Source organism: Gracilinanus agilis, chromosome X (assembly GCF_016433145.1).
Source record: "Gracilinanus agilis isolate LMUSP501 chromosome X, AgileGrace, whole genome shotgun sequence".
Taxonomy (NCBI): domain Eukaryota; kingdom Metazoa; phylum Chordata; class Mammalia; order Didelphimorphia; family Didelphidae; genus Gracilinanus; species Gracilinanus agilis.
Window position 1 is genome coordinate 56,938,953 of NC_058136.1, and position 57,758 is coordinate 56,996,710.

General features: G+C 47.1%; 1 protein-coding gene across 1 annotated transcript; it reads left to right on the top strand.

The window, feature by feature from the left end:
- Nucleotides 1-6,416: 6,416 nt before the first annotated feature.
- IL13RA2 (interleukin 13 receptor subunit alpha 2) lies at nt 6,417-46,315 on the top strand. The gene is made up of 11 exons (XM_044682844.1): nt 6,417-6,517; nt 13,068-13,167; nt 13,632-13,758; nt 18,504-18,655; nt 20,151-20,304; nt 22,685-22,805; nt 32,902-33,086; nt 36,874-37,019; nt 38,682-38,826; nt 42,694-42,812; nt 46,268-46,315. Exons 1-11 carry the CDS (start codon nt 6,417-6,419, stop codon nt 46,313-46,315), a joined length of 1,398 nt encoding a protein of 465 aa, XP_044538779.1.
- Nucleotides 46,316-57,758: the final 11,443 nt, after the last annotated feature.

Here is a 57,758-nt window from a genome sequence, read left to right on the forward strand (position 1 = left end):
AAAGGAATAATAAACTGGAGGAATTCCATGTGAACTGGAAAGACCTCCAGGAACTGATGCAGAGTGAAAGGAGCAGAGCCAGAAGAACATTGTACACAGAGACTGATACATTGTGGCACAATTGAATATAACAGAACTGGGAAAACATTGTACACAGAGCTGGATACACTGTGGCATGATCAAATGCAGTAGACTTCTCTACTAGCAGTAATGCAATGATTCAGGACAATTCTGAGGAACTTAGGAGAAAAAACTGCTTATTCACATTCAGTGGAAATAGGTCTTGATCAATGACACGTGTGAAAACCAGTGGAATTGCTCATTGGCCGTGGAAGGGGGGTGGGAGGAGGAGAGGGAAAGAATATGATTCATATGACTATGGAAATTAGGAAAAATCTAAATTAATTAAATAAATAAACTTGTATATATATATATATATATATATATATATATATATATATATATATATATATATATATAGAATAAAATAAAATAACGCCACTACTTTGCAGAATTTTCATCCATTGCGAAGGTCTCTGGAATGTAACTCCCACAATAGGTGATGGATCACTGTAATTGTTTCAGTTTTGTGTCTGTGCCACCAGTTCTTAGCATGCTTCAAGCACTTACTGGATGCTTTTGAAGGATGTCCATGAGTTTAGAGAGATAAAGCATTTCTTACATGCTTACTGTATGCCAAGTACTGGGCAAGTGAGTGTGACAGTCCGACCCTTCAAAAGCTTCCACTGTAAGGAGCTAAAAAGGCATAGGCTGGTATGAGTTGGGGGAAGAAGAAGGGTTTCTCAGGGAGGCAAGGTGGCAGTGAAGAGCAGCACGGGGAGGCCTTCTGGGGAAAATTCCATTGTGAGTGAAGTGGCGCAAGGCTGGGATCCTTCTGGAAACAGTGGACACAAGGAAGGAGCCACCAACCAGGAGAAAAGGGCTTCAAGGGCAGAGGTTTTTCAGGGTGGCAGTTTGGTGGTATAAATATAAAAAATAATTATGACAGAAATAATAATATAAATTAGTATTTTAATTAAAGCCGTGCTGATAGATAAAATCATTAGACCACGCGCTTTTAAGAATTCAAAATTGCCGCCTCCATTTTGTTACCTCTCATCTCTCCCCGAGCCTGCTAGCCAAGAGGCCACTCCCCCCTAACCCAGGAGATTGAAACTCTTCTCTGCATGGAGACGTAGGCATCCCCACGCCCAAGAACCAGAAACGGAAACCTGTTGGACCACGGGAAATGTAGTTTGACAATTTCCCTGTGTCCATAGAAAATATATATACTTTTAGATGGCATTTCCCAAATTTCACTTTTACAATGGTCAAGGAAGATGAAGAGGAAGAAACATCTGGAGAGAGATGCCAGGGAGAATGAGGGGACACCATGGCCGGGGACCTTCCTAAAATGGGGAGGAATGAGCCTGTAGCTGTGCTGACCTTGTTCTCAGAAGCGGGTCCCCTTAACTTTGTTTTTTTTTTATTTTATTTTATTTTTTTTATTTTTTATTTTTTTTTCATTTAAACCCTTTAACTTCTGTGTATTGACTTATAGGTGGAAGATTGGTAAGGGTGGGCAATGGGGGTCAAGTGACTTGCCCAGGGTCACACAGCTGGGAAGTGTCTGAGGCCGGATTTGAACCCAGGACCTCCCGTCTCTAGGCCTGGCTCTCAGTCCACTGAGCTACCCAGCTGCCCCCAGGGTCCCCTTAACTTTGGCTGGAGTCAGTAAGAGTGAATTCCACGCCTCCACCGCTCCCCAAATTAAGACCTATGAACTTGGAGGAGTGGGACAGTAGGACTCCTTACAAAAAGTCCTATACGAAAGTCAGAAAGGAGGCCTGCAGCAGAGACTCCGACTTTACACAGTTGGCTGTTGCTTTTTGTGGGGTGTGAGGGATGTGTTTTTCATATTTTCCATAGTAAAAACCCAGGCACTGCCCTGCTTGTAGTCCCTTTCTGAACTCTTGCTCTCTTCTGTTTATTTTTAAAAATGATTTAATACTGTACTTGTCCTCCTTTGATTCCCTCTGAAAAAGCCCTCCCTGCCCCAGATTTGTTACAAAGAAGTTGGAATATTTCTGCCAAAGCCACACCTTGGCCACATCTGCAGATGGGCTCTCTTCATGCACTGCCACCTAGGCTGAATGGCTCTTTTTTTTTAAACCCTTAACTTCTGTGCATTAGCTCCTTGGTAGAAGAGTGGTAAGGGTGGGCAATGGGGGTCAAGTGACTTGCCCAGGGTCACCCAGCTGGGAAGTGTCTGAGACCGGATTTGAACCCAGGTCCTCCCGTCTCTAGGCCTGACTCTCAATCCACTGAGCTACCCAGATGCCCCCGGCTCTTTTTTTTTTTAAACCTTCACCTTCTGCCTTAGAATCAATACTGTGTATTGGTTCCAAGGCAGAAGAGCAGTAAGGGCTAGGCCATGGGAGTCAAGTGACTTGCCCAGGGTCACCCAGCTGGAAAGTGTCTGAGGCCAGATTTGAACCCAGGACCTCCCATCTCTAGGCCTGACTCTCAATCCACTGAGCTACCCCACTGCCCTGTGAATGGCTCTTGAAAGAAATGCTAATGGCCTACTCCCAGCTGTCCACCTTTGAATCCTGGCCAAGGTTAAAGAGTGCAGCCAGAGAAGTCCTTTGATCTAGCCCTGGCACATTCTCCCTGTGCTCAAAGAGCCGACCCCTCCCTAGGTTAGCAGGGAATGGATGCTTTTGCTTTTTTGGGGGTGATGCCTTGAGTGGCTGGGACAGAGGCCTCTGGAAGGCGTGGAGACAGCCCTGACCCATGAGCAGAGTGTGAACACCTGGGAGTGGTTTGTGGCAGAAGAAAACCCACAAAAAGACTCGCTTGCAGGGAAGGAACTCAGAGCAACCGATAGGCAGAAGAGGCTGGCGTGCAACTGTAAGTGACGTTGGGGCCATCCGAAGGGGACCTTGGATAGTCTCGTCCTTTTGGCTTGGATTTACGGGTGCGAGTGGCAGGGTGGTAGCGATGGGGCTGGCCGGGGCAGAGAAACCCTTTTCCGTCCAGCAGGGTGTAGCTTTCCCCGATTTCTGAGCCAGGAGGATTGCCCACAGCCCTTTGGGACATGGAGCCCTCTGCCCCAAAGCACTGCGCATGAAGCGGGAGGGCAGGCCTTTTGTGGACTTGGAGGATGGCTAAGAGCCATTCTCGCCTGAAAGTCTTCCTTCCTGGGGACGCAGCAACACGAGTGCAGAAATTCGAAGCCTAACCGAGGTGGCTAGCAGTAACGATAGCATCCCTCCTCTGCCCCTTACTGCCAGCTCCCCCCAAAAGGGCCCCGTCCTCTTCCTGGAAGTTCGGGGTAGGGAGCGATGCCAGACCGTCCCAGGGAGCCCCCCAGGGGCCCTGCTCCCCCATATAAATAAAGGCTCATTCATGGCCTCAAAAGCCTTGATTACAAAGAGTTGGACATTCTGCCATGAAAATTTGGCTCCCCAAAGGAAAATGGTGAATCTCCCATTACTTAGCAATTTGGTGGCACAGTGAATAGAGCACCACTTGACTCGGAGGCAGGAAGATCTGGATTCAAATCCTGCCTCACACTCCCACTAGCTGCATATCCTTGGGCTGCTTACCCTTAGATTGGCCTCAGTTTCCTCACCTATAAAATGGGGATAATGAAAGCACTCACCTCCCAGAGTTGCCGTAAGTCTCAAATGAGGTGAGTCAAATGGGCTTTAAAGGGCTAAGTAAATTTGTCGTTGTTCAGTTGTTTCAGTCGTGCCTAATTTATTGTGGCCCCTTTTGGAGTTTTCTTTGCAAAGATACTGGAGTGGTTTGACGTTTCCTTCTTCAGCTTATTTTTCAGATGAAGAAACCGAGGCAAACTGAACGAAGTGTCTTACCCAGAGGCACAAGTGTGTGAGTTCAGACTCAGGAAGTCAGTGTCCTGCCTGTAGGCCAGATGCTTTATCCTCTGTGCCAGCACACACTCACCATTATTTTATCCTTATTTTTGAACTTCCCATTTAAATCAAGTAAGCCTTGGGGCAGCCAGGAAATGGGGCTGTTTTATCTTGAAGTAGGCCATAGCCCAAGTGGCAAAGGAGCTGCAGAACCAGCGACCAGTTCAGGGCGGCGAGCATGGGATCTGATGTAATAAGTGGGACGAATGATATGATGCCGTTTCTTCATAATCTGTTGTACGTTAAAGCCAGCAGGGGCAGAGGGAGAGAGGCGGAAGGGGTGGAGGGAGGAAATGTGGAGCCAGAAGGGCTCATCTCCAACCTGTCAAGGCGAGCTTCTTGACACCACCCAAAACCAGAGCCAGGAACTTGTCTTTAGCACCCAGCTTAGCCTTCGGGCAAGGCCAGCTTGGGGAGGGGGAAGCCGGCCTCTCTTCTCCCACGTAGCGTTCCTCCCCCAGAAACGGAAGGTACCATCTTCGGTCAGCATGACTTAGTTTCCTGGGTGGCATCTCTCTGTCAACTCAAACTTGGGATGCAAAGGCTCAAGTCGAATGGCCAGCCAATCCTCAGGCAACAGCGCTGCCCTGGCTTTCATCGAACAAAGGAGAGGGGGCCTCTGGGAAGAACTTCTGGGCTCCCCTCTTCCGTCCCACCCCCGATAACTGTGGCCTGTCTTGGTATCTTCTATCTATGTCTTTCGCAGAATATCGTCCTGTTCTATGTAACGGAGTGGTGTTGAAACTAACTTCAGACCTAAATAATTCCTTCTTTATATGTGAGGAAACTAAGGCAGATGGAGGTGAAGTGACTTGCCCAAGATCATCCAGCTAGTACGTGTCTGAGGTCAGATTTGAACTTGGGTCTTCCTGCCTCCAGGTCCAAAACTGTATCTACAACTCTACCTAGCTGGTTTGAATGTTTTTTTTTCTCCCATATACATCTTTTTTAAAAAAATAATCTATTAATAAAATTCATCCACAAGTGCCCCAGCCTCTCCCTACCCTCCCTGTGTCCCAGAAGGCATCAGCTCATACAAATTACGTCTTTCATGTTTCCATCCTTCAGTTCTCTCTCTGGAGGTAACAGTCACAATCGTTTCTTCCAGCTTAATTCTGCAGCTCTATGATATTCTCCTGGTCCTACTCATTTTGCTGTTCATTATCCCATGCAGTTCTTTCCGGGGTTTTTTTTTAACCCTTAACTTCTGCGTATTGGCTCCTAGGTGGAAGAGTGGTAACGGTGGGCCATGGGGGTCAAGTGACTTGCCCAGGGTCACCCAGCCGGGAAGTGTCTGAGGCCAGATTTGAACCCAGGACCTCCCGTCTCTAGGCCTGACTCTCCATCCACTGAGCTACCCAGCTGCCCCTCCGAGTTTGTTTTTTTTTTCCTTAATTGACCCGCTCATCATTTCTGAGGGCGCAGCAGTGTTCCATCCCAATCATGTACCACAGTTTGTTCAGCCATTCCTCACTGGATGGGCATCCTCTCAGCTTCCAGTTCTTTGCCACCACAAAAAGAGAGCTGGTGGAAACGTTTTGGAACACACGGGTTCTTTTCCACTTCCCCGATCTCCGTCCCTTATACTTCTGATGCTTCTTAAAGGCAAGTTTGTTTTTCTGTTCTCTCGTGTCTTCCTGCATCTTGTTAGTGGGGCTAGTAAGAGCAGAGGAAGCGCTTCTTTGGATGATTTTGTTGTTTTTTTCTGCATTAGAGAAGTCCCATAGGAATAGCCCACCAACTGGGCTTGGAGATCTCCTTTGGGCGCTACAAATCCGCAAGTCTGTTGACTGGCAGTCTTGTAGCTTTCCTGGCGGGTGTCACAGCCAGCTTCAGGGCCCGCCTCCATTCTTCAGATCAGGCCCGATGGGGTAGCATAAGCTGGAGGGGCTCGGAAGATGTCGAGGTCGTGCTCAGATCTGCTTCTCACCTGGCTAGGAGGAACACGCTGGCATTAAGACAACCTTGGCACAAAGCGAGTGCTTCGTGTACCTCGGTTTGTCGACACGGCCCAGAAGAGGCAGGCCGGCTGGTAGAGGCTGACGTTTGCTCGGTGTGGGATAGAGTAAATATGACTTCGTCCTGCTGGAACGCCATCAGTATGCTGGCAAATACCGTGACCTATTTTCAAAGCGGGGGATCATTGTCAGCTCCCGGAGGGGGGAGCCAAGAAGGGCGGGAGACAATATGGATCATAGAACTTTGGAAAAGTCGTGTGGAAATGTGTTATTAAGGTAAAAAAGAAACGAACACAAATAAGAAAAAAATATGGAAAGGAGAAAAGTGGGGCGTTGGTGGCCTTTTGCATATCCTTTTGGGGAGATTTTTCTGGAGGGCTGGTGCTGCTTGGACTGGTGGAAGAGGCGAGTCGACTAACAGGCCTTGGGGAATGTGATGAGGTCAAGAACAATGAGTGCCTGGAGCTGCTCTGGAGCATGGCACCCAAGGACTCGATGCTTCGGAGTGGAATCCCCGATGGCCCTCTCCCAGCAACCCTACGCCTTCAGGAAGCAAAACATCTCCGTACCAGTGGGGAACTGTAGCAAGACTCCAGAATTTGAAGTCTCAGGCCTCAGGTGGGTGCCCCCCCTTTGCTTCCTTCTAGCTGGCTGATCCATTGACCGATGGGGCCAAGATACTTTCCTTTTCCAGGCCTTGGTTTCCTCCAATATACAATGATGTAGCACGGGCAGTGGATAGAATTCTGGACTTGGGGTTAAGAATCCCCTAGTTTCAAATGCCACTTTTAACACTCATACCCCGGGCGAGCCTCTTCATCTTTCTTCAGCCTCGTTTTTCTCCTCGGTAGTAAAATGAAGTGCCCTCCCAGGGTTGTTGGGAGGGTGCTTTAAACCCTTAAAGTGCTGTAGAAATGTCAGCTGTTTTATCATAGCCATATTATAGAATACATATTATTTGATTATAGCACTCCTACTCCAACATCCTCCCATCACAGCTTGGAGGCGAGTCGGGCCTATGCCAGGGAGCCTAAGCTCTGGCAGATTTTTGCAAGCTTGGAAATCTCAGGCTGTGGGCCTAGCAACGGGCTGATTCTGCTTTCTGGGGGCCACGCCAGCTAAGGACAGAAAGGCTCATGGCTTGTAGACTGCTCGGGGAGGAATTCTTCGAGCACCGAATCCCATGAAAGAAAGAAAAATACAACATGGGCCTCAGAATGGTTGGTGTTTTCAGTTGTTTCCATTGTGTCCAACTCTTTGTGATCCCACTTGGGGTTTTCTTGGCAAAGATATTGGAAGGGTTTGCCATTTCCTTCCCCGGCTCATTTTATACATGGGAAAACCGAGGCAAATGGGGTTAAGTGACTTGCCCAGGATCACTCAGCTAGGCAGTGTCAGAGGCTAAACTTGAACTCAGAAAGATGAGTCTTCCTGACTACAGGCCCCGCATTCGGTCCACTGTGCCATCTTGCTGCCCCAGTCTTGTGTGGCTGTCTTTTATAGTGATCGGCAGAGTGATAGGACGTGGGACAGAGGGGATGAAGAATTTTTAGGCTAGACATAAACATTAACTTAGGTGTATGTACTCTGAATAGGAGACGCTTTTCATCCAGTGACCAAGAAATGGTTATATACACTGGAGGAACTCAATCGCATCGGTTCGGATGCTGCCTTATGGCAGAGAATGCTCTGAGCCCGTTATCCCAGATGCTACGTAGCCTTATAGCCTTTCTAGGATTCTAGGGAAACCCCTGATGGCTCGAGGCGTCGCTTCCTGACTAACATTGGTTCAGGCCCTCATTCTGGATGAGCGTCCCTTCCCCCCAGGCCCCCCGCCCCTGTTAAACTACCAATAACGAACATCAGAGTTCCATGTGACCATTTAACATGGTCCAAGACAAGCGGAAATAGAAGTACAGACATTTCCGTAGGTTAGGGCCGCTCTCTCTTCTACTCCACTTTGGTCTCTGGAGAGAGTGGGCACAGACTTCCCAAGGTTTCTAAATAACGTTGACCCTACCGGGGACGTTAGTCCAACTGAGGCATCACTGCCAGAGGAGTCCTTGCCATATTGCTTCCAGACAGTAAGATGCTGGGTTGATGATGGCCTGCTTGCAAAATCTGGACTTGACTGACCTTGAAAAACCCACAGTGTGGTAGCCTCCACATGAATCTCCTTCACCTACAACAGAAGAATGAACATTGACGGGAAAGCCGAAAGTCTCTTTCCAGGGGGTCACATATCCTGGATGGGGAGAGGATCTGAGGCGTCTCCCCTTAATACTATTATCTGTCACTGGACAGTGTCAGTGAAGGGGTCAGACCAAGAGAGAAGGTCCAACCCACGTAGAAAGGCTGGGACTTCCTAAGGGCTTTAGAAGCTGCCTCCATTTCTGATTTTATCAAAGAGGTTGACATCCGTCATGCCATCAGCAGACTGGAACTAGTTACAGAAGGTCTACACAGTCTCTTCAAGGCATTCCCACACTCATTCCTCTCCAAGAAACAGCTTCCCCATTTTATTGAGTCGGCTAGGTGGATGCAATGGTTACAGTGTTGGATGAAGACTGAGATCGAATCCTACCTCAGATACTTCCTAGCTGTGTGATCCTGGGCAAATCATTTAGCCTCCTTCAGTCTCAGTTTCCTTATCTGTAAAACGATCCGGAGAAGGAAATGGCCAACCACTATAGGATCGCTGCCAAGAAAACGGCAAATGGGGCCATGAAGATGAATTTCATTTCAGGAGCTTAATGGATCATAGGGGGACACAACTAGATTGTGAACTCCATGAGGGGAGGGACTGGACCATTCTTCATCTCTGTGTGTCCCCTAGCACCTAGCACCAGACACTGCATGTAGCAAGTTCACAAACAGCTCAGATGTATAGGTTGGCTTCTGAAAGCCAAGGACCAGGTGGTACCTTCTGGAGTCACATCTAGAAGTAAGATATGGAAGGAAGTGAGAAGAACCTCTCAGAGGAAGGCAAGGAAAAACCAAGCACAGGTGACCTCGAAGCATTTGTTCCAAAGGTGGTAATATTAACGTGGCCAGTCTTTCATGGATTTGGGAAGCCTGTCCCCCGTGAACTTCCTCCACTAGAGTATCCCACTGTTGAAAATGCTTACATTTACATAGAACATACAAAGCTTTGTCTTGGGCTTCTGCTTTGCTAATGATAGTCCAGGAAAAATATAACCCAAGGAACCCAGGAGTGCACTGAGCACTTCTAGTTCTCTCAAATAGCTAACTATTAGTTTAGGGGCACGATGGCTTCAGAGTATAGCTTGATTTGTTTTTCCTTCTTTGGTTTGTCACCTTGGGTTGGCCAAGGAAGCCATCCGGGGCCGAATGAGCCAATTCCTGAGTTTGTGGGGAGGAGGTTGCCTCTCTCTCTTCTTGCTGGGGATGCTCCTGTTCTGGGGGCCTGCCTTGATCCTCTCCCCTCAGACTCCTTTCATTTTCCTTGGCTAACTTTCCACTCACAGAAAAGAGGTGAAGCCCAGAGTCTTTGCAAGTAGGGCAATTGGCAGCCACCTTCTCCCCGTCTCAGAGCCACAAGAAGAGCTAACAGAAGAGATAACAGGGGGTCACGTCACCCAGCTGGGGCTGTGAGGTTCAGTGTTGCAATCTCACCCCATCTCTGCCTCCGCGCTGATCAGGGGGGCAGCCACAACAGCCTCTTCTTTCAGTCTTTCGAGGAGAAAGCAGAGAGGCCCAAAGCCAGTGCTAAAGTCCATCCAGATGGAGCCGACTGTCCCTTCCAGCCCCCTAGTTGTGGCTTCCTCCTTTTTCAAATTCTTGGTGAATGGCCTTATTCCAGTTCATGATCTCAGGAGCCAGGTGAGGTGGCTCTCAGGAAAGCATCTATCTCTGTCCTTGTTCCAGTGCATTATTAGATTCAGACACAGGCATTAGCTCATTTGACTTTATTATTGCACTGGAATATAGATAATACTTGTACCATGACTCCATTTTACATATGAGGAAACTGAGGCTTGGAGAGTTTAAGGGACATCCCCCTAGTCACATAGTGTCAGAGGTAGGATTTGAATCTAGGTCTCTACTGCTCTAGCAGTCTCTTTACTACATCATGCCCAGTACCAATGGGTTAAGGATCTGAGGCTTCCAATGTCTTGATGATCTGTATTGGTTCGGGGGTGTCTCCACAGTGGGAGTTTCCCACACCAAAAAAATCTTAGGTCCAGAGCAAAAAAAAAAAAAAAAACAAGGTCTTTGTCCAGTCCAGTCCAAACGGCTTACAAACTGCCTTTAGAAGGATTCTTTCTAATATGATTTTAGCAGTTTTTATTCCAGGAATCAAAGCTTATTTTTTTTAAAAATTCAAATGTTCTGAAAGCCTTTTGTTTTTCCATCATAATTATTGCCATATTCTAGTATCGCTCCATCCTCCCCCCAGCCAGTTTGTGAGCCTTCCCTGTAATAAAGAACATTAAGTAACTCCAAAGAACATAGCAGCCACATCTGTCGTCCCGTGCTCTGCTCCCATAAGGCCCCCAGTGCTCCAGGGAAAAGAGAGGCACATTTCTGTGTTTCTTCACCTGGGCCAGCCTGGATCAGTCGTCACATTGACACTGTCTTTGGCTTCCTTTAAAGTTTCTTTTTACGAGGTTACTGTAGACCTGGCCACGAAATGGCAGAATTTTGGAACAGTACCTAGTGCCCGTCTTAGAGGGCCCCCCATTTTGTAGGGGAGGCCCCCCAGAAGAAAAGTGGCTTGCCCGAGGGAGCCAGGCCTTCTCCACCATTACTCTTTGTATTGAAACATTCGATCCATCATGTCATTGGCTGTAGATCACATTTGTGCCTCGAGGAGTCCAAGTCCATTCCCTTTGGATTTTTCCTCCCCCCGAGCCCTTTTTGCCTCTCGCTGACAATTTATTATACTCCGGCTGGTAGTTTTAGATGCCTCAAATGACAGGAATGAAAAGTGACAATTTTCATAGCATTGAAAATATTTTCATCAAAAGGCAACAAATATGACATTTCCATCACGCTCATGTGTGATTTTCAGAAGCCACTTCAGTGATATTATGAACAACCCATCCATCATGTTGTTGGAAGGCATCACTTGTCATGGAGATTTGTTTGCAGCCTTAAGATACTATCCCCCCCTTCTTTCTCTCTCTCCTCTCTCTGTCTCTCCTCTCTCTCTCTGTCTCTTGTTTCTCTCTCCTCTCTCTCTCTCTCTCTCTCTCTGTCTCTCGTCTCTCTGTCTTCTCTCTCTATCTCTGTCTTCTCTCTGTCTGTCTCTCTTTGTCTGTCTATCTGTCTGTCTCTCTCCTGTCTCTCGTCTCTGTCTCCATCTTCTCTCTCTATCTCTCTCTTCTCTCTGTCTGTCTCTCTTTGTTTGTCTGTCTATCTTTCTGTCTGTCTCTCCTCTCTCTCTCTGTCTCTCGTCTATCTCTGTCTCTCTCCTCTCTCTCTGTCTTTCATCTCTGTCTTCTCTCTCTACCTCTCTCTTCTCTCTGTCTCTCTTTGTCTGTCTGTCTCTCCTCTCTCTCTGTCTCTCCTCTCTGTCTCTCTCTGTCTCTGTCTCTCACTGTCTGCCTGTCTCTGTCTCTCATCTCTGTCTCTGTCTCTTTTTCCCTCCCTCCCTCCCTCCTTGAGGGCAATTCAGGCACTGCTGCAGAGGGCCGACTTGCCGGGCAGTGGTTCTTCTCTGGCATTCCTCCATCTTTAGACTCTTTGGGACTACCTCCTTCGCCCGCTTATAAGACCAGGCTTGTGTTTGTCTTAGTGAATGAAGGAATAAATGAGTTATTGAATGAAAGATGGAATAAATAGGGAGAGAGAGAATTTCCTCTGATCTAGGGATTGGGGACTAAATGGAAAAACTCAAAAGCAGCAAAAGGAGTTAAAAAGAATCCAGTCTGACGGGAGGAGGCCTGGTGGCTCTCTTATCCTCTAGAATCTGAAATGTGGCTAGGGCAGAAGTCACGTGTTTGACTAAACTGGTCAGAGGGAAGGAGGAAGGAGAGGGAAGCAAATGTTTATTAAGGGCCTACTATGTGCCAGGCACTGTGCTAAGTAAGCGCTTTACAGAAATGGTCTCATTTGATCAGGTGAAGCTTCCCAAATTGGCCGATTTCCTTTTATTACTTGTTGGCATGAAGCTGCTGGGGCAGCGAGGTGGCACATCTAGTGGCTAGAGCGCCAGACCTGGAATTAGGGAGACTCTTCTTCCCGAGTTCAAGTCCGGCCTCAGACTCTCACGAGCCGGGAGACCCTGGGAAAGTCACTTCGCCCCGTCTGCCTCAAATCCCTCATCTGTCAAATGACCCGGAGAAGGAAATGGCAAGCCAGCCCAGGATGTCTGGCAAGGAAACTCCAAATGGGGTCACACAGAGTCATATGTAAATGAGTGAAAAATGACTGCACAACAACAAGTGAATAAGCAGGCGGTCTGGCAGGCTCCCTGCCCCCCCTGCCCCCCAGCACGAGCTCATTGAAACTCTCAGGGTGGCTTAAATAGCCCTGACGAAAAGGCTGGTGTCCGATTTCCCTATAATAACTGGACCTGGCCAGAGTCGACTTGGGAAGCATGACATAGACGGTGAGAGGGAGGAGCCAAGAGAAGGAAGAGGACAAGTTCCTTCGAAAATACATCATAAATCAAAGTCAGAAGTTGTTTATGTGGGTGTGTATGTTAGGGTTCGGGTGCAGGGGAGGGGCTGAGGGAGGCACCGGCTCTGGTGCAGAATAATCCTCGTGTCATCTTTTCTTAGATGACAAATAATAAAGAGCCATTCATGAATCATAGGTGCTTTCCCCCTAGTACCAGTCTGGCTGTGACTCATCCAGCAACAGAATAAAGAGGAGCAGGAAAGAGGTTATCAATAATCCCCCAAAGCCCACGAAAGATAGCCTGGGCAAAGGAGCGAGCAGATGGAGATGTGCTAATCCAGAAGAGGAGTTGTGGGGAGACCAAAATACTCATCTGCAGAGCAGGGAGGCTAGAGGCAGCTGAATGGAGACTGTTCCCAGGGTAAGTTTGCAGGGGAGTCCTCTGCGGGGTTGGGGGGAGCCCGGATGGAAGCTGTGTGAGGTAAGCAACTAGTCTCGGGGGGCTACTAGTGTCAGGCTAGACCATCCTTGGAAGCATGTTTTCCAGGCTCTTGACTTCCTCCGATCACCTGTTCTAAAGAGCTGTCCCTGCCGGAGGTGCCCAAGGAGGGTTGCTTGTGGAGGGATGTGCCACGAGTGGGCTCCACAGTGGGCAGTTCAGTTTGTCAACTCACGTGCCGGTAATGGGGCATTCAAGGCAGTGGTGACTGACTACAGCTAGGACCGAAGCGCTTTCTGTTGGTGTTGCTTCCCAGTGAAGATCCCAAGCTATAAAATGGGAGTCATCTGCCCCCAAGGACTACTGGGAGGCTCATAGGAGCTCCGAGATGGCAAGTCCTTTACACATGTCACTTAGGACTAGTGGAGCTCCCTGTCAGGGCCCCGGGCCACCTCGGGAGCTCTGTTACAGGTCCCCTGCTGGTCCGCACCCGGGGAGAGAGTGCTCAGGTGCTCTGCACAAGGACCTGCTAGGTGTGCCCCCTCCCCCAAAGTCTTTGTTATTAGGATCGCATTTTCCTAGTTCTCGCTCTTATTCTCGGTGACGATGGACATCCAGCTCCTTTGAACCAAACCGATTAGGTTCTGTGAGACTCCATCAAGTGGGTATCTTCTGTCCTCTCAGAAAGCTCCTTTCCTCCCCCAGCCTGAACGTGGCCTGGTATTACTCTCTGAAGCAATGTCTTGGAAGCCCAGGTGTCTCAAATGGGTCTATTCGGCTTTCTTCTTTGTAACACTACGACCCAGCGATGCCTCCTCCAGCCAGATAACAGGTAAGCCAGCCAGGCGCCAGGCGCCCCTCTAATCCAGGATTTCATTTTTTTAAAATTTTTATTTTGAGTATTTTCCCATAGTTCCATGTTTCATGTTCTTTCTCTCTCCCCCAAATCCTCCCCAACCCCCTGTAGCCGACGCACAATTCCGCTGGGTTTTACATGTGTCATTGATCAAGACCCAATTCCATATTATTGATAGTTGGACTAGAGTTATCGTTCAGTGTCTTCATCCCCAATAATATCCCCATCAGCCCATGTGTTCAAGCAGTTGTTTTTCTTCTGTGTTTCTCCTCCCACAGTTCTTCCTCTGGAGGTGGCTGGTTTTCTTTCTCCTAAGTCCCTCTGGATTTCATTTTGAAGGGAGTGGTGGGTCTTTCTAGTCTGCTATACTTCCCTAGCTAAAATTCTGAAGGAGGCTTCTTCCGATGGGCCTGGATACCCCTGGGCACCCAAAGGTACATTGCTGCTAAAAGTCACGTCCTTGACCCTTCGTTCTCCATCTCTGACTCAACAAGCCCCCAGAGAGCAAATCCCGGTGACCTTCTGGGTTCTGTTCAGGTCCTTGCTCTGTGAGTTTGAGAGGAGATCACTGTCACCAATAATACGAGAGAGCCTGCATAGAAAGAAGAGGACCAGAAAAAAATCTCAAGAGGGCTAACAAAGACCATGGAGGGGGGGCACACCTAATATTTCCTTGTGCAGAACGGGTTCATTCTAGTGATGACTCAGGGGCATCCACAGCTAGGTTAGACAGATGCAGTAAAGTCTCCTGTGCTAAACTCTGAAAGTAAGGGAAAACAGACAAGAATTTCTGAAAGAGCATCACCTCCCAAGCCCCCAAGATGGAGAGCAAGGGCTTTATTGGATTTTTTTAAAACCTTAATTCCCCATCCTAGAATTGATACTGCATATTGCTTCCAAGTCAGATGAATGGGAAGAGCTAGGCTAGTGATGGTGAACCTTTTAAAGATGGAGTGCTGGACCTTTCCCCCTCACCCCCCAGCCTGAGTGCCAGGTACACCCCACCCCCCTTACCCCACACAGGGGAGGGAGGAAGTGCTCCCACTGGGCTGCTGGGCAGAGGCATGGGGGAAGTGAGGAATGTCCTCAGTGAGTGTAGAGAGGAGGAGGAGAATGGCCCAAGTACTCTACTCCTCTCCAGCTCTGTTGCCTGTGAGTAGGCCACCTTACCCCCTGTGCACTCCCATTGGCTGCTGGGCAGAGGGGCGGGGGAATGTGAAAAAATGTCCTCAGTGACAGTGGAGAGGGGGACCAGAACAGCTTCGCCCCAGTCCCTCTGCCTTTCTAGTAACTAACTCTGGGGCAGAGGTGGAGAGGCTGTGGGCACACAGCCATGTGCCCACAGAGAGCGCTCTGTGTGCCATCTTTGGCACCTGTGCCATAGGTTCACCATCACTGGGCTAGGCAATGAGAATTAAGTGACTTATCCAGGGTCACCCAGCTAGGAAGTGTCTGAGGCCAGATTTGAACTTAAGTCTTCCCTTCTCCAGCTCCATCTAGCTGCCCCTGTCTTTATTTTGAAAGTGAATTTTATTTTTTTTAATTAATAGCCATTAATTTTCTCTCCATCCTCCTCTCTTTTACCTCCTTTTGGGCTAAAAATCCTTGTAAAAATACTCATAGTCAGTCAAAATAAATTAGAGGAACTCAGTTTCCCAGAATGTTCAATGAATGCCCAGACTAGCTTAGCCTCCCCAATGATGTAGGAGAGTAGCAGGGCACTGCCTTCTTTTTCTTGTTGATAGTGGTGGTGGTGGGAGAGATTAAACCAGTCTCTGGTCTGGATGTCCACTTGTCATTGGTATTCTAGAGGGGTATTGATCCTAGGTGTTGATCCTAGGATCAGAGGCTGAGAACCGATGAGACCTTGAACATCACCTCCCCCACCTCCCCCATTTTGCCAATGAGAAAGTGACGGAGAGGGGAAGTGGCTTGCCAATAGATGGTGCCATGTGTTCTGAGCATGGTGCAGTGGAACGAGTGCCGGCTTTGGAGTCAGGAGACCTGGGTTCAAATCTCACCTCGGCCCCTCCCTATGTGACCATGGACACTTAGCCTCCTGGGTCTCAGTTTCCTCCAATGCAAAATGAAGGGGTTGATGAGGTGGCCTCAGATCTTCTAATCCTCGGATGCCTGCTCTCTAGCACACTCTGCACTGCACTGCCTCTCTTATCAGTGGTATAGTTTGAACTGGGCTCTTCCTACTGGGAAATCCTGGGGTTTGATGGGCTCGCCCCAGCATTTTTCTTGGCTGGTTGCCTCCCTGGGTTATGGGAGCTAGGCGTCCTCCAGCCCCTTAGTGCTCACAGCTAAATCGATCAATTGTCTAGAGCCTCGAGTTATCAGAAATATAAATTGACCAGAAGGGCTCATTTCCTGAGAATTCTGGTAAAAGGAAGTGGGCCAATAGACGAGGGCTGCTGATTCTCTCTCAGAACCATTTCTCCTGCTTCTGTCATGTGGGGCGAAGGTGGCCCAAATCCACCTCCTGGAGGTCCAGGGTAGCATGACATCTGCTCTCTCCTTGCCTTAACGGCTTCAAATAACACCTGGCAGGGAGCCCAAGTTCAGCTCTCTGAGTAAAAATTCAACAAACAAACCCAAATGGACTTCCTGATCGAAGAAGCACAGACAACCAGGCAGCCACGTTAAAAAACCTGGTGCCAACCTGAGTGGACAGGAAGAGGATTCTGGAGGAGAACGGAGGGTTTTTCACTAAAGACCAAAACCAGAAATAAAATATAGTGAGAAGAGCTTTACCGAAGTCCCTGGGAATGAAGGGAATTCGTCTCAGCAGGCAGTTTTGAACTGAAGTCACCTCGTGGCTTTGGCTGAAAGAGAAATAGGTCATTTGCATTTATTTGTGAAGGGGAAAACAAAATTTCCTAAACTCCAAATTCCCTTCTTGTATTGTACCCTTGAAGAATGATGGCAGGCTTGAATCTGTCCCTGATATTCTGCCCATACTCCACTTGGAGTCAGTTCTAGGGCTGGCTAGACCCTCAGAGGCCATCTAGGCTAATTCCTTTATTTGACTCATCAGGAAACTGAGACCCAAAAGGAAGAAATGACTTGCCTGGGTCATAGAGCTAAAAGTGGCAGAGCTGAGGCTAGTGCATCGGTCACCTGACTTCCTGTCTTCTACTATAATCTGTTCAGTATTCATAAATTAAACAGAGAAAGTTGCAGAGGTCACAATCAACTTGAGGCTTTTTTTTTAAAACCCCTCACCTTCTGTCTTAGAATCAATACTATGTATTGGCTCCTAGGTGGAAGAGTGGTAAGGGTGGGCCATGGGGGTCAAGTGACTTGCCCAGGGTCACACAGCTGGGAAGTGTCTGAGGCCGGATTTGAACCCAGGTCCTCCCGTCTCTAGGCCTGGCTCTCAATCCACTGAGCCACCCAGCTGCCCCCAACTCAAGGCTTTTGTGACCTGGACACAGCCTAGAGACCAAAGATCCCCATCCTACTGGCTCTTTGAATCCCTAGGAGGGACCAGGGTGGCCCCAAGAAAATGATAGCGTCTGAGAGTTAGAGGGGACTTTTGAGCTGCTGTACTCCAATCTCCCATGCAGTCAGTGATCACAAATTTATGAAGTAGCTACTCTGCGGCAGGCACTATGCTAAGTCTTAGGAATACAAAGAAAGGCAAAAGACAGTCTCTACCCTCAAGGAGCTCCCAGCCTAATGGGGAAAACAGCACAGAAAGAGCTGAAAAGGGGGGAGAGACCCAGTTAGGAATTGGGAGAAATGAAGAGCTGGGATCCCTCCTTAAATGGAGGCTCTGCGAGGAGTTCTCCACAACCTCGGACCTCATCCTAGAGGGTGAGGGGCGACCCCAGGGACCAAAGGTCATGCCGAGATAGGAATTTCAGGGTTGATGTGTTCACAGGATGCTGGGATCCCAGTGAAGTCCAGGAATGCAGTCAGACGGGAAGTAATACAGGAGTCTTCTTCAACATTCCTTGACAAGCATTTGGGAGGCAGGGCCCAACTCAGAAGCCCCCGGATCAGCTTGGTTCGGTGCTGGACCCAAATGCCACACATACTAGGATGCGTGTGACAGTCGGTTCATATGAGTGAAGTTCCTATCCCGTGATCCAGAAGCCAAGAATTTGAGGGCCCTTTCAACGCATCCTTGTGGCAGAAGCGATGCTATTATTGTGAGCCTTTAGTCCCTTGAGCCTGCCAAGTCTTTTACAAAATACATATTTTCATTGTGCTAAATATTTCCCAATTACATTCTTTTTTTTAAGACTTTGAGTTCTAAATTCTCTCCCTCCTGCCTCCCTCCCTCCCTCCCCTTGGGAAGGCAAGTAAGTTGATAGAGGTCATACATGTGAAGTCATACAAAACTGCCAACCAAGTCTTTGATTTTACTTTCTAGCATTTAAGAATCCTTATCTTCCATCTCAGAATCAATCTTGTGTATTGGTTCTAAGGGAGAAGAGCAGTAAGGGTTAGGCAATGGGCTGACTTGCCCAAGGTCATACAGCTAGGAAGGGTCTGAGGCCAGATTTGAACCCGGGACTTCCCATCTCCAGTCCCGGATCTCAATCTACTACTGAACCACCTAGCTGCCCCTCCCTTGGTGCTCTCATCAATTTAAGAATTCTTGGGTGAAACCTGTTGTCAACAAGTGACTTCCTTTTCTTGGTTGCCTGAAGGTAAACGGAACATCGCCTTGGCCCATTGCCACTGACCTTCCTTGTTTATTTCAGTGGATCCTCCTCAGAATCTGAAGATCGTGGATCCTGGCTTCCTAGGCCACCTAAATGTGCAGTGGCAGCCCCCCTTAACGTCGGGCAACTTCCAGCACTGTACGGTACAATATGAATTAAGATACCGAAACATCGACAGCGAAGACTGGGAGGTAGGAAAACCAGCTCTCTGCTTCTCGTTCTAGCTGTTCGTACGATGGCGAACGGAGTCCTACTGGCCACTTCCCTGTGGCGTTGGGACAACTTGGTGATGGAGAGGAGAAGGTTCAAAGAGATGCAATAACTTCCCCGTGGTCATGGCTTTAGTAAGGCGCAGAGATGGAATCTGCGTATAGGCTATCTGCCTTCAACGTCTCTCCAGTGAGGCTCTTCTCTCCACTCCCCCCATTATCGCCTCTTAAATATGGAGGAGAGTGACAAAAACCTAACTCCTCCTCCATCTCTCGGTGATCCATCGCTAGGCAGCCACTCTTCCCCAGGCTGCTGGAGCTCTCTTAGGTTCAGAATCTGCAGGTGCTGGGCTTCCCTTGAGAACCAACCGCAGGCCAAGTTTGTAAAGGCTGTGCTGGTTTACAGGGCTCTGGCCCAGTGACCGTGCTTAGGGAGTCATGGATGAGAAAGCTCTTTTTTGATCTTAGTTGGAATGTCAAAGGGAAAAAATGGGACCTACGAGCTCATCATACTGCCAGAGAAATTAAAATGTGTGCCTCGGGGGCAGATGGGAGATGGAGAGAGCAGAGGAGGAAGGGGGGGGCTTCTTACCCTGTCACTCTCTACCCTCATGGTAGATCAGTCATTCGAGGCTAGGATCAGCTCCCTGGGAGGATGGGCCCACATGCCTAGGTTTTACTGTCTCCACTTGTCCGGCCACTGCCTGGTTTCTATGTGATGCCTGAAGTTTCCATGGTGCGTGCATGTATATGTGTACATCTTTATATCTATTTGTATCTGTTCTTATCGTGCAGTTGCTTCAGTTGTGTCCTACTCTTTGTGGCCCCATGTGGGGTTTTCTGGGCAAAGAGACTGGAGTGGTTGGCCATTTCCTTCTCCAGCTTATTTTAAAGATGAGGAAACCGAGGCAGATAAGGGGAAGTGATTTGCGTAGGGGCACCCAGCTACTAAGTGCGCTAGGCTGGATCTGAACTCAGGGAGAGGAGTCTTGCAGACTCTAGGCCCAGGGCTCTATCCCCCATAGTGCCGTGGAGCTGCTCCATAGCTCTCTCTACAATCGGCTATGTCTAGTGACATCATCTTTGCATCTATCGATGTCTTTATGTCTATTCTCATCTCTCTAGCTCCATAGCTGCTTGTTATCTGCGCCGAATGCTAGAGAGAATGCGGAGCATGCCACGGCGATACCTCTGGGAGGGTTGGGGTCAGGACATCTGTAGCTCTGCAAGCCTTATTTTTCCCCTGATAAAACGGAGATTTATCGCTTTTCCAATGTTCTCCCCGACTGGCCTGCTCCATGAAGGCGGGACGGTGCCAGAAATGTACCTGGAACATTTTCTCCTGTTAGTTATCCAGAGTAGCTTAGAAATTGGGAGCCGTCCAGTATATTCGTGATTCCTGGGGCCTTATTAATGTGCTGCTTTATTCCAGCGCTGCTTCGGAGCTTGACTATGCCATTTTTTTAAATCGAATTAGATCATCATTACGAAGAAGCTAAGTTATGAAGATGGCTTTGACCTCAACCAGGGAGTGGAAGCAAAAATCCGAAGCCTGCTGTCGGGCCCTTGTACGAATGGATCAGACGTTCACAGCAAATGGATACAGACTACTTTCTGGATTCCCTTGCAAGGTTAGGAGACAGCTCTCTCTCCAGATTGAGTCTTGCCCCATCAAAGCGGATAAGGAAGGATTTACTTTGGCTCCGTGAGATTACACTGCAGCCACGTTCCCTCCCTCTATTGCCCATCTTTGCAACAATAATTGGCCTCGTTCCCTAAAGTCGCCCAAGAGAGAAGTCATATTTTGGACTTTTCTGGGTAGCTTCGCAGAACCTTTGGCAAGGGGGCGATTTGTAGTTCAGTGGGGTCAAACCCCCTAGAAACAGGGGCCACAGAAATCCCGCTGCGGAGCGCAGAGTGACTTGGAAAACTCCCAATGGACAGTATCTTTTTGGTTGATCTTGTGAAATAGTTCCCATCTCGATTTTAATCTACTCTGCGCTGCGCTCAGGAGGGTGGTTGAATGGGTCACAGGCCTGACACCTCTGACCTCGAGGTGTCAAAAGATCACGGGAAGGAGGCACCTTGGGCAGTTTCGAGAGCAATGGGATCCAATTTCCTCATTTTATAGAGAAGGAAACAGTCCCAGAGAAGGCAGCGGACCTATCCAAAGTCACCTTGAAAAACAGGGGAATCATTCCGACTAGGACCCAGGTCTCCTAAGTCCCAGGCCAAGGCTCTTTTCTCGTCTTTCAACATTTTATTAGATTCTTTCTATGTATCTTAAAAATTATCTTTAATATAGACTAAAGCCTTCGTCAAATAGAATTTAACTGACCAGAACCCTCTCGTAGCTGGAATTTATTCTAGTGCTCGACTTTTAAGGAAATGACAACAAAGCAAGTTCCTATCGGTTCAAAGTGCTCCTCCCAGATTGTGCACCGAGGCCAGGCTCCTACGTGTTTTCCACGTCTGTGTCCTGTCCCAGACAGTGGGCATTGTTGCTCACAACAAGGACAGGAACAGGGTCCTTGTACTAACCGGGCTGCCCCAGATATTGAGTGAGATAAAGAAACAAGTAACATCTAGCATGGGCCGACGCTTCCAAACGGGGCAGAGCCCTCAGATTCTCCAGGGTAGGCCCTGCCCTATTTCAGAACTTGGACTCTCAGACCTTGCCACATCCTCACTTGGCAAAGAGCGATGCAGCCACGGGTCCTTGCCTGGAAATGCAAAGGCAAGAAAATGTTGCCAGGAAACAAAGCCGTCTTCTCCCTCCTCAGCTATCTAGAAGTTTGCATCAACCAGAATACGCCACAAGGGCTAGTCGAGACGGCCATCTTAATTCGGCTTAGAGTTCAGCTGCTTTCCTCCTGCATTTTATTCAGTTGCCCTTGCAGGAATGAACACCCGCTTATTTCCGAAGGGGCTTTGGGCATCTTACCAAACATTCGTTCCCGGTACGGTACCGGATGCCCTTTTTTCCCCTTCGACATCCAGTGATCTTGCATAGTCCCGGTCGTTGCAGTGGCAGAACATCAGACATTTTGCTATTGGGACAGTGGTGATTTCTGGGAAGTGAAGTGAGCAAAGATTGCCGCCATTGCTATAGCCTTTTAGACACATTTAGATTTGAGCCTCACAGCAGTGTTTTGAATTTCTTACAGCACTCAGCAGTGAGGTTGGTTTCTTAGGGGTGGGAGTGGGAAGGCAATCTGGTGATTTCATTGGTGTAGGGAACTCCCGGTGTGGTAAATCATTCCACTGATGCAGATAGGCAACTCTGAAAATGTCTAGTCTTAGAAGTTGCCTGGGCCACTGAGGGGAGAATTTAAGTGACTTGCCCAAGGTCACACAGACAGTGTGTGTCAGAGGCAGAGCTTCCTGATTCCTAGGCCTCTCTCTATCCACTCACTACATTATACTTGCCTCTTGAGGTAGGTATTTTACAGAGTCACATTATTCTTGTTTTATAGTGGAGGAAATAGGCTCAGAGAGAGGTAAGGGACTTGCCAAGAGTCACAGAGCTGGTCACTATTGGAGGTAATATTCGCACCCAAGTCCCCTTTTCTCTAGGTTAAGCAAGTAGCCACCTCCTTACTCTTCTCTTACTGTTCTCCTCCTTACTCATCTCTAACTAGAGTAAGGTGATTCATGTAATAACAGAGCATTTTGCCCGAAGGTCACTGAAGTTTCATGGCAAGAAAACCAATGACCAATTCTTCTGGAAACCGAGACACCCCAATCATCCTCCCCCGGAGCGTCTACTTTCATGAAACGAAGCCAGCCCACATTTTAGCCTCTAAAATCCTGGCAGAGACAGGGGATAATCCGTGCCTCCTCCCCAGAGCTTGTGTGTATTATACACTCCGGTTAAGATGCAGCCCCCCAGGGAACAATCTGGAAAGTTGCCTGACGCTGCGTCTTCTTCCACGAGATGGAGGAATGACCTAAGAATCATCACTTCGGCTTTCCAACATGCCGAGGACTCATCATTTTTCCATTTCATAGGCGAGCCAGAGACCGAAATCCGGGAAATGCAATGTACTTACCATAACTGGAAATCTCTACACTGCACTTGGAAACCAGGAGAAAAAAGTCCCGAAGGGGCAAATTATAACTTATATTATTGGTGAGTATTGCTTAACTGTGATTCCTTTTAGGGAACAAAATGACCAAAAATGGTTTCCACATTGCGAAGGGTTATCGATGGATAGTCAGTCAAGGTAATCTTATGTTATTTGTTGGGATCGTTGGCTAACAATAGCTGTGAATTGTTTATAGGGCCTTGCATCTACAGTTGGAAGGGACCATCTGCTCTAACCTCCTCATTTTATAGCTGAGGCAGTTGAGGCCTAGAATAGAGAAGTGACTGGCCCAAGGTCACACAGACAGAACTTGATCAAGCTGGGCTTTGACTTGTTTTGTTTAGAAGGATCATTGGAAATGATGTCTTTTGAGGAAGTAGAAGCTAAACCTTGACCCACAGGTCTGCTGACCGGAAAGGACTTTGTATGAGATGATCTGAAGGATATAATCATTCTTACTATGTAGAGCCACTTCTTATGTATCTTCTAGTAGCTGGATTTACTATCTGAGAGGCTTTAGCATAGTGTGGGTCCTTGCTTTCATTCATTCATTCATTCATTCATTCATTCAGTAAACATTTAATAAAGACCTAATGTGTGCTGTAATAGGCAACTTCTGGGAAGAAGATGGAGACCAACTTGAGTGACAGATCGTCAGTTATAGAATTTAGAATTTACCCAGATGGCATGAGCCAAGGGCAAAAGACAGTTGCTAAGCCCAGGGGCAGAAGACTTCAGGGTCTCCATCTTCTTCCCAGAAGTTGCCTATGACAGAATGCAATAAGGTACAGATGCTGGAGTGCAGGTCTATAGGCCTACCCACCCTTACCACCCGGGACCCTTCTCAAAAATGAGACCCTGAAGTCTTCTGCCCCTGGGCTTAGCAACTGTCTTTTGCCCTTGGCTCATGCCATCTGGGTAAATTCTAAATTCTATAACTGACGATCTGTCGCTCAAGTTGGTCTCCATCTTCTTCCCAGAAGTTGCCTATTACAGTGCCAGAGGTTGTGCTGTCTCTGCCCTCAAAGAGCTTATATTCTACGAGAGGGAAGAGGGGAGCAATGTGCAAACGGATAAATACATCTAAGCTAGATAAAAAATAAATGCAAAGGGATGAGGGGGAGTCATGAAAGGCTGATGCGATCAGAGGTACTTGAGCTAAGCCTTGATGGTAGTTTGAGATTATAAGAGGCAGTGGTAAGGGGGGAGAGCATTCCAGGGGTGAGGCAGTCTGGGCAAAGATGGGAAGTCAGGAGATGGAGTGTTACATCTGGAAAGAGCAGGAAGACCAGTTTGGCTGGACTTTAGCGTATAGGAAGGGGAGGATCGTACAACTAGTCTGAAAAAGGAGGCTGGAGGTGGATTGTAAAGGGCTTTAAAGATCACAAAGGACTTTATAGTTTACCCCAGAGGCAGGAGGGAGTCCCCAGAGTTTCTAGCAGTTCTAAACCTTCTTTTCTCTCCTATGGTAGTGGAGGAGGCTTTTCTCTACCCTCTCAGCAGAGGATCACACTTCATACTTGGCTGAGAAAATAAAGGCCATCTGCTTGGAGATCCCTCTTTGCTCCTCTTCTACCTCTTCAGATCCCTTGACATCATCCATCCCCTTTCCTCCACCAGCCTTTGATGAAGAAGTGACCTTTCTCCTCATCAAGGCCATGCCCTGCACTCATCCCATTGATGTGCTCCCTTCCTGGATCCTTTGGTAGATTGATCCCATGATAAATCCCACCCTCCCATCTTCAGTGACTCCTTATTGTCTTATTTCTTGATGCCTAGAAATAGTCCCAGTCTTCACCCTTCTAAAACAGTCTAAACTCTTATTAGATCCTATTATTTGCTCTGACTATGGTCCAACCTTTCCTCCCTTCCACAACCAAACTGGGAAACCCTATCTAGACTTTTTCTTCTATTTCCTGTTTTCTCATTTAATTTCATCCCCTTGAAATCTGGCTTCTGACCTCATCACTTGATTGAGATTGGTCTCTCCAAGGTTACCAGTGGTTTTTTTTTGTTGTTGACCCTAATGGCCTTTTCTCATTCCTTCTCTAGTATTTACCACTGCTCACCATCTTTTTTTTTTTAATTTTTTAAACCCTTAACTTCTGTGTATTGACTTATAGGTGGAAGATTGGTAAGGGTAGGCAATGGGGGTCAAGTGACTTGCCCAGGGTCACACAGCTGGGAAGTGTCTGAGGCCGGATTTGAACCTAGGACCTCCTGTCTCTAGGCCTGGCTCTCAATCCACTGAGCTACCCAGCTGCCCCCTCACCATCTTTTCTTGATGGAGAATCTCTCCACTTGAGGTTTTCTGGACATTGCACTGTCCTGGTCCTCTTCCTCCCTCTCTGACTATTTATTCCTCATTGACTTTCACTGGTTCATCATCCATTCCATGCCAAGTAAGTGTGGATGTATCTACTATGTTAATGATAAAAATTTGCATAGAATCATAATTCATAGAATAAGATTCAGGTTTTTGTTTTCTGGAAACTCGAGTTTGGAAGCCCTTGCTTCCCCTTCTCCTCTCCGTACTTTCCCTTTGTGTTATTATCAGAAAGGATTTGGTTTTGGTGGGGGTGGAGGGGATCTGGGACGGTTTCTTTCCCAGAACCATGTGTATCAAGAAGCCTTACATGAGTCCCTCACACTCAATCAGTGGATCTTCCTTTATCCTTGGCTTCCTTTTACTGCTTCCTCCAGACTGGTCTATTCATGTATGCTGCAACCTCTCATGTTTCCTTCCAGCAAAGTCTCTTTACAAAGCAGTCTTTGTCTATGTGGTTTCATACTTTGGGAAATGATTTCCCATGGCCATGGGGAAAGCTCTTATCAGCCAGAAGGGATTTGCATTTGACCAAAACATCAGGTTTGGTAAAAGAAACCTCACTACTTTAGTCATCCTGACAAGGTTTGGCTCTCCAATGCTTCCTATGAGCCGCAAGATCTAGTCTGCCTTTTTAATGAAGATTCACACACTTTATCCTTGGAGCTGATGGTGGAAGTCCTAAGGCCCCAATGAGAACCTGCACGGAAAGCACTCAAGACTTGTGGGAACTCCTAGGAGGTCCCAGAATCGAAGAGGCCAGAGGCATTAGGCCCAACACTCTACCTGAACAAAATTGCTTCCTACAATTCCCCTGGCAAGTGGTCAAATAGCTTCTTCTCATAGACGCCTCTCTTTGGGTCCATTTAGCTTTGGGTACTCTCAGTACTAAGAAGTTTTTCCTGAATCTGCCTCTCTGTAACTTCCTCCATTTACTCCATCTTGTGTCTTCTGGAGTCAAGAAGAATGACTGGAACCCCTCTTTTTCACATGGTGACTCTTTAAATACTCTAACCCATCTGTTATATTGCCCCCTCATGGGGTCCAAGTCTCAGGGTGGGTCTCTTCTCTGCCTCTACAGCTCTGAGTCTTTCTACCACTTCACAGATGGCTTTTGGGAGTTGATGTTCTGGAAAGCTGTATCACTCTGTGGTCAACCTAGCCACAAGCTTTCCCCTAGTTAGCTAGATTGGTCTTATATATATATATATATATATTTTTATTTTGAATATTTTCTCCTAGTTACATATTTCATGTTCTTTCCCTCTAGCCAAACTCCACTAACCTCCCTTAGCTGACCCACAATTCCACTGGGTTTTACATGTATCATCGATCAAGACCTAATTCCATATATTATTGATAGTTGGACTAGAGTTATCGTTTAGTGTCTACATCCCCAATAATAGCACCATCATCCCATGTGTTCAAGCAGTTGTTTTCCTTCTGTGTTTCTCCTCCCACAGTTTTTCCTCTGAATGTGGCTAGTTTTCTTTCTTATAAGTCCCTCAGCCTTGCTCTGGATCCTTGCATTGCTGCTAGTAGAGAAGTCCGTTATGTTCGATTGTACAACAGTGTATCAGTCTCTGTGTACAATGTTCTTCTGGCTCTGCTTCTTTCACTCTGCATCAGTTCCTGGAGGTTGTCCCAGTTCACATGGAATTCCTCCAGTTCATTATTCCTTTCACCAGTATTCCATCACCAACAGATAACCACAATTTGTTCAGCCATTCCCCAATTGAAGGACATTCTCTCATTTTCCAATTTTTTGCCACCACAAAGAGCGCGGCTATAAATATTTTTGTACAAGTCTTTTTTCTTATTATCTCTTTGGAGTATAATCCAAGCAGTGCTATGGCTGGATCAAAAGGCAGATAGTCTTTTAAAGCCCTTTGAGCATAGATCCAAATTGACATCCAGAATGGTTGGATCAGTTCACAGCTCCACCAGCAATGCATTAATGCCCTAATTTTGCCACATCCCCTCCAACATTCATCACTCTCCCTTGCTGTCATTTTAGCCAATCTGCTAGGTGAGGTGATACCTCAGAGTTGTTTTGATTTGCATTTCTCTAATTATTAGAGATTTAGAACACTTTCTCATGTGCTTATTGATAGTTTTGTTTTCTTTATCTGAGAATTGCTTATTCATATCCCTTGCCTGTTTATTGAGTGGGAGATGGCTTGACTTTTTTGTACAATTGATTTAGCTCCTTGTATATTTGAGTAATTAGACCTTTATCTGAGTTTTTTGTTATAAAGATTTTTCCCAATTTGTTGTTTCCCTTCTGATTTTGGTAGCATTGGCTTTGTCTGTACAAAAACCTTTTAGTTTAATGTAGTCAAAATTTTTTATTTTACATTTTGTGATTTTTTTCTAACTCTTGCTTGGTTTTAAAATCTTTCCCTTCCCAGAGATCTGATAAGTATCCTATTCTGTGCTCACCCAATTTACCTATAGTTTCCTTCTTTATATTCAAGTCATTCACCCTAGATTGGTCTTTGGATGGCAGACACGATTGCGTTACAACGTGATATACTCATCCCAGGTCCATACTCAAAGCCTTTCCAGCTGGTATCTGACTTGGCAGAGCTGGTCCTCCACCAGCAAAGCCTTTAGGTAGCCTCGGTGCCTTCGTGCCACAATGAGGCACCAGAGGAGAAGGGCAGCAGGGGCATTTACCTGTAAATGTACCTCCAGGAATCTCAATGTTTTCTTTTTTAAATTCTTTAGATTCTTTCATTTTATTTTTATTGTCATGCAAACCACACTTCCTTCCGTATTGGTCATTGTCGTAAGAGCCAAGTCATACATGACCCAACCCCCTAAATGAGACCCCCAATACACTGACTGACATGGAAGATGACTCCAGGAGTTCTTTCTCCTGGAGGTGGATAGGAGAGCATTCCCCATCAAAAGTCAAGATTGTCCCAGATCGTTGCATTGCTGAGAGTAGCCACGTTTCAATATTTTCAACTTTTAGACCTCAGGCTCCAGCTGAGATCAGAGGATCTGAGCTTTAGAGCAGGGGAAGGTCATCTAATCATCACCTTCATTTCACAGAGCTGGCAGATAAGGCCTAGAGAGGTTAAGGTACTTGCCCAGGGTCACACGGCTCGGGTGTGGGGCCTCTCATTCCAAATCTAGCACTCTTTCCATTGCCCTGGCTTGTGCTTTATCTTAATTTGCCAAAAGGCAACAGTCTTTTGAATTTGATGACTCAAAGTACAGATAAACTGGTCCCAACCATGTCATGCTAATATAGGCGAGTGCTCTACTTGCACATTCATTATCTCATCTCACCCTCATAATAACTATGACATAAGTAGAAGCCACAAGATCATCCTCATTTTATAACTAAGGACGCTGAAGACTAGAAAATTTGGGGCAGCTAGGTGGCACAGTGTATAGAGCACCAGGCCAGGAGTCGGGAGGACTTGGGTTCAAATCTGGCCTCAGACACTTCCTAGCTAGGTGACCCTGGGCAAGTTACCTAATCCTCTTGGCCTAGTCCTTGCCCTGGTGTCATAGAGTTGTTACTGAGACAGAAAGTAAGGGTTTTAGAAAAATGGTAAGAGACCTACTTAACATCACCTAGTTCATTTAAAGGCAGGTCTCAGCTCAGAGTCAGCCCTCCTGACTTCTCTCCCAGACTTCTTCATGCTAGGCCACTTTGTTGGAGATGGGGTCATTATTCGGCAAATACAGATCATGTGAGCTCTGACTTCTAGGAGAGGAAAGGAATCTGTTAAGTTTCAGGGAGGAGTTAACATTTGAAATGGTGGCAAGAGAGAAGGGGGGATTCTTGGGATAGGGGACAGAAGTTGAGTAGGCCTGAAGGGGGAGTAGGAGGAGAGTTGGCTGGAAAGGGAAGTCAGAAGCAGTCAGAAGTTGGGGAGACTTGAACTAGGCTTCGATTAATTACTGAGTGGGGACATTGAGTCACATTTTGACTCTATGTTGGTAACCATCTTTGTCCATATAGTTTTCCTTTATTTCAGGAGATAGCTGGTTATTGCTTCAAAGGCCTACATGGAAGCCATTATGTAATTGAGGCATAACATTTCCATAATGTCATTTGACTCATTCACTGTATTTCTGGGTTTAAAAAAATGCCAAATGTCATGGTGACCCATGATGTATTGACTGCCCGTTAAAAGCCTGAGGGAACATTTTCCAGCTTCTGACTCATTGTTGGCCTTAATTGATCATAGAATCAGGAAGTTTTCACTTAGTAGATCGTTGCTCCTTTATCTCAATGACCATTAGTCTGGCTGCTGTCTACAAAGGAAGTTCTGGTAATGTGCCTCTGAGTATATTGCGGGAGGCCATTAGTGACAAGAGAGTGGCTGCCCATCACTTAGCAGCTGTATAACCTTGGCTGGGTTCCTTGACCTCTCTGACCTTTTGGAATAGGCATGGTAGTGGCCGAGAGGTCAGGATTGGTCTGAGGAAAACATCTTTGTAAGCAGGACCATCCTATGTCAGTGTGAGCTTCTCTTATTCTGTGTCAGGGGCATGAGGGAGCAGATTAAAGAGAAACCAAAAGGATAACCCGATAGATTTAGGATGGAGACCAGGAGGAGCTTCTCAATGTCTCCATGCCACAAAGGGCAGGCTGTGAAGGTCTTCTTTCTGGTTGGGGCAGGCATCCATGGAGGGAAGGTGGCTTAAGTTCACTTTGCAATGGGAGACAAGGGGAGTGGGGCAGATGACCTGCAATCCCTTCCAGTCCCAAAACTTAGAGGGTCCCAGATGAGAAGAAAAAAGAGTCACATAAAGAAATGTATGTGGATACACTGGGCATTCCTCAAATTACTTCAATGTTTAATAGAAGGAAGATGGATATGGGCAGGTAGTAGGGGATGACTGGGGCAATGTGACATCACCCTACATCAGCATTGGTGAATGTTTTCAAGTTTGCATGCCCAAACTGCAGCTTCAAGCTGCCTGTGAGCCCCCGCATTAACCCAGAGAGTGACAAGAAGAAGTGCTAGCTTTGGGTGTCTGGACAGAGGGGTGGGGTATGCAAAAATGCCCTTGGGTGCTGGGAAGAGGGGGAATGGAGCATCTCCCCTGTGCCAGCCCAGCATGCGTGTGCCAATACTTTGCCAATGCTGACCTACATAAAGTGTCAGCTGTACTAGGCATAGGGCTTAGAATCAACTGAAGGCTGTGGGGAAAGCAAAGAACCACCAGAAGGATTTGGGGTTTATCTTTGTGTCTGTTTGTTTGAGTTATGGTGGGATAGGAAGATAGGAGAATCCAATGAGTATGGATGGATCAACAATATTCTGACCAACAGAGAAAAAGGTGGAGTTACGGAAATCTTGATTTTTTTTTGAAAATATTGTTTTCAATTCAACATTGAATTCTTGTTTTACTTTCATTTCTGTCAAAAAGGACAGAACAAACCTGGCCAGTGGGGAATTGATGTTCAAGTTAAGTAGGAAGGCAGTAGAAAAGAAGAATCTAGCTGTTCTGGATGAGTTCAGGTTACCAGGCCCATATAAATTACATCCTTCAGGACTGATATGATCACCAAGCCATAGTTAGTGGATAGAGAGCTTGCCTTAGAGCCCACATACTGATTGTGGAACCCTAGGCAGATCACCTTTCTTTGTCCCAGGCAACTTTTTAAGACTTTAAGTTATAGAGAAGGTAGCCCTCTGCATGAGTAGGTGGAGTTTCGTGATCTAGTGGGTTCCTTATAGCAATGAAATCACAGATCTAGTGCCTCTCCCTAACCACGTAGCTAAAAGGAGAAGCAGCAGAGGTCAGGAGAAGGATGAGTTTCCTGGTCTGTGGGAAAAGGAAGAGAATAGATTCTACAAACAGCAGGGTCATGAGATTGACTTCAATTGACGAAGAACTTGAAGGACACATCATCAAAGGGAAGGCTACTGAATTTGTAGAAAAGCCAACAGATATCATGGAAAGCTGGCATGGCTTCAATAAGAACAAGTCATGATGGGAAAAAAAGAACAAGTCAAGGGGCCGTGAGGTGGCTAAATGGATACAGAGCCAGGGCTGGAGACAGGAGGGCCCAGTTTTAAATCTGACCTCAGATACTTCCTAGCTGTGTGACCCTGGGCAAGTCTCTTAACCGTATTTGCCTAGCTCTTCTACCTTGTAAGTGATACTTAGTATTGATTCTAAGACAGAAGGTAAAGATTAAAAAAAAGAATAGGTCCTACTTTTGTTGTTGAGTCATTTTAGTTCTGTCTGAGTCTTGCCATTTCCTTCTCTAGCACATTTTACAGTGAGGAAATGGAGACAAACAGGGTTAAGCGACTTGCCCAGGGTCACAGAGCTAGTAAGTGTCCGAGGCCTGATTTGAAGTCATGAAGATGAGTCCTACTGATTACAAGCCCAGTGCTCTATGTACTGTGTCACCTAGCTATAGGTTACGGTTATATACTATATATAACCCTATAGGTCACAGTAGACTAACCCCATTTCTTTTTATGACGGAGATCCTAGACCGCTGGATCAGAAGAATTCTGTGGACGTCATACCTAGGTTTTAAAGTTTCTCAAGATGTCTTTATGGAAGAGATGGAGGAATGTGGGATAGACTACTTCAGCTGAGGAGAGGTAGAACTGGCTGAATGTCTAGGGCCATTGGCTTGGCAGAGAAAGCCTTTGCTCTAACTATCGAATGAATATCTTTAGCCTTGACTGGGTTAAATGCAGCAGGTCAAATCTGGCTCTTAGTTCAGTGTGCCGCCCATGCAGGTTCGTGTGTATGGTTGCAAGCAGCGTGTAGAAAGGAAGGAAAAAACTGGATTGACCCCAGAAGATCGGCGAGGCCCTGTCTTTCACATTGAAGAGCACGTGCCTTGTGGCATATGTCAGTAAATCCAGTTTCCTTTCAAAATAAAAACCAGAACCTGACAACAGGCGATAAAATAAGTGTTTCCGTATCCAAGGTTGAATAGATGTTGAATGTTGGAAGGGGGCTCTGGATCTGTATCACATGCAGCTTGCATTTCTTTGAAAATATCTGTTTATGATATAAAAACGGCCACAGCGATGTTTATACTGACCCTGTCAAAGGAAACTAGTCTTTTGTTTCTTGGTTAAAAAAGGAGCCCCCAAATCCTTATGTCCACCCTAAAATGGTGAAAAAGATTTCTCCTTCTGCATTTGTGTTCATTCCTGTCACTCTCTCATCCAGAGAGGTGCTTGGCATATCCATGTGGGCTTCCCCTGAGCTCATCAGACAGACTCCTGGCCGATTCAGAGTCATTGCTCAGGCCCCGGCCTCCCTCGGTCCCCACAATCTCATTCAGTATTATTTTCAAGCCTCTCCTGGTCACGAATTTTCTCCTGACCATCCTTTGGTTTGCTTCTGTGCCCTGGAAGACATTGCTTGAATGGCACTCTTTTCTTTCTTTTCTTCTTCTTATTTAAACCCTTAACTTCTGTGTATTGGCTCCTAGGTGGAAGAGTGGTAAGGGTGGGCAATGGAGGTCAAGTGACTTGCCCAGGGTCACCCAGCTGGGAAGTGTCTGAGGCCGGGTTTGAACCTAGGACCTCCCGTCTCTAGGTCTGACTCTCAATCCACTGAGCTACCCAGCTGCCCCTCTTTTCTTCTTTTTTGACAATATTATCGCTTGCCTCCTCCTCTGATTCGAGTCTCCTCTAACTCCCAAAACGGAGGGAAAAGAAGGAAAGCAAAACCTTCGCAGTAAATACGCACAATGAAGTCAAGCAAATGTACACCTCACTGGGCCTGTGATCAGTCTCACGTCTTTCCAAATCCTTCGTCTTGATTATGTTTCAGTCTGCCTTCCTTAATGTTTCTCCTTGTAGGTATGAGGGCCTAGAACATGCTCTCCAGTGTGCCGACTACGTAGAATCGAACGGAAGACATGTTGGATGCCGGTTTCCAAACCTGGAGCTTGCGGAATATCGAGATTTCAACATTTGTGTCAATGGATCTTCGTCAGGCCTTCCCCTGAGGGCCAGCTATTTTACTTTTCAACTTCAAAACCTAGGTAAAGATTCGGGGCGGGCCATTTTATCCCCACTTCTTCCCAATGGCCTTGGGATGCCTTTCAGCGCTCTCGGGAAGGGCTTTAAAAATGAAGACTAAAATAAATGCTCCACGCACAGAGACCCGAGGTAGAGGGATGCCTGGCTACAGCCAACCAGTGGCAAGCAAAACAACTGTGGACCCTTTCAGGTCTCAGGGTTTATTGCCTGACTCTCAGCAGCGAATTGGAATCTACTAATTCCAAGTTAGGCCTTGAAGTCCCCCAGAGAGCTTCTCTATTATTCCCTTTAAAAACGGCTTATTGATTTTTAACGCCCTTATTTCTTCCCATTCCCTTCCTACCTGTTAAATCGTGCTTCGTAACAAAGAAAAAACAAGCAGAACTAGGAACGTCACCTCATAGTTGATGCCGCACACCGTGCCTTTGGCTTACTCCTTCTCTCTCTCTCTCAGGTCAAGGGAATCTTTTCTAACTTTTCCTCATCCCAGCATCGACCCCAGCTAATCAGCCAAAGCAGAAACTTAAGGAAAGTAAGGTAGAACAGTTGCTTTGGGGACAGCCTCCAACTGTCTTTCCCCGCCTTGCCTCCCCTCTCAAATGCCCTCCTCTGGGGCTTTCGCTTTACAGTATATAATGTTCATCTGATGGCCGGCCCTGTTTCCTTTGCCATGTGAGTGTTTTTGAGCTGCTGTCCCAAGTCGAACACAAGTTTTGATTTCGTGTCAGGCCTTAACGTTCTGTTTCTGTGGAAAACGATTACTTTTGTTATTCTCCTGGTGATTGGTATCACCTTAGCGACTATTGATATGGAATGGAATAGGGGTTAGTTACTAGCTAATGTACCAGGGATGTGAAACTACATTATGTGCACACGTTAGTTACCCAGGGCCATTAGGTGGTGCAGGATTGAACATTGGGCCTAGAGGTAGGAAGACCTGAATTCAAATTCAGCTTCAGATACTTACTAGCTATGTGACCCTGGGCAAGTCACTTCACCTTGTTTGCCTCAGTTTACTCATATGTAAAATGAGCTAGAGAAGGAAGTACTAACCACTCCAGTACCTTTGCCAGGAAAACCCCAAATGGTTTCACAAAGACTCAGACCCAACTGAAACGACAAAGCCACAACAGCAAACCCATATTTGACAACATGAAGGGACAGATAGTTTGAGCAAGTCACTTCAGCCCTCTTGGCCTCACTTTCTTCCTTTGTAAAATGAGGCTATTGGATTAGATGACCTCTAAGTTTCCGTCTATCTCTTCTCTACAGATTTATGATCCTTTAGTGCGATCTTGTCAAAGGAGATATGCCTGGGAGCGGCTCTGTGCTTGTCTCTCCTCTTCTTGCTGGAGAGGCGTGGAAACGGGCCCTCTCGGACTGTTCTAGACATTGTTTAGTGCTGAGTGTAAAATCTGCCAAGAACAACACGATTTATTGAAGCAGAATCTCCCCCAAATCATATTCTCAGTGGAGCCAGTTCTGGCTCTGAGTGGTCTTTAATCCAGTTCCCCTGATATTCATTTAGCATCTACTCTGTGGCAGGCAGCGTGTGCAGCTCTGGATACCCCAAAATAAAACAGAAAACAATATTTGCCCTCCAGGATCTTACGTGTGTGTGTGTGTGTGTGTGTGTGTGTGTGTGTGTGTAATCCAACATGTACCTAGATAAGTAAACACAGGGTAATAGATCGAGGAGGGAGAAAGCACTAGAAGTTGGGGGCATTCAGGAAAGGCTCCTCCCAGGAGGCAGCATCTGAGCTGAGCTTGGAAGGAAGTAGAAATGAAGGGAGGGCAGCAGAGCTATAATCAGTAGATTACCCAAAAGAAGGAATATTTCAACCATCCACTAGAATGGGTGGCGACCACTGACTTCCACAGAGGTCTCTTGACCCAGGAGTCAGATACCAGGGACCCCACACCCTGAATATTCACCCCACTATGGGCTGCTTGTTTAGGTCAAGCAACAGAGGCTTATCGGGTGAGACAAAAATTGAATGTGTGCTCACAGCTACCTATTTCTCCCATTTTTTACAAATGCAAATTTATTGAAATATGGCTGAAATATGGAGAGTCTTTCCGGCCAAAGTAGGGGAAATCTGTTTGCTCTTTCCTTTCTGTGTCCCGTTCTATGGTATATCCGTTTGTTTAGTGTGTGTGTGTGTGTGTGTGTGTGTGTGTGTGTGTGTGTGCGTGCGTACGTGCACACATGTGTGCACAAAGGATGCTCAGCCTCTGAAGCTTGGGAGAGGGAGTTCTACTTTCATAGAAATTGCATCCCCGATATGCTCCTTGCCCCTCTCCCCGAGGTATTCATTTGTTAAGTTAGCTCTGGCCTGTGTGGTCCCTTTTGGCCAAACTCCATGATAACTTTAGCCTTAGGGGAAATCTATACTCTATTGGCCTTTTACCTCCTTATTTTGATCTCACCCCATCCTAAGCCTCTCCCCAAGATTTAATCAGCAGTATCATTAGTTCAACAGATAAAATTTCACTCATTTGGACTCCGAGAAGCAATCTGGGCAGGGATTTTATAGTCATGTTCCAGACTTTTCTCTAAAGGCTTTCTTTCATTTTCTGTTTTTATTTTATGGAAATTTAAATTGAGATAGTTTTTCACTTGACCGAAATCGGGCTTTCTTTTCCGTCTCACTTACCCGTCCAATGGAAAATAACAAAAAAAAACGGAGCCCTTCTAACAGATATACGTGGTCAAGCAAAACAAATCCCTTCGTTGGCCAGGCCCCAAAATGTATGAGTTTGTGTACCTGGTGGTCAATCCATTACTTCTCTCTTGGGGAGTGGGGAGCATGTTTCCATGTGAGTCCTTGGGAGACATCATTGGTCATTGTTTTTAGTAGAGTTCTCAAGTCTGAAAAGAGTCATTTGATAGGGTGCGCCTGAGTTCCAAGCCTTGTCTAAATTGGAGGCCATCATGGATAGTTCTGAGCCAGTATCAGACCCTGTAGAGTTGGCTACTTCGTTCTGGTCTTCACACTGATCTTTCCCAAATGAAACCATCCTTAATGATATTAGCTCTGGCCTGGGTGGTCCCTTTTGGCCAGATTCAGTGATTACTTTAGCCTTTCACCACCCAAAGTCTCCAGTCAACAAGTTCTTTTGTCGGGTTCTCCTCTGAGCATGAGCTCAATTGAAAATCTTGTCCTGTTTGTGAAGTCTGGACGGTGGCACCCTCGACACAATGACAGGAATCATCCTGCTTGTGGGTACAACCTCCTCCCCCACTTTCAGGCCACTTCCCACATCCCAAGGTCCTTCCCACCCAAAGGTCCTGTTTGGTAGGTCAGCCCTCAGCCATAGACTATCATCAGTCTGTGCTTCGGAAGAAGTCCTTCTGAAGTTTCCTCACTGTAAAGCACCAGAATACCCACACGCCTGGCCTACTACATCCCAGTGGGTAGACAATGCCGAGGATGGGTAATCCGATAATCCAAAGTGTCCCAAGGCAAATAGTCAGGCCTGGGCCCATTAACTATCACATTCTTTGAAGAGCCAATAGCCCGTCTTGGAGTGTGGTTAGCCTGACTTCATGAGGATGATTACCAAAAAGGGAGGCCTCAGTAGCCAAGGTAGCAGGCCGTCCTCACATCCAGCCTACTAGCAAGGTAACTTTGGTAGAGGCAAGGCGAGGTATGGGCCTACTTACTTTCATGACAATCGGGGTCAGAAGAGTGGGCCACCTGACACAGCGCCCTACTGTCAATGCTGGCATGGCTGCTTTTGACTGGAAGTGGCCTGGGGGCTCATGTCTTCTCCTTTGCTTTTTAGTGAAACCTCATCCCCCTGAACAGCTAAACCTGACTCAGAGGAAACCGGAAGAGCTTCACTTGGAATGGAAGCCCCCTGAAGGACCCATCCCCCCTCAGTGCCTGGCATATGAAGTTCAGTTCCAAGAAGATGATGCTTCCTGGACGGTATCAATGCATTTGTTTGGTTGTGTCTGACCCAAACCTATGTTTTCATTGGTGTAAGGGACGTCCTTGGGGACGCTCCCATCTGCTAATGCTGGCTGGAAATGACTGCAGTTTGTAGACAAGGAGAGTTGCCGGACCACTGAGAGGTTCTTTGAGATGCCATCCCGCCTAGTCTTCGTGGCTCTGAGGGGGGCCTCTCAGCCCACTACGGCCTTGCCGTCTCTCATAGTCTGTATTTTACTTTCATATTAACTGTTCTGATTTAGAGGAATAAGAGCCTGCTGCTTCTCTTCCTTGATTATCTCTAGTTTGCTCTGCCCATAGCTTGCTGGCACATGGCTGTCTCCCATATTAGATTGTGGATTCCTCCCGGGGAAGGAACTGTCTTTGTTGTCTTAGTGTATATCACTGTGCCCGGCACATCGGAGGTACTTAACCAATGTTCTCCAACACGCTGGCCAAAGAGAGCTTTGGGAGTTGAGGGGAAAGGGTTGAAGAAGGAATATTATTGGGAGTAGAGACCAACTACAGTGACAACCTTTTACTCCAGACACTAACGCAGTAAAGCTGCACAAGCTGGTGCATTCTCGTGGGTACAGTGGAAGAAGTTCTGTTTCTGGAGTCAAAGGAGAAGGAGTCAAATCTTGCCTTTGACATTTATTATATGGGTGATCTTAGGAAAGTCACTTAGTCTTTCCATGCCTCAGTTTCCTCATCTGTAAGGTGAATGGGTTGGACCAGATGGTCTCTGAGGTGCCTTTCACCTTTAGACCCACGATCCTTTATGTATACACATCTAAGTAATAGTTATACACAAATCCCTTTTTTCTTCCCAAACCGGTTCTATCAATTTGAATTCCTACTTCAAGCCACAATGGTACCCAACCTAAGATCAGAATGAGGAGTACTTGGGAACCCCTGATCTAATCTAATCCCATCATTGTGTAGACGGGGAAACAGACTCAAAGAGGAGGAGGCACTTGTCTAAGATCCTATGGTGAGTTCATGTCAGAGCCGGGCTAGGCTCCTGCCTCCTGCCCCACTGCTCTTCCTCCTCCTGCTTCTTGGCAGCATCCACATTGTGTTCGAAAAAAGTTTTATTTGGATTGAGATTGATTTCCGACTCCTCAAAATACAAGGGAAGGCCACAGACCCACGAGCGGTGCACAAGTGGCGCCCCCTTTGCAGAGGAACCTACAGACTGAGATTTCATCGTAAGCACAGAACACCATAAATGGTTTCATCCTTCAGCAGGGATGATCCTGAGTACCGTGAACAGGTCCAAAGGCAGATCTCGTCTGTGCCCATTGAAGTCAGATTGCCAGCTGCTTGAAGTTGCAGATACTTGACCCTGGAGGTGCCATTTGGTTCTTTGAAATTTAGCCCATTTCCATAAGTAATTCTCCCCGTGTCAGGGACTGTATTAGCCACACGATGACCGTCTTCTTTTTTTCCCTTCCTCAACACTCTGACGTGGTTCTACCCTAATATTCTTCCTCAGGCATATCAGAAGTGTTTATTTTGTGGTTCTCAGTGAAATTGGTCAGATCTAGCCAGTGGCCTGTCAGTGGAAGATTAGTCCAAGCCAAGTCACAATGTCAGGCCAAGTGTTTCTGGCCATGAGAACGAAGCACTGTAGCCTGCGTTCTCTTTGTCTTTCAGTCCAGATCCACGGAGAGAGAAATGATCACCCTTCCAAAGTCCAACGGCAGCCGAAGATTCTGCGTCTGGGTCAGAGACAAAGTGAATATCTACTGTGCCAGCGAAGGCTTTTGGAGTGAATGGAGCTCCCAACAGTGCTTGGAAGGTAGGAGATCAGAGAGAATGATGACAAACCCAATGGGGAGACACACGAGGCCATTTGCTTTTTGGTTTTTTGCTGCATTATGGAACCTTTAGGCTAATTGTCCAAGTACTATTGGCAAATTCATTCATCAACTGAGCAGCTGTTTCCTGGGGACCCATCATGTGCCTAGCTCTGTGTCTAAGTCCTGGTCATACTAGTATGGGCAACTAGAAGCCCTTATTTGACCCCTAGTTCATTCCTGGTTCATCCCAGCTACGAGTACATTTTCAGGTTGCTATAACATACAGGAATCTCCCAAGTTGATCATATACGTGTTGCTACTTTCTTGCTGTTTTCCCATGATTCTTATCTGCTCCCTGTTTTGGAACAGGAGCTGACCTTGGTCTTGAAGGCTGGCATTTTGGGAGATCATAGCCCAGCATCAAATGCTTGGAGCACAGCCCCAGGCCAGGCCAGATCAGACACAGGGTGGTAGGGATTTTGGGTCTCGGTAAGTTGCTAACTCCCAGAAGGGCTATGATTAGCCCTGTGGAACTTACCCTGACTTTGCCAGAATTGAAGGCCTCTGAAGAAAGCAAGTCACATGTTCCAATTGCTCAACTTGTTAGTGTGTACACGGGTGTCCCACCAGACTTCCCAGTGAAAAGAGCCATGATACGTGAAGCTAGCAAAGGCCTTGAGAGAGCTGAATTTGGCCCCATGTCCGGACAGCTAAGTGACAGCTAGACTCCTGGAAATGAATGAAGGCAGTGAGAGCCAGGTTTGGGGGTGGCTCTGACACAGTTGCTCTGGTCAGCGTTGGATGCGAGCGTTGAGGTGCGAGCTGGGGAGGGAACAAGCGCACAGTATTTTCTTAAATACTGTCTTCGGGGGTCAAGTGAAGACTTGACAACGAAGAAAAGTGCTTCATCGGCTTTGCCGGGATGAACCTAGATGCCAAAGCTCGTGACTGAATTGAAGAGAAATCCTTTCAAGTGCTATGCCCGTGGCTGCCAGCTTATCCCTGACGATTCTTGTTTCCAGAAACAAAATCTCGCATCTTGCATCCTTTGCGGATAAGTGTTGAAACTCTCAGAACCGAAGAGAGGAATATTTTTCCTTTTCTATGGAAATTCCAATGATGTGCTTTTTGGTGGGGAGGGGAAGAAGGGAGACGTGGGACCGTATGAGCACATTTCATTCAGAATTTAGCCAGAACCCAGAGAAATCCGGCTAGAGATAACCACTAGCTCAGAATGACTCAAAAGCATCCATAGACTGGAAGGAAATTCTGTGGCTAATTAGAAACAGTTAAAAATCAAAAGCAAATGTAGGGCATGGCCATCTACTAGGCCATGTAGTTTCCAGGATGGCAAAATTCCATTATAATGAAGTGATTGGTTCATCACTTTGCTACTCTTTGAACTGTAATGGACCTTGATGTACTACACTCGATTTTTTTTCTGTTGCTCTGGTAAGTGGTTTTCCCCGAATTAAACAACTCACAAAACAAGGAAGCTACATAGAACTGGTTCTTTAAGAGAAATCTCTTGGGCTTACTTGGTCTGATGTGCATCATTCGTCTGGGTCTAGATACTCTTGACTTTGGTTAGAATTATGTCATTCCATTACCATTTTTATTGGTTAATTTGTAGTTACAGCATGACCAAAGCTGTTGGAGGCTAGAATGATAGTCCAATTCTCTCTCGATCACATTAGGGAGCTTGGGAACAACAACAAAGGGAGGAGTGGTTTCTCCACTGAGATTCCTTCTTTTAGTCTTTAATGCTATGCCATGATTCTATATAAAACTTTCATTAATCTCATTCATTTTCACATCACCTTTAATTTTGAACACATGCCACCTCTACTTAGCAACCTTTTCCTTTTAACCAAGAATAAAAAGCAAAAAAAAAGAGTACAGATCATCAGAACTAACCAATACATCAACCCAATCTGATAGGGAATGCAGGGTTTCATGCCCAGTGTTCTCCACTCATACAAAGAAGTGATAATTTGTGTAACTTCCTTGTTTCATGAGTCATATTTTTTTTTCTTTTCTTTTTGGAGGACCATCTTGGTCTTCATAATGACACAATGTTCAGTTCTGGTTGATTTTCTCTTCATTTTCATGTTTGAGGTCACTGGTTCTGCTCACTTCATTCTGCATCTGTTTATGTAAGTCTTCTTATTCATCTCTATTCCTCATCATATTCATCCTTTGTTGTAGGATAGCCATATTCCATCATATGCACATACCACAATTCATTTAACCATCCCAAAATTGATGGGAATTTACTTTGCTTCCAGTTTTTAGCACAATTCTTATACGAACTTTCATGAGAACTAGGAAAAGAGAATAATTTTTTTTGTCTTGTAAAAATTAAATAGTACTGCTGGTTAAGGGTTGATTACACATAGGGCAGGGGTCGGCAACGTATGGCTCTTGAGCCATATCTGGCTCTTTCGAGGGCCAGATACGACTCTTTCTGCAGGAGCCACAAAGTCCATTTTTTTTCAGGCACTGTTACAGGAGCGGCACTGTGAGCACTATACGGCTTTCACGAAATTACATTTTTAAAAATGTGGTGTTTAGGGCTCTCATGGACAAAAAGGTTGCCAACCCACCCCTGACATGGGGATTTAGGCTAGAAAATTCCATTTCCCAAAGAATCTACAATCCCTACTCTTTTGCCTTTGAGGGCAGCTTTACAATGTACATCCTTGTGGGATAAGGGGCCCTGTAAATCATTAGGAGCCACCATCACTAGTAGTAGGAGTAGTAAGAGTAGTAGCTGCAATAGCAGTTGCAGCAGCGGCAGCAGCAACAGTAGCAGAAATAAATAGTGGTTGATACTTAGTACATCAAGGTGTATGATGCTCTCAGCTATTCTGGGACAGAGGTGCTATGGCTATTATTGTCCCTATTTTATAGATGAGGAAACTGAGGCAGGAGGAGGAGAAGTGGCATTCCAACTGAGACCCTCCTAATGTCAAGGCAGCATTATAGTCACTTTGACATCCTGCCTTGGTTTATTTATTCCCTAGCAGAGAGAAAGACTGTGGCACACTTTAGACAAGTTGTTTTTGGTGGGGAGCAAGAAAGGGGGAAGTTGGAATAAGGAGAATGCTACCTTGGCTCATTGGACCTAGGGGGAATCTTTCAAGGGGTGAGCATAGATTTGGAAATGGAGAGTGATAATGATGAACTTGGTCTGTTTAACATTTTACTGAGGGACAGTTCCATTCCTATTACCGTCCCTACCATTCAAAACAGATTTCCCTATAATCCCTAAGCCATGATGATCTTGAAATGATATTCTCTTGGACAGCCTACCATGTAGTTCACAACAGAATTCGGAGCTAATTCAAGCATGTGACTTGCTTTCTCTTATTTATAGTGTAAGAGAGACACCGAACCTATTTGTCCGATGCCAATGGGGCTCGCATTTCATCACTTTGAGATGATTACCGAAAGTCACAAGTTCAGTTTCTTAAAACAGGAACAAAGCCAGAGAATCAATAGCGAGAGGAGGCAAAGGCTGTTGGGAGAATTGTATTTGGGGTGATTTTTTTTCTCCAAATGAAGCGAAATGAACAGGTGATGCCGTGTCAGTTCAGTAAACCGTGTGGTCCATGTAGCAAGTCCTCGGCCAAAAGGAATGACAGAACACCATGTAGGTGTCTGTCCGAACAGATCCCGCTGTCCATTTTCTGCTCCAGTGATTTCAGCTCTATCCTAGCAAATATGTCAGATGATTGGCAGATGGAACCAAGCTCCCAGCTTAGCTCCAGGAGAGTGGGGGTGCCCCTGGCCCACTTTATTATTAGGGAATTTCTTAAAACCAAGGCCAACCTCTAATCCCAGTTTGTCATTTTCATTCCTAGAGCATCGAGAAGATGACAGCTGGCTTCTCTTTGTCATTATCCCGGTCACTTTAATCATGCTAAAGGCCATTCTGCTAGCTTTGCTGTTTATACAAAAACAGAGAGCCTGTTTGAAGCAGGTAAGTTATGGAGGTGCCCTTTAGATGGAGTCTGAACAAATAATGGCTGATGTTCTCATCCACATGCAAGGGGGGAGGGCTGTGATGGCTATAAGTCTGGGAATGCATTGTGAAGGGTGTCATTTACAGGGTGGTCATTTCCAAACTCATCCCTAAAACAAGAATAAAAAGTTTATCCGAAGCTCATGAGAAACTCTTCATCCTTAGCTTCCAGGCAGAGTCTGAGCTTCAAGGTGATGGGAAGGTAACGGGAGGGCGAGGATGGTCAAAGTTAACATACCCTGGAACACCGTGACAGTGTGATGGATGAGTCAGTTTGCAGAGTACCTACTATGTGCAAGATCTTATAAGGAATATGAAGACAAAAAAGGCAGGTCCTGCCCTAGAAGAGCTCAGTCTCCTTGGAGAGGCAAGACTTAGACAGACAAGAGAGCTCACAGGATAGAAAAGTTGAATGAGACTTGCTAGGACTCCTAGTCCAACCCACACCCAAATAGGAAACCCCTTTTCGACATTGGGAATAGAGGTCACCGACATTTGTTAGGAGATCTCCAGTGAGGGAGAAGCTATGTCTGCATGGAGCTGCCCATCCCACTTTTGAACAGCTCTCTTACCAAGTGTGTCCTTGCATTGAGCTAAAAGCTGCTACTTCTCCAACTTTTCTCGCCATTCCTTACTTCTGCTTCCTGGGGTCAAGCAGAACAAATTTCATCTCCCTTTTCTATGCCAGCTCTTCAGATACTTGAGGACAACTATCTCCTCCCTACCAGAACCCCCAGTCTTCTCTTCTATTGGCCAAATGACCACTGGGCCTTCACCAAATCCTGGTGAATTTTCAATGGATCCTCTGTATCCAATTCCATCTTTTTAAAACAATTATTTTTCTTGTCATCCAAAACACACTTCCATATTGGTCATTGTTGAAAGAGCAAATTCATGCAAAACCAAACCCCCCAAATTAAACCAGAAATCCAGTGATGTGAAAGACGACTCCAACAGTTCTTTCTCTGGAGGTGGATGGCATTCCCCATCGTAAGTCTTTCAGGATCGTCCCAGATCATTGCATTGCTGAGAGGAGCCAAGTTTTCACAGATGATCATTGTCTAATATTGCTGTTATTGTGTACTTCCAGTTCTGCTTATTTTGCTCTGTATCAGTTCCTGCAGAGCTTTCCAGCTTTTTCTTTCTTTTTTTAACCCATCACCTTCCATCTTGGAGTCAATACTATGTATTGGCTCCAAGGCAGAAGACTGGTAAGGGCTAGGCGATGGGGGTTAAGTGACTTGCCCAAGGTCACACAGCTGGGAAGTGTCTGAGGCCAGATTTGAACCTAGGACCTCCCATCTCTAGGCCTGGCTCTCCATCCACTGAGCCACCCAGCTGCCCCCTTCAGCTTTTTCTGAAATCATTTTGCTTATCATTTCTTATAGCACAATAGATTCTATTGCCAACATGTATCACAATCTGTTCAGCCATTCCCCAATTGATGGATATCCACTCAATTTCTAATTCTTTACCACTTCAAAGAGAGCTGCTATAAATATTTTTGTACAAGTAGGTCCTTTCCCCTTTTTTATTATCTCTTTGGGATACGGATCCAGTAGTGGTATTACTAGATCGAAGGGTATGCACAATTGTATAGCCCTTTGGGTATAGTTCCAAATTGCCCTCCAGAATGGTTGGATCAGTTCACAGCTCCACCAACAATGCATTAGTGTCCCTATTTTTGCCACATTCCCTCTACTTTATTTATCACTTCCCCTTACTGCCATAGTGGCCAGTCTGCTAGGTGTGAGGTGGCACCTCAGACTTGTTTCAATTTGCATTTCTCTAATCAAGAGGGATTTTGAACATTTTTTCATATCATTATTGAAGCTTTGATTTCTTCATCTGAAAATTGCTTGTTCAGATCCTTTGACCGTTTGTCAATTGGGGAATGGCTTTCAAATTCCATCTTAAGGCATTAAGGACTGCTTCCTTAGAGAGTGTACAGCTCAGGTGCCACTTCCGGCCTGTCTCTTTTCCTGCTTCCTGCCCCTCCTCCCAGTCTTTGGTGCTCGTTCCTCCCAAGTGAGTTCCTTGAACCCAGAGGCTATTTTGTTTCAGCCATTTTCCTCTTTAGCAATTAGACCAGAGCCCTACACATGAGAGGTACTTAGTAAAACCTCTGTTAAATAACAGTGGAACACGTGGCTTCAGATGTGGCCAACCGAGGCAGAGTATTCAGCTGTGTCCTTTTCCTCTCACTAACTGATCCAATGTAAGGGCATGAGATACTCAAGAATTGGGCAGCCTAAGTATACGCGTCTGAGTGTTATAGTCATGATTCTATTAGTAATCTAAGATGATACTCTATTATACTATTAGTAGGAGTGCTGGAAGAGCCATTCCAGCTGGTTAGTGTGGTCAGGGAGGCTTCACGAAAGAGAGGAGATTTGGACTCGAACACTGAACCCCTAGGCCATTACTGAACTGAGAAGAGTACCAGGAGAGTGCTTAGATCTGCTGCCACGCTCTGCCACATTTGAGCTTTGCCCTGGGAAGAAGCAGCATCAGTTTTCTGTGACGTACTACTTGGCGCAGCACTTTCCAGGATCCACCCACTCCTCAGCTAAGCAGCTAGGTGGCGCTGTTGGGCCTAGAGCATTGAGGCCAGAGTCAGGAAAACCTGAGTTCCAGTCTGGTCTCCACCACTTCCTAACTGTGTGACCGTGAGCAAGTCACTTACCTCTCTCTGCTCAGTTTCCCCATCTGTAAAAAAGCATCTCCCTTCCAGGGCTGTTGTGAGGATCTGATGAGGTCATATTTGTAAGGTGCTTAGCACAGTAGGTACTGTTCCCTTCCTTCTTGTTTTAGGCCAGAAAGCCCTCCACAGCCTCTCTTCCTGTGCCATTCTTATTCTTATCCTTCCCTAGTTCTCCTAGGAGGGATCCAACCAGAGTGCCGGATGCTCTCCTCCAGATCTTTTTACTTTCCGTGATCCCAGTGACATGGCGGATTGGGGGTGGGGGGGTTGGGGGGCTGGTTGTCTGCCAGCACTTTGCTCTCCAGCCCAATCTCCTTTTCTGATTTTCTTTTTTCTTTCTTTCTTTTTTTTTAAACCCTTAACTTCTGTGTATTGGCTCCAGGGCAGAAGAGTGGTAAGGGTGGGCCATGGGGGCCAAGTGACTTGCCCAGGGTCACCCAGCTGGGAAGTGTCTGAGACCGGATTTGAACCCAGGACCTCCCATCTCTAGTTCTGGCTCTCCATCCACTAAGCTACCCAGCTGCCCCCTTTTCTGATTTTCTGATTGGACATTGCCTCTCCCTACCTCCCCTCTTCCCCAAATACGTAAAGCCACATACACCTAGGCCCCGGACTTCACTTTTGGTGCCTGTCATCATTGGCGATGTGCAAAATCATGTTCCTGTTATTCTGTGTCTCCATTGATAACGGAAGCTCTTTACAATTTCAGGTTCTTGGCAAAAAGGAAGTCCATTTCTACCAAGAGGCAATCTGCTGATAAGCCACCCTCCTTCCGGCCACCCATCCAGCTGGCTGCCCCTTTCCTTTCCTTCTTTCTTTTTTTTTTTTTTTTGAACCCTCACCTTCCATCTTGGAGTCAATACTGTGCATTGGTTCTAAGGCAGAAGAGTGGTATGGTTAGGCCGTGGGGGTCAAGTGACTTGCCCAGGGTCACCCAGCTGGGAAGTGTCTGAGGCCAGATTGGAACCCCTTTACTTTCATAGCAGGAAGAGGGGTTAAACCTTTTTTGTTGACCCCCCCGAGGAAGTCTTCTGGCATCTCGCTTCCCGTGGGCTCACCTCTGAGAGCAGCATATTTCAAATGACTTTAGGTCACACACATCAACATACACACTCACCCGTGTGTATACATGCCTACATATAAATATTTGGGGGAGGGGGCAGGGGTTGCTTGTAGAAAAAGAACGACCTTATGTTGTAAGCTTTTCTAGTTCCTACTAATAAGGCTGCTTCTCATGAATCTTTAATGTTGCACAATGGAAAGCCCAGGGATAGGTCTGGCTTCTTTTTCAGTGATCTGTTCGCAAAAGTATGCGATTTCATAACTTGTCCAAAGCTGAGCCGCATAGACTTTGCCAAAGCCTGATGAGTTTCAAGTTTGTCAAAACTTGCCCTTTAGGTAAGTTCCTGGACTGTGAATCACATTATTTGGATGAAAAGCTAGCTGCAGGCGTGATGGAGTGACAAGGAAATATTTAAGATGTACGCGCCCATTCTTCAGATCCTAGTGCCTCGGGTGGCAGGACGAGGATGAGGATGAGGGGGTGAGTGTGTGAGTGTGAGGTGGGGAGGGAGGAAGCGCAGTGCTTGGTGCTGGAAGGCACGAGATGGCCCAGAGGTCAACTTTGAGAACTTAGAAGAATCCACATGCTCTGAAGAGAAAGCTGGGGACTTTCCTGCGCTTCCTGGCAGCTCGCCTCCATTTTCCGATTGGGCAGTAAAGAGACCCGGAGTCCAAAGGAACTAGACTGTGAAATTAGCGTGCAGTTATCAGAAAAGGCCGTCTGGCTGACGGAGCGATCCCAGCCTGAAGAGGATTCGGTCATCCACATGTGGCTATTTCCTTGTCAGCCTCATGAATTAAGAATGGCAGCTGCCAACTCAGGGGCTTGTGCTGGGGCTGGGAGATGCCTTGGAAGTTGGTCAAATCCGTATGGCTGGGGTAGGATTGTGGACAGAATGGTTGACAGGTAGAAAGAATCTATGGGAGGCAGTCATAAACCAAGTGATACGCCACGGCACTGTGCCTTCTCCCAAGGCGGAACAACATCCAGCAGTGTGTCGGCGTGCCCCGAGATCCCTTGGCCATCTCTACCAGGTGCCATCAGTCCAGAGGGCAGGGAGAAGGAGATCCGGCCCCGAGCTTTCATGATGACAATCTAGCTAGTGAGAGGGCGTAGATGCTCGACAAAAACTCAAGGCAAGAATAACGAGAATGGACAGTTATTTTTATAGCCCTCTGAGGTTTATAGATATGATCTCATTTGATCCTCACACTATCTCTGAGGGCCAAGCTGTAGCTCTGGTCTGGTTTGATCCAGATCTGTGATTCCATCCCTTTCAGGTCAGCGTCTTGTCGGACGTTATGGACTTAGCCCAGCGGTTCCCAAACGTTTGTGGCCTGCCGCCCCCTTTCCAGAAAAAAATCTTCCTTAGCCCCCTGGAAATGAATTTTTAAAAAAAATTTTAATAGCAATGAATAGGAAAGATCTATGCGCCTGTGGCCATCACCGCCTCCCTAGATCGCTGCAGCACCCACCAGGGGGCAGCGGCGCGCACTTTGGGAATCACTGACTTAGAGGGTGGCCTTGAGCTCTGAGAGATTGAGGGAATCGCTCAGGCTCGTGCAGGTAGGTTTTGAGCCCAGGAATGGAATTTGGCAATGATTAAGTCCTTTCCATGGAACTTGCCCCGTGCTAAGAGAAGGGGACCAAAGGTCCGAAGCAGTCCTTGCTATCGAGGAGCTCACTGTCCAATGGGTAGATGACATATAAGCACTTGAGTGCCAACAGAATCTAGACAGTGGAGATAGTCAACCGAGGGAAGGAAGAGGGGCCGGGAAAGGCTTCTGCTGGATGATGGGTCTCTAGCTGAGACTTCAAGGAAGGCTGGCAAGGAGGGAAGCCAAGAGCTCTGACTCTAAGGCCTGCCTTCTCTCCATTCTCACTGCAGGTATCAGGAACCTAGGGAGGAGAAGAGTTAGAGGGGAAAGTGAGAGCTACTTTCAAGGGTTCAAAAGGCTGTTTGAAAGAGGGATTATGAGACATTCTGCTGGGCCTTAGGAGCAGGATCTGGAGCAATGGGGTGACGTTACAAGAAGGCCCATTTAGGTTTATTCATAGTAAAAGCCTAAAGCGAGACTGTTCTAGAAGACAGTTGGACCCTCAGCAGGCTCAGAGCCATGGCTAGATGACTATTCAGTGAGTGTTTTGGAGGAGAGCTTCTTCATGAGGTCCAGGTTGGCCTAGATGGTTTAGAGGCCCCTTCCCAATCCTGAGAGGTGTTGCTAGAGGGAACAGTGGACATAATCCTGGCTCTGGAGTCAGAGGAACTGGGACCAAGCCGGAGCTCAGGTACTTCCAGGCCGCGACATCGAGCACATCCCTTTCTCTCTCTGGGCCTCAGTCTCCTCGCCTTCAATGCCAGCTTTCTCTTTGAATATAAATTGGTTGGAAAGAAGAGGGAGAATTTTCAGGTAAAGAGAAGAGCCTGAGAACCGGCTAATAATATTCCAGTGGATTGGTGAGCTCATTAGTACTGCCTCCAGGCCGGACGTCCCTGTGAGACTCTTGCCTGGTTCTCCCACAAACGAATCCTCGGGAGGCTTCTGCGAGGTCTCTTAACACCCTAAAGGTATCCATCAGTGGGGCACTAGAGCTTTCCCTCAGTTTCCTTTGATCACAGTCCATGAGCAGCCCCTGAGGACAACTTCAGGAAATCTCAGCTGGGCTTAAAAGAACATTTTACACATTTGGAGCAAAAGGGGGTATTCAAAATGACGGGCAACGACATTCTGCTAGATGCTGCAGTGGATGGCGTATCAGGCCTGGAGTCAGGAAGACCCGAGTTCAAATCTAGCCTCAGATACTTCCCAGCTTTGTGACCTTGGGCAACTCACTTCACCCTGTTTGCTTCAGTTTCCTCATCCGTAAAATGAGGATAATATCATCTACCTCACAGGGTTGTTGTGAGGATCAAATGAGATTTTATATGTATAATAAAATATATGTATATATGTCTGGATGTCTGGAAAAAGCAAGTCCCATTTTCTGGCCTTCCCTTCATACCAGAGAAGGAGTCTGAAGTTTTTCTTTCCTTTTTTTTTAACGAGGCATTTGCAGCACCTTCTATCCATGGATGAGTCGCTAAGCTTTTAACCCCAGCCTTTGGGTGTAGTCTGTCGGCTTGTGTCTATTTATGGGATTAAAAGACCAACTAGTTTGACCTTGTCCGCCAGGAGACATAGATTTTGTGCAGTCCTGAGTGGTCACGTGCTGGCCTTCGCGTGCGGCCTGGGGAACAGAACTGCCCCCAGATTCCCATTTCCCTCCTTCTGGTGACTAGCGGCCTAGCCGGACTGCTCTGGGGAAAGGAGCACCCGTGGGAGGGAGGCCTGTACATGTGTATAGAGAGTTCTAGAAGCACGCGCACATCCTGGGTCCCCTCTAATTGTTTTCCTCCAGAAGCCGGGGGCCAAAGGAATGAGTTTCAAGGTCACTCGGGCCCCCACCTAGGGGTCCTGCTCCCTTGGCAAAGCAGAAAGAGTTTTTAGAAACACAAGAAATGGCGGTTTCTCTTTCCCCTCAACTTTGAACGCTGGTGCTGCCACTGTGAGCTTTATTTATTGATCTTATTTCTCGGTTAGAGCTTTCTAGAGGCCTGTAGATTTCAGAGGGCCCTGATGGGCCATTTAACCGACTCTTTTTGCTTATGGAGGGGAAAGGCTCGCTCGCTCTGGGATGGACCCCTGGGGACGGGGCGTGGGTTCCCTTCACCCCTCCCAGAGTGAAAGGGGAGAGCAGCTGCCCCATCCCCCCTTTTAGATGCTTGGTTCTCCCACGGGTGGCCCCTTAGAAAGCCATCCCTAGCGGAGGAGAGCACCCCATTCTCCAGAACGGTTGGGCTGGGGATACGTTGGGGTATCCTAAGGAAGGCGGAAGTCTGATCCCTGCTCTGCCACTTCCTAGCCACGGACTCTCTGAGCCTCAGTTTCCCTTTTTCCAATCGCAAAATGAGCCCCTCTCCCGAGGGTTGTGGTGAGGAGACCTTCTAGATGCAGGCTTGTTTTCTAGGCCCCGAGCCTAACCCAGCACGGAGCGGGGCGGGGCGGGGCGGGGCGGGGCGGGATTCCCAGCCCCTGAGGGGCAGCCCTGCGCTGGGCCAGCCCTGGCACAGGTGCTCCTCCTAAGGTGTGCTTGGAAGGTAAGGGCGAGCACCTGGCCAGGGGGCGTGCTTCCTCTTGCTCTCCGAGGCGTGGCCCTGTGGAGGCAGAGGCTCCTGACCCCTGAGGCGGCGCCCCCACCACGGAAGGTGGTCCCGGAAGTGGGCAGCGGACCTGCTTCGCTTAAAACTGTCCCCGAAGGTACTAACGCGGCGTGGCCAGATCTAACCGTCCTTTCTCGGTCCTCTGTGGAGCCCAGTGGCCTTCCTTTCCCGGCTCCCCCTCTCGGCCGCCCTTTGGGCCAGCCTCTGCTGCCTCTGGGCCCTTCGCCCTCGTCCCCTTCCTCCCCTCAGCGGGCAGCGGGCGTGGCATTCCACCGTCTTCCCGAGCTGGCCAGCCTTCTTGCCACAGACTGCTAGCGGCCAGCCCTGGCTACTCCATCCCGTCTTTCCTAGTCTCTGGCTGCCGGGAAGGCTCCGATAAAATGCCACCTCCTGCAGGAAGCCTTCCCCATTTCTCCTGACCGCTAGCTGGAGCCTTCCCTCGGAGATGCGGCCCGATGGGTCCCCGTCATTAGCCCAGGGCCTGGGCGGGGATTGCCTAGGGTGCGGCTGAGGTTTCCGCAGTTCCTGCATGTTGAAGCTGGAAAGGGCTCCAGACTCCATTTGGCCCAACCCGCCGCCTTATTTCGAAGTTGTTTTTTTTTTTGGCTGCCTTGTATCTCTCCCATCAATCTCGTCCAGATACCCACCTCCATTCCTAGGAAGGAGCACTCCCTTCTTCCTGAGACCCTTGGGCAGGGCCAGGGGACACAGTGGCCGCGGGCCCATTCCCTGCTCACTTAGCAGTTCCCCCAAAGGCTACTGAGGCAACTGTCTGGGGGACCCAGGAACTCTCTCCCCATCTAGCCATAGCCTTTGAGCGCTCCTCTGCTGGGAAGAAACCGGGGCCATTCCCTATGGAACCGTCGCTTAATCTCGCAGCGCCTTTGTGCCCCAGGACGGCCCCTCTCCTCTGCTGGGACCTTGGACTGCCAAGGCTTGTCCATTGGGGTGGCCAAAGCTGCTGCGAGCCTTTCTTCCCATCGAAAAGGAGAGATTTCCTTAAAGAAAGGGGCAGACCTCTCGGAGGAGGGCCGGCCATATTCTTTCCTCCATTGCCCTTTAAATGGAGATTCAGTGAATTTTGTTCCCAGTAGAGAGAGGAGCCCATAGGAGGACAAGATGGTCGTGTCCGCTGTCCCCGGATGTTCTGCCGACCCTTCGGCTCCCAGTGCTGTTCCTCCATATGGGACATGGCTCTTCCCTGGGTACTTGCCCAGTGTCTGTGGCAGATGCGTCCCAGTGCCCCGGACTTCATCCAAGCTGCGAGGACACTCTGCCCAGGCCAACTGGCTCTCGTTTCTCCTCTGGCCTGTCACAGTCATTCACTGCTCCTGGTTTTCTGTACCCTGAACCCCCAACATTCCCCACTCCTGGCCATATGGTTTTCCCCTCCCCAGCTCTTTGAAATGGGTTGGAGACGGATAGCTCTTGTTCTTTAGAGTGAGACAGGGACCAAGGCCATACATGACACCTGTGGGCATTCTCTTTCTTCCACCTTCCAGGCCGTTGACCCCTTTAACAGTGACCCTGATGAAGCCAATAGACCTCTGCTCAATTTGGTTTCTAAATCCCTAATTTCAAATTCATGAACCCCAGGTCAAGAAGGCCCTTTGGGGGGAGAAATAGGAGGGCAACTGGATCAGCCTAGAAACCTCCCCGCAGCACCTAGCACTGGGGGTGGGGCAAGGGTGGGCAGAGATTGGAATCATCAGCTCCCTGTCACATAGGTAGGAAATGTGAGAGGCATGATTAGAACCCAGGTCCTTTATGTTCTATCCACTGTACTGCACTCTTTCCTCCTCCACTCCCACACTTTGGAGGAATCTAGACCTTAAGCAAATCTCTGTTTGCCTCAGTTTCCTCAACTTTAAAATGGCAGTAATAGCACCTACCTCCCAGAGTTGGGAAATAAGATAATATTTCCTTAGTACAGTGCTAGGTGCATAGCTGGTAATATATAAACGATTGTTTCCTTCCTCTTGTCCCTTTGCCCTTTCCCTCTTTCCCCTTCCCCAAATCTATCCAGATCCATTCTCTTCCTGCCCATTCTTGGTTATAAGTTGGCCATTCCTATTTGGCTCCCAAACCCCGACTGTGGCTGACACATTGTAGGTGGTGTGAGTTACTGGGACGAGAATATTGTATCCCGTGCTCCCAACTTGTCGCCTGCTCTGAACTGAACTCCGTTAGGCCTTGGAGGATTGGCACAGTGTCTTCACTGTTGTAGCTCTCCTAGTTTGGTAGGACTTCCCAGGTCTCCTGTCTCACTGGCATAGCGACTGTCATTCGCGTTTCCCCTTTCAGTTCACTCCCGGGAGGTCCCATTCCCAATTTCTTCATCCAGGATCCATTCTGTAGCTGCCTATAATGTTCTTTTCGCTGCTCATTATTCTTTTCAAGTTTTTAAAAAAAATTAGCCTGCTCATCGCTTCCTCTGGCGCAGTGGTATTCCATTAAATCGGACACCCCAATCTGGGGAGCCTTTCCCCAGTCGATAGGTATCCCCTCGATTTCCTATTCTTTGCCACCATAAAGAGAACTGCTCTAACTGTTTTGGAACATAGGGATTTTTGTCCTCCTTCCCCCCCTCCACCTCCTTGGGGAACAGCCCCATGGGCGAAGACTACACCCCGTTTTATAACTCTCTGGGTGCTGGCATAGCAAATGAGGGCCCAGATCACCTCCACACGGGGAGGTTGGACCAGAGGAACAATCTAGAGAAACACCAGAGCCACCTACTGGTTCCTCATTCTTCCTGACACTTTTCACCAGTTGGAAGATGACCAACCTGACCAAGAATTGGGCCAGGATATTAGATTGTTGGAGAAGGATGGGAAGAGGCAATGCAACTTCTTTGTGCTGTTTCCAAAGTGGGGGCGGGGAAGGGTTTCATACTCTTCATTTGTCTTAGAGACAATCAGAAATTCAATCATGATCATATTCGGTGGGTCTTCAATATGATGAGATAATAGGATTAAACCATGGGGGATGCTGGGATGCCTTTGTTCCTTCTAGCCATCCTTTTTTCTACTCCCCCTTTCCCTCTGTTTCTTCTGGGAGGGGTTGAGGCCCAGATCCCCTGTAGAAAGATATTCTAGTGTATTCTTTCTTTCTTATTTTGCCTAAAGAGTATAGATTTGCCAGTTAAAATTTCGATTAGGGAAAGGGAATGTTGGACGTGGCATCAAGGAAGTAGTGTTGTTAGATTTGTTGAGGTCGTAAGTGCTAGGCCATGTTCTGTCTCAGGCTGTAGCATTTTGTAGTGAGGAAGGCACAGGGTGGGCCTGGGCCAGTCACATCTTCTTGTGACTAGAGGAGCACTATTCATTTGGAAGGATCATGCAATATTCGGGCCCTCAGGCAGCTGAATGGGGTGGTGTCTCAAGAGAAGGGAAACCAAGTCCCTTGTTTGGGGGTGGGGAAGAAAAGCTGAATGCATCTCACTAAGCAATGGTGAGGTACATGATAGAAGGAACTGCATAATAATAGATTAGGAGCAAAAATGATCCTTGAAAATCATCTAGTTTGTTTTCTAGAGGAAGAAACTGAGATCCTTCCTTTTAAAATGTTTTTAAAAAATTTTTAATTTTAAACCCTCACCTTCCGTTTTGGAGTCAATACTGTGTATTGGCTCCAAGGCAGAAGAGTGCTAAGGGATAGGCAATGGGGGTCAAGTGACTTGCCCAGGGTCACACAGCTGAGAAGTATCTGAGTCCAGATTTGAACCCAGGACCTCCCATCTCTGGGCCTGACTCTCAATCCACTGAGCTACCCAGCTGTCCCCAACTGAGGTCCTTAAAGAAGGGAGTTGGTCAAGATGATACAGGCTTTCAACCAAAATCTTTAGCCTTTTTTTTTTACCTTCCTGCCTCTTTTTTCAAGGAACCAAAGCTGTGCCCTTAGAACTTATTTAAACTATATTTATCTCTATGGAGGAAAGAGTAGATATTTAATTGATGTTTGTTGAATAAATGAATGAAAGTCACCTCTATCTATCTGAGGATGGATTTGGTGTGGAGCCCAGTGACCAAGGCAGTGTTCCACGTAGGGTGTTAGCACTGCAGCTGAGGCAGTGTGAGACCGTATTTGAACTCAGGAAGCCGAGTCTTCCTGACTTTCGGCCTGGCACTCTATTCACTGCACCACCTAGCTGCCCTAAGATACAAGGGAGATGATGTAAATATGTGGTTTTCTATGTCAATGTGCAGTCCAGGGTTTCCTTTCTTTTTGTCTGACACCCCTCCCCCTCTAAGGGACCTCTAATGTAGTGAGATCAAATTCCAGAAAATTACATATCAGAATCATGTTTTTCCAATTGTGGTCTCACTTTTTGTATTAAATGTTTGCCAACTACATTTTAAGCTGGCTCTGTATTAAGTGTATGTGCTTGACACTTCTACTCTTGGGCAGAATTCAAAATGGAGTCACTAATCTCTACTGGAAGGTTTTTGCGGCCCATTGGTTTTGGAATGTAAAATTCTGTCTGTTTCATTGGGTTCTGTATCTCCCAATAGCATTGTAATCCCGATTGGCCTCCTTGTGCTTGACACTTCTAAGGGTCCGCGGTGGTGTCTGTGGCCCCCTAATCCTCACCCTGCCAATGTCCTAACACACATGTGGCCTATAACCAGGACCAGATTTAAGAAATAATTGGGAACTATTTAACAAAGTAAGGAAGTTAATAATAAGAAGAAAGGGACACGTATGTGTGGTTTTCTAAGTCAATATGCCAACTGGCAGGGCTCCTTCCTTTTCCTTTGAGTTTGATACCCCTACCCAAAAGCATTTGGAAGGACAGTCCACCCGCCTATGCTCAGTGACCCTTTTCCCCCGAAGCAGTACTCGTGTTCGATACGCGTGATGAAAGGCTGGTTTCCACGCGCTCCACATCAAGCAGACACTGCGTTTGAAGTACCGGCTTCTTTTGGTTGGCTTCCAGTATACGAATGCATGTTTTGTCTGGCCCTCCAAAAGGAGTTTTCCCTTTCCCTTGGCATAACTCGCCCAAGCATGTGCCATTTTGATATTAAACGCAGTCCTACGCTTTGCTCCAGTCCGTGGGGAGAGACACATCTAGGCTGCTAAACCGAAAAACCATACAACTGGCTTCAGTGCCTTCTGGTTGGCCTTTTGCCCTTGCTCAAGCAGGTCATAGGTATGAGCCGCTCTGATTTCTGGTCCTTTTCTGTAGCCCTGCGGGCCTGGGAGGTGCAGCAGCACAGCCACCTTCCAGACACAATTGGAGATTCTGATGAAGCACCTTTGGCACAGGGCCATGGGATTTTTTAAAGAGATGGAAGAGATTCCAATCAAACTCTTTTGCTTACAGATATGGAGACTAAGACCCAGAAACTCAAGTGACTCATTCAGGTGTTGGAACTGGATTCAACGCCAACCTCAGTATGCTAATACTGTGCGAAGCTCATAAGTTGTGGGGTTCCCCTGTGCTTCTGTCAATGATACCACACTCATCCACCTCAAGTAGCATCTATACTATTCTGATTCACTGGGTGCCAGCCATTATAGGCTCCAGTCATATGAAGTCAGCTAGTCAGTCAATAAACATTGATTTAGTGTTTACTATTTGCCAGACACTGTCCCAAGACGATCCCTGCCTCTGAGGAGCTCACAGTCTAAGTGGGGAAGGCGGTGTGCAAAGCACAGGAGAAGAAGTGTGTATAAATGGAGATTTTGAACCTTGGACTTCATCCCCCATGAGGGAAATCAAATCAAAGCCACTTCCTAGCTGTGTGACCCTGGGCAAGTCACAACTCTTTTTGCCTAGCCCTTGCCCTTCTGTCTTAGAGTGGAATCCAAGATTTGGTGAGGATCATCCTGGTGCTTTTTCCAAGACAACCACTCTAGCTTTCAAAATGAAGTTGATAAATTAGCTTTGAAAGTCAATATCCTAGAGTAGGGGTTGGCAACGTGTGGCTCTTTCTGCAGGAGCCAGAAAGTCCATTTTTTTTCAGGCGCTGTTACAGGAGCAGCCTGTGAGCACTGCACGGCTCTCACGAAATGACATTTTAAAAAATGTGGCGTTTATGGCTCTCACGGCCAAAAAGGTTGCTGACCCGTGTCCTAGAGGAATGCAAGGGGTTGATAGTTGTTCAGTGCCCCCCCCCCCAGTGTTGCTATTGAGTTTTAGTCATGTCTGACTCTCCATGACTCTATTTGGGGTTTTCTTGGCCAAGATACTGGAGTGGTTTGTCATTTCCTTCTCCAATTCATCTGCAAGATGTGGAAACTGAGGCAGAATGAAGTGACTTGCCCAAGGTCACACAGCTAGTGTCTAATGTCAGATATGAACTCATGAAAAGGTGTTTTTCTGACTCCAGGCCCAGCATTCTGTCCATGGCACAACCTAGCTGCCCCTAAAGGGTTAATAAGGCAACGATTGACCTCTCTCTCCCAAGGACAATGGAGGCCCATTTTGGTCCATGACTTTGTGACCTTTAGCAGATCTTTTCTGGTCTCTGGGCCTTAGCATGCAGAGAGAGGAAGGTGATGGACACAAAGTGCTTTCAGGAGTGAATTTGTCTTACTTGACTGTGCTTATTCGTGGCAAGGGATTTGGTCCTTTTTTCTTTCTGGGGGATGGGAGAATGGGTGTGGTCTTAGAGGGGCAAAAAAAATTAAAAAGGAGAGCGAAGGGCACTGAGGAATGTAGAGAAGGCAACAGAAATTAGCTAAGGAGGCCTGCTTTAAAAGCTACCGGTTGGACTTTTTATAAGCTACAAATGAATAATTATATAAGTGATCTGTTATTTTCTGTGTGTGTGAGAGTGTGTGTGTGAGTGGAGGGAGAGAGAGAAGACAGAGCTAGAAACAGACAGAGATGGAGAGGGAGAGGGAGACAGAGAGAGACAGCCAGAGAGAGAAGGAGAGGGAGAAAGACAGAGACAGCCAGAGACAGAGAGGATGGGAGGGAGGGAA

Coding starts and splice junctions, on each gene's coding strand:
- IL13RA2 (XM_044682844.1), top strand. CDS start 6,417: ATGGCCCTCTCCCAGCAACCCTACGCCTTCAGGAAGCAAAACATCTCC. Junction 18,656..20,150: donor TCGACAGCGAAGACTGGGAG/GTAGGAAAACCA, acceptor AAATCGAATTAG/ATCATCATTACGAAGAAGCT. Junction 33,087..36,873: donor TTTTCAACTTCAAAACCTAG/GTAAAGATTCGG, acceptor TTTGCTTTTTAG/TGAAACCTCATCCCCCTGAA.